The 72,089-nt window shown below is 29.8% G+C and overlaps 4 protein-coding genes across 5 annotated transcripts; 1 reads left to right on the top strand and 3 right to left on the bottom strand.

Annotated features, from left to right (window-relative positions):
- Positions 1–32,085: 32,085 nt before the first annotated feature.
- On the top strand, positions 32,086–36,950 carry LOC136977363 (monocarboxylate transporter 13-like). Its single transcript, XM_067272824.1, has 4 exons — positions 32,086–32,285; positions 33,346–33,489; positions 34,659–35,552; positions 36,762–36,950. The coding sequence occupies exons 1-4, from the start codon at positions 32,090–32,092 to the stop codon at positions 36,935–36,937; spliced, it is 1,410 nt and encodes a 469-aa protein (XP_067128925.1). The 5' UTR covers positions 32,086–32,089; the 3' UTR covers positions 36,938–36,950.
- Positions 36,951–39,677: 2,727 nt separating this feature from the next.
- On the bottom strand, positions 39,678–44,215 carry LOC136977360 (monocarboxylate transporter 12-like). Its single transcript, XM_067272819.1, has 4 exons — positions 43,932–44,215; positions 43,715–43,862; positions 42,854–43,648; positions 39,678–39,890 (listed from the first exon to the last, which is right to left on the bottom strand). The coding sequence occupies exons 1-4, from the start codon at positions 44,121–44,123 to the stop codon at positions 39,745–39,747; spliced, it is 1,281 nt and encodes a 426-aa protein (XP_067128920.1). The 5' UTR covers positions 44,124–44,215; the 3' UTR covers positions 39,678–39,744.
- Positions 44,216–54,073: 9,858 nt separating this feature from the next.
- LOC136977361 (monocarboxylate transporter 12-like) lies at positions 54,074–57,973 on the bottom strand. Of its 2 annotated transcripts, none has more exons than XM_067272821.1 (4): positions 57,723–57,973; positions 57,515–57,658; positions 56,679–57,449; positions 54,074–54,284 (listed from the first exon to the last, which is right to left on the bottom strand). In XM_067272821.1, exons 1-4 carry the CDS (start codon positions 57,913–57,915, stop codon positions 54,148–54,150), a joined length of 1,245 nt encoding a protein of 414 aa, XP_067128922.1. In that variant the 5' UTR covers positions 57,916–57,973; the 3' UTR covers positions 54,074–54,147. The 2 variants fall into 2 exon arrangements, with proteins under 2 accessions (XP_067128922.1, XP_067128923.1); XM_067272822.1 differs by having other exon boundaries at positions 57,546–57,658; positions 57,723–57,864.
- A 6,261-nt stretch (positions 57,974–64,234) lies between these two features.
- On the bottom strand, positions 64,235–66,438 carry LOC136977362 (monocarboxylate transporter 12-like). The gene is made up of 4 exons (XM_067272823.1): positions 66,246–66,438; positions 65,835–65,978; positions 64,999–65,769; positions 64,235–64,483 (listed from the first exon to the last, which is right to left on the bottom strand). The coding sequence occupies exons 1-4, from the start codon at positions 66,436–66,438 to the stop codon at positions 64,347–64,349; spliced, it is 1,245 nt and encodes a 414-aa protein (XP_067128924.1). The 3' UTR covers positions 64,235–64,346.
- Between the last annotated feature and the right edge of the window lie 5,651 nt (positions 66,439–72,089).

Below are 72,089 nucleotides of genomic sequence, written 5' to 3'. Positions count from 1 at the left end.
ACGTTAGGTTGTATTTCGCTATTAAAAATCGTATTATTATTATAAAAATAAAAGTTACTACGTAATTTGATGATTTCTAAAGATAATTTTAAAATCCAAGATGGCGGCGCCCATTGTAAATGTAAAAAACTAGATTATGCATCACGATATCATAATATATACTTAATTTATTTATGTTACGCTCTATTTTACTATTAAAAATCGTATTACAATTATAAAAATAAAAGTTACTACGTATTTTAATGATTTGTAGCGATAATCTAAAAATCCAAGATGGCGGCGCCCATTGTACATGTAAAAAACTCGATTATGCATTACGATATTATGATATATACTAAATTTATATCCGTTACGCTCTATTTTGCTATCGATAATCGAATCAGATCAAAATTATGTAAGTTATGGCGTAGTTTATAATTTGAAGCGTAAATACTCCTAAAATCAAAGATGGCGGCGCCCATCATAAATAGATAAACATCGATTCTGCTTTAAAATATCATTAAATATAATAAATATATTTACGTTAGGTTGTATTTCGCTATTAAAAATCGTATTATTATTATAAAAATAAAAGTTACTACGTAATTTGATGATTTCTAAAAATAATTTTAAAATCCAAAATGGCGGCGCCCATTGTAAATGTAAAAAACTAGATTATGCATCACGATATCATAATATATACTTAATTTATTTATGTTACGCTCTATTTTACTATTAAAAATCGTATTACAATTATAAAAATAAAAGTTACTACGTATTTTAATGATTTGTAGCGATAATCTAAAAATCCAAAATGGCGGCGCCCATTGTACATGTAAAAAACTCGATTATGCATTACGATATTATGATATATACTAAATTTATATCCGTTACGCTCTATTTTGCTATCGATAATCGAATCAGATCAAAATTATGTAAGTTATGGCGTAGTTTATAATTTGAAGCGTAAATACTCCTAAAATCAAAGATGGCGGCGCCCATCATAAATAGATAAACATCGATTCTGCTTTAAAATATCATTAAATATAACAAATATATTTACGTTAGGTTGTATTTTGCTATTAAAAATCGTATTATTATTATAAAAATAAAAGTTACTACGTAATTTGATGATTTCTAAAAATAATTTTAAAATCCAAAATGGCGGCGCCCATTGTAAATGTAAAAAACTAGATTATGCATCACGATATCATAATATATACTTAATTTATTTATGTTACGCTCTATTTTACTATTAAAAATCGTATTACAATTATAAAAATAAAAGTTACTACGTATTTTAATGATTTGTAGCGATAATCTAAAAATCCAAGATGGCGGCGCCCATTGTACATGTAAAAAACTCGATTATGCATTACGATATTATGATATATACTAAATTTATATCCGTTACGCTCTATTTTGCTATCGATAATCGAATCAGATCAAAATTATGTAAGTTATGGCGTAGTTTATAATTTGAAGCGTAAATACTCCTAAAATCAAAGATGGCGGCGCCCATCATAAATAGATAAACATCGATTCTGCTTTAAAATATCATTAAATATAATAAATATATTTACGTTAGGTTGTATTTCGCTATTAAAAATCGTATTATTATTATAAAAATAAAAGTTACTACGTAATTTGATGATTTCTAAAAATAATTTTAAAATCCAAGATGGCGGCGCCCATTGTAAATGTAAAAAACTAGATTATGCATCACGATATCATAATATATACTTAATTTATTTATGTTACGCTCTATTTTACTATTAAAAATCGTATTACAATTATAAAAATAAAAGTTACTACGTATTTTAATGATTTGTAGCGATAATCTAAAAATCCAAAATGGCGGCGCCCATTGTACATGTAAAAAACTCGATTATGCATTACGATATTATGATATATACTAAATTTATATCCGTTACGCTCTATTTTGCTATCGATAATCGAATCAGATCAAAATTATGTAAGTTATGGCGTAGTTTATAATTTGAAGCGTAAATACTCCTAAAATCAAAGATGGCGGCGCCCATCATAAATAGATAAACATCGATTCTGCTTTAAAATATCATTAAATATAATAAATATATTTACGTTAGGTTGTATTTTGCTATTAAAAATCGTATTATTATTATAAAAATAAAAGTTACTACGTAATTTGATGATTTCTAAAGATAATTTTAAAATCCAAAATGGCGGCGCCCATTGTAAATGTAAAAAACTAGATTATGCATCACGATATCATAATATATACTTAATTTATTTATGTTACGCTCTATTTTACTATTAAAAATCGTATTACAATTATAAAAATAAAAGTTACTACGTATTTTAATGATTTGTAGCGATAATCTAAAAATCCAAGATGGCGGCGCCCATTGTACATGTAAAAAACTCGATTATGCATTACGATATTATGATATATACTAAATTTATATCCGTTACGCTCTATTTTGCTATCGATAATCGAATCAGATCAAAATTATGTAAGTTATGGCGTAGTTTATAATTTGAAGCGTAAATACTCCTAAAATCAAAGATGGCGGCGCCCATCATAAATAGATAAACATCGATTCTGCTTTAAAATATCATTAAATATAACAAATATATTTACGTTAGGTTGTATTTTGCTATTAAAAATCGTATTATTATTATAAAAATAAAAGTTACTACGTAATTTGATGATTTCTAAAAATAATTTTAAAATCCAAGATGGCGGCGCCCATTGTAAATGTAAAAAACTAGATTATGCATCACGATATCATAATATATACTTAATTTATTTATGTTACGCTCTATTTTACTATTAAAAATCGTATTACAATTATAAAAATAAAAGTTACTACGTATTTTAATGATTTGTAGCGATAATCTAAAAATCCAAGATGGCGGCGCCCATTGTACATGTAAAAAACTCGATTATGCATTACGATATTATGATATATACTAAATTTATATCCGTTACGCTCTATTTTGCTATCGATAATCGAATCAAATCAAAATTATGTAAGTTATGGCGTAGTTTATAATTCGAAGCGTAAATATTCTTAAAATCAAAGATGGCGGCGCCCATCATAAATAGATAAACATCGATTCTGCTTTAAAATATCATTAAATATAATAAATATATTTACGTTAGGTTGTATTTCGCTATTAAAAATCGTATTATTATTATAAAAATAAAAGTTACTACGTAATTTGATGATTTCTAAAAATAATTTTAAAATCCAAAATGGCGGCGCCCATTGTAAATGTAAAAAACTAGATTATGCATCACGATATCATAATATATACTTAATTTATTTATGTTACGCTCTATTTTACTATTAAAAATCGTATTACAATTATAAAAATAAAAGTTACTACGTATTTTAATGATTTGTAGCGATAATCTAAAAATCCAAAATGGCGGCGCCCATTGTACATGTAAAAAACTCGATTATGCATTACGATATTATGATATATACTAAATTTATATCCGTTACGCTCTATTTTGCTATCGATAATCGAATCAGATCAAAATTATGTAAGTTATGGCGTAGTTTATAATTTGAAGCGTAAATACTCCTAAAATCAAAAATGGCGGCGCCCATCATAAATAGATAAACATCGATTCTGCTTTAAAATATCATTAAATATAACATATATATTTACGTTAGGTTGTATTTTGCTATTAAAAATCGTATTATTATTATAAAAATAAAAGTTACTACGTAATTTGATGATTTCTAAAAATAATTTTAAAATCCAAGATGGCGGCGCCCATTGTAAATGTAAAAAACTAGATTATGCATCACGATATCATAATATATACTTAATTTATTTATGTTACGCTCTATTTTACTATTAAAAATCGTATTACAATTATAAAAATAAAAGTTACTACGTATTTTAATGATTTGTAGCGATAATCTAAAAATCCAAGATAACGGCGCCCATTGTACATGTAAAAAACTCGATTATGCATTACGATATTATGATATATACTAAATTTATATCCGTTACGCTCTATTTTGCTATCGATAATCGAATCAGATCAAAATTATGTAAGTTATGGCGTAGTTTATAATTTGAAGCGTAAATACTCCTGAAATCAAAGATGGCGGCGTTCATCATAAATAGATAAACATCGATTCTGCTTAAAAATATCATTAAATATAACAAATATATTTACGTTAGGTTGTATTTTGCTATTAAAAATCGTATTATTATTATAAAAATAAAAGTTACTACGTAATTTGATGATTTCTAAAAATAATTTTAAAATCCAAAATGGCGGCGCCCATTGTAAATGTAAAAAACTAGATTATGCATCACGATATCATAATATATACTTAATTTATTTATGTTACGCTCTATTTTACTATTAAAAATCGTATTACAATTATAAAAATAAAAGTTACTACGTATTTTAATGATTTGTAGCGATAATCTAAAAATCCAAGATGGCGGCGCCCATTGTACATGTAAAAAACTCGATTATGCATTACGATATTATGATATATACTAAATTTATGTCTGTTACGCTCTATTTTGCTATCGATAATCGAATCAGATCAAAATTATGTAAGTTATAACGTAGTTTATAATTTGAAGCGTAAATACTCTTAAAATCAAAGATGGCGGCGCCCATCATAAATAGATAAACATCGATTCTGCTTTAAAATATCATTAAATATAATAAATATATTTACGTTAAGTTGTATTTCGCTATTAAAAATCGTATTATTATTATAAAAATAAAAGTTACTACGTAATTTGATGATTTCTAAAAATAATTTTAAAATCCAAAATGGCGGCGCCCATTGTAAATGTAAAAAACTAGATTATGCATCACGATATCATAATATATACTTAATTTATTTATGTTACGCTCTATTTTACTATTAAAAATCGTATTACAATTAAAATAATAAAAGTTACTACGTATTTTAATGATTTGTAGCGATAATCTAAAAATCCAAAATGGCGGCGCCCATTGTACATGTAAAAAACTCGATTATGCATTACGATATTATAAAATATACTAAATTTATATCCGTTACGCTCTATTTTGCTATCGATAATCGAATAAAATCAAAATTATGTAAGTTATGGCGTAGTTTATAATTTGAAGCGTAAATACTCCTAAAATCAAAGATAACGGCGCCCATCATAAATAGATAAACATCGATTCTGCTTTAAAATATCATTAAATATAACAAATATATTTACGTTAGGTTGTATTTTGCTATTAAAAATCGTATTATTATTATAAAAATAAAAGTTACTACGTAATTTGATGATTTCTAAAAATAATTTTAAAATCCAAGATGGCGGCGCCCATTGTAAATGTAAAAAACTAGATTATGCATCACGATATTATAATATATACTTAATTTATTTATGTTACGCTCTATTTTACTATTAAAAATCGTATTACAATTATAAAAATAAAAGTTACTACGTATTTTAATGATTTGTAGCGATAATCTAAAAATCCAAGATGGCGGCGCCCATTGTACATGTAAAAAACTCGATTATGCATTACGATATTATGATATATACTAAATTTATATCCGTTACGCTCTATTTTGCTATCGATAATCGAATCAGATCAAAATTATGTAAGTTATGGCGTAGTTTATAATTTGAAGCGTAAATACTCCTAAAATCAAAGATGGCGGCGCCCATCATAAATAGATAAACATCGATTCTGCTTTAAAATATCATTAAATATAATAAATATATTTACGTTAGGTTGTATTTTGCTATTAAAAATCGTATTATTATTATAAAAATAAAAGTTACTACGTAATTTGATGATTTCTAAGGATAATTTTAAAATCCAAGATGGCGGCGCCCATTGTAAATGTAAAAAACTAGATTATGCATCACGATATCATAATATATACTTAATTTATTTATGTTACGCTCTATTTTACTATTAAAAATCGTATTACAATTATAAAAATAAAAGTTACTACGTATTTTAATGATTTGTAGCGATAATCTAAAAATCCAAAATGGCGGCGCCCATTGTACATGTAAAAAACTCGATTATGCATTACGATATTATGATATATACTAAATTTATATCCGTTACGCTCTATTTTGCTATCGATAATCGAATCAGATCAAAATTATGTAAGTTATGGCGTAGTTTATAATTTGAAGCGTAAATACTCCTAAAATCAAAGATGGCGGCGCCCATCATAAATAGATAAACATCGATTCTGCTTTAAAATATCATTAAATATAATAAATATATTTACGTTAGGTTGTATTTTGCTATTAAAAATCGTATTATTATTATAAAAATAAAAGTTACTACGTAATTTGATGATTTCTAAGGATAATTTTAAAATCCAAGATGGCGGCGCCCATTGTAAATGTAAAAAACTAAATTATGCATCACGATATCATAATATATACTTAATTTATTTATGTTACGCTCTATTTTACTATTAAAAATCGTATTACAATTATAAAAATAAAAGTTACTACGTATTTAAATGATTTGTAGCGATAATCTAGAAATCCAAGATGGCGGCGCCCATTGTACATGTAAAAAACTCGATTATGCATTACGATATTATGATATATACTAAATTTATATCCGTTACGCTCTATTTTGCTATCGAAAAATCGAATCATGATCAAAATAATGTTAAGTTACTACGTAATTTGATGATTTCTAGAAATAATTTTAAAATCCAAGATGGCGGCGCCCATTGTAAATGTAAAAAACTAGATTATGCATCACGATATTATAATATATACTTAATTTATTTATGTTACGCTCTATTTTACTATTAAAAATCGTATTACAATTATAAAAATAAAAGTTACTACGTATTTTAATGATTTGTAGCGATAATCTAAAAATCCAAGATGGCGGCGCCCATTGTACATGTAAAAAACTCGATTATGCATTACGATATTATGATATATACTAAATTTATATCCGTTACGCTCTATTTTGCTATCGATAATCGAATCAGATCAAAATTATGTAAGTTATGGCGTAGTTTATAATTTGAAGCGTAAATACTCCTAAAATCAAAGATGGCGGCGCCCATCATAAATAGATAAACATCGATTCTGCTTAAAAATATCATTAAATATAACAAATATATTTACGTTAGGTTGTATTTTGCTATTAAAAATCGTATTATTATTATAAAAATAAAAGTTACTACGTAATTTGATGATTTCTAAAAATAATTTTAAAATCCAAGATGGCGGCGCCCATTGTAAATGTAAAAAACTAGATTATGCATCACGATATCATAATATATACTTAATTTATTTATGTTACGCTCTATTTTACTATTAAAAATCGTATTACAATTATAAAAATAAAAGTTACTACGTATTTTAATGATTTGTAGCGATAATCTAAAAATCCAAGATGGCGGCGCCCATTGTACATGTAAAAAACTCGATTATGCATTACGATATTATGATATATACTAAATTTATATCCGTTACGCTCTATTTTGCTATCGATAATCGAATCAAATCAAAATTATGTAAGTTATGGCGTAGTTTATAATTTGAAGCGTAAATACTCCTAAAATCAAAGATGGCGGCGCCCATCATAAATAGATAAACATCGATTCTGCTTTAAAATATCATTAAATATAATAAATATATTTACGTTAGGTTGTATTTTGCTATTAAAAATCGTATTATTATTATAAAAATAAAAGTTACTACGTAATTTGATGATTTCTAAAAATAATTTTAAAATCCAAAATGGCGGCGCCCATTGTAAATGTAAAAAACTAGATTATGCATCACGATATCATAATATATACTTAATTTATTTATGTTACGCTCTATTTTACTATTAAAAATCGTATTACAATTAAAATAATAAAAGTTACTACGTATTTTAATGATTTGTAGCGATAATCTAAAAATCCAAAATGGCGGCGCCCATTGTACATGTAAAAAACTCGATTATGCATTACGATATTATGAAATATACTAAATTTATATCCGTTACGCTCTATTTTGCTATCGATAATCGAATCAAATCAAAATTATGTAAGTTATGGCGTAGTTTATAATTTACAGCGTAAATACTCCTAAAATCAAAAATGGCGGCGCCCATCATAAATAGATAAACATCGATTCTGCTTTAAAATATCATTAAATATAACATATATATTTACGTTAGGTTGTATTTTGCTATTAAAAATCGTATTATTATTATAAAAATAAAAGTTACTACGTAATTTGATGATTTCTAAAAATAATTTTAAAATCCAAGATGGCGGCGCCCATTGTAAATGTAAAAAACTAGATTATGCATCACGATATCATAATATATACTTAATTTATTTATGTTACGCTCTATTTTACTATTAAAAATCGTATTACAATTATAAAAATAAAAGTTACTACGTATTTTAATGATTTGTAGCGATAATCTAAAAATCCAAGATAACGGCGCCCATTATACATGTAAAAAACTCGATTATGCATTACGATATTATGATATATACTAAATTTATATCCGTTACGCTCTATTTTGCTATCGATAATCGAATCAGATCAAAATTATGTAAGTTATGGCGTAGTTTATAATTTGAAGCGTAAATACTCCTGAAATCAAAGATGGCGGCGTTCATCATAAATAGATAAACATCGATTCTGCTTAAAAATATCATTAAATATAACAAATATATTTACGTTAGGTTGTATTTTGCTATTAAAAATCGTATTATTATTATAAAAATAAAAGTTACTACGTAATTTGATGATTTCTAAAAATAATTTTAAAATCCAAAATGGCGGCGCCCATTGTAAATGTAAAAAACTAGATTATGCATCACGATATCATAATATATACTTAATTTATTTATGTTACGCTCTATTTTACTATTAAAAATCGTATTACAATTATAAAAATAAAAGTTACTACGTATTTTAATGATTTGTAGCGATAATCTAAAAATCCAAGATGGCGGCGCCCATTGTACATGTAAAAAACTCGATTATGCATTACGATATTATGATATATACTAAATTTATGTCTGTTACGCTCTATTTTGCTATCGATAATCGAATCAGATCAAAATTATGTAAGTTATAACGTAGTTTATAATTTGAAGCGTAAATACTCTTAAAATCAAAGATGGCGGCGCCCATCATAAATAGATAAACATCGATTCTGCTTGAAAATATCATTAAATATAATAAATATATTTACGTTAAGTTGTATTTCGCTATTAAAAATCGTATTATTATTATAAAAATAAAAGTTACTACGTAATTTGATGATTTCTAAAAATAATTTTAAAATCCAAAATGGCGGCGCCCATTGTAAATGTAAAAAACTAGATTATGCATCACGATATCATAATATATACTTAATTTATTTATGTTACGCTCTATTTTACTATTAAAAATCGTATTACAATTAAAATAATAAAAGTTACTACGTATTTTAATGATTTGTAGCGATAATCTAAAAATCCAAAATGGCGGCGCCCATTGTACATGTAAAAAACTCGATTATGCATTACGATATTATAAAATATACTAAATTTATATCCGTTACGCTCTATTTTGCTATCGATAATCGAATAAAATCAAAATTATGTAAGTTATGGCGTAGTTTATAATTTGAAGCGTAAATACTCCTAAAATCAAAGATAGCGGCGCCCATCATAAATAGATAAACATCGATTCTGCTTTAAAATATCATTAAATATAACAAATATATTTACGTTAGGTTGTATTTTGCTATTAAAAATCGTATTATTATTATAAAAATAAAAGTTACTACGTAATTTGATGATTTCTAAAAATAATTTTAAAATCCAAGATGGCGGCGCCCATTGTAAATGTAAAAAACTAGATTATGCATCACGATATCATAATATATACTTAATTTATTTATGTTACGCTCTATTTTACTATTAAAAATCGTATTACAATTATAAAAATAAAAGTTACTACGTATTTTAATGATTTGTAGCGATAATCTAAAAATCCAAGATGGCGGCGCCCATTGTACATGTAAAAAACTCGATTATGCATTACGATATTATGATATATACTAAATTTATATCCGTTACGCTCTATTTTGCTATCGATAATCGAATCAAATCAAAATTATGTAAGTTATGGCGTAGTTTATAATTCGAAGCGTAAATATTCTTAAAATCAAAGATGGCGGCGCCCATCATAAATAGATAAACATCGATTCTGCTTTAAAATATCATTAAATATAATAAATATATTTACGTTAGGTTGTATTTCGCTATTAAAAATCGTATTATTATTATAAAAATAAAAGTTACTACGTAATTTGATGATTTCTAAAAATAATTTTAAAATCCAAAATGGCGGCGCCCATTGTAAATGTAAAAAACTAGATTATGCATCACGATATCATAATATATACTTAATTTATTTATGTTACGCTCTATTTTACTATTAAAAATCGTATTACAATTATAAAAATAAAAGTTACTACGTATTTTAATGATTTGTAGCGATAATCTAAAAATCCAAGATGGCGGCGCCCATTGTACATGTAAAAAACTCGATTATGCATTACGATATTATGATATATACTAAATTTATATCCGTTACGCTCTATTTTGCTATCGATAATCGAATCAGATCAAAATTATGTAAGTTATGGCGTAGTTTATAATTTGAAGCGTAAATACTCCTAAAATCAAAGATGGCGGCGCCCATCATAAATAGATAAACATCGATTCTGCTTTAAAATATCATTAAATATAATAAATATATTTACGTTAGGTTGTATTTCGCTATTAAAAATCGTATTATTATTATAAAAATAAAAGTTACTACGTAATTTGATGATTTCTAAAAATAATTTTAAAATCCAAAATGGCGGCGCCCATTGTAAATGTAAAAAACTAGATTATGCATCACGATATCATAATATATACTTAATTTATTTATGTTACGCTCTATTTTACTATTAAAAATCGTATTACAATTATAAAAATAAAAGTTACTACGTATTTTAATGATTTGTAGCGATAATCTAAAAATCCAAAATGGCGGCGCCCATTGTACATGTAAAAAACTCGATTATGCATTACGATATTATGATATATACTAAATTTATATCCGTTACGCTCTATTTTGCTATCGATAATCGAATCAGATCAAAATTATGTAAGTTATGGCGTAGTTTATAATTTGAAGCGTAAATACTCCTAAAATCAAAGATGGCGGCGCCCATCATAAATAGATAAACATCGATTCTGCTTTAAAATATCATTAAATATAACAAATATATTTACGTTAGGTTGTATTTTGCTATTAAAAATCGTATTATTATTATAAAAATAAAAGTTACTACGTAATTTGATGATTTCTAAAAATAATTTTAAAATCCAAGATGGCGGCGCCCATTGTAAATGTAAAAAACTAGATTATGCATCACGATATCATAATATATACTTAATTTATTTATGTTACGCTCTATTTTACTATTAAAAATCGTATTACAATTATAAAAATAAAAGTTACTACGTATTTTAATGATTTGTAGCGATAATCTAAAAATCCAAGATGGCGGCGCCCATTGTACATGTAAAAAACTCGATTATGCATTACGATATTATGATATATACTAAATTTATATCCGTTACGCTCTATTTTGCTATCGATAATCGAATCAGATCAAAATTATGTAAGTTATGGCGTAGTTTATAATTTGAAGCGTAAATACTCCTAAAATCAAAGATGGCGGCGCCCATCATAAATAGATAAACATCGATTCTGCTTTAAAATATCATTAAATATAATAAATATATTTACGTTAGGTTGTATTTCGCTATTAAAAATCGTATTATTATTATAAAAATAAAAGTTACTACGTAATTTGATGATTTCTAAAAATAATTTTAAAATCCAAAATGGCGGCGCCCATTGTAAATGTAAAAAACTAGATTATGCATCACGATATCATAATATATACTTAATTTATTTATGTTACGCTCTATTTTACTATTAAAAATCGTATTACAATTATAAAAATAAAAGTTACTACGTATTTTAATGATTTGTAGCGATAATCTAAAAATCCAAGATGGCGGCGCCCATTGTACATGTAAAAAACTCGATTATGCATTACGATATTATGATATATACTAAATTTATATCCGTTACGCTCTATTTTGCTATCGATAATCGAATCAGATCAAAATTATGTAAGTTATGGCGTAGTTTATAATTTGAAGCGTAAATACTCCTAAAATCAAAGATGGCGGCGCCCATCATAAATAGATAAACATCGATTCTGCTTTAAAATATCATTAAATATAATAAATATATTTACGTTAGGTTGTATTTCGCTATTAAAAATCGTATTATTATTATAAAAATAAAAGTTACTACGTAATTTGATGATTTCTAAAAATAATTTTAAAATCCAAAATGGCGGCGCCCATTGTAAATGTAAAAAACTAGATTATGCATCACGATATCATAATATATACTTAATTTATTTATGTTACGCTCTATTTTACTATTAAAAATCGTATTACAATTATAAAAATAAAAGTTACTACGTATTTTAATGATTTGTAGCGATAATCTAAAAATCCAAAATGGCGGCGCCCATTGTACATGTAAAAAACTCGATTATGCATTACGATATTATGATATATACTAAATTTATATCCGTTACGCTCTATTTTGCTATCGATAATCGAATCAAATCAAAATTATGTAAGTTATGGCGTAGTTTATAATTTGAAGCGTAAATACTCCTAAAATCAAAGATGGCGGCGCCCATCATAAATAGATAAACATCGATTCTGCTTTAAAATATCATTAAATATAATAAATATATTTACGTTAGGTTGTATTTTGCTATTAAAAATCGTATTATTATTATAAAAATAAAAGTTACTACGTAATTTGATGATTTCTAAAGATAATTTTAAAATCCAAGATGGCGGCGCCCATTGTAAATGTAAAAAACTAGATTATGCATCACGATATCATAATATATACTTAATTTATTTATGTTACGCTCTATTTTACTATTAAAAATCGTATTACAATTATAAAAATAAAAGTTACTACGTATTTTAATGATTTGTAGCGATAATCTAAAAATCCAAGATGGCGGCGCCCATTGTACATGTAAAAAACTCGATTATGCATTACGATATTATGATATATACTAAATTTATATCCGTTACGCTCTATTTTGCTATCGATAATCGAATCAGATCAAAATTATGTAAGTTATGGCGTAGTTTATAATTTGAAGCGTAAATACTCCTAAAATCAAAGATGGCGGCGCCCATCATAAATAGATAAACATCGATTCTGCTTTAAAATATCATTAAATATAATAAATATATTTACGTTAGGTTGTATTTCGCTATTAAAAATCGTATTATTATTATAAAAATAAAAGTTACTACGTAATTTGATGATTTCTAAAAATAATTTTAAAATCCAAGATGGCGGCGCCCATTGTAAATGTAAAAAACTAGATTATGCATCACGATATCATAATATATACTTAATTTATTTATGTTACGCTCTATTTTACTATTAAAAATCGTATTACAATTATAAAAATAAAAGTTACTACGTATTTTAATGATTTGTAGCGATAATCTAAAAATCCAAAATGGCGGCGCCCATTGTACATGTAAAAAACTCGATTATGCATTACGATATTATGATATATACTAAATTTATATCCGTTACGCTCTATTTTGCTATCGATAATCGAATCAGATCAAAATTATGTAAGTTATGGCGTAGTTTATAATTTGAAGCGTAAATACTCCTAAAATCAAAGATGGCGGCGCTCATCATAAATAGATAAACATCGATTCTGCTTTAAAATATCATTAAATATAATAAATATATTTACGTTAGGTTGTATTTTGCTATTAAAAATCGTATTATTATTATAAAAATAAAAGTTACTACGTAATTTGATGATTTCTAAAGATAATTTTAAAATCCAAGATGGCGGCGCCCATTGTAAATGTAAAAAACTAGATTATGCATCACGATATCATAATATATACTTAATTTATTTATGTTACGCTCTATTTTACTATTAAAAATCGTATTACAATTATAAAAATAAAAGTTACTACGTATTTTAATGATTTGTAGCGATAATCTAAAAATCCAAGATGGCGGCGCCCATTGTACATGTAAAAAACTCGATTATGCATTACGATATTATGATATATACTAAATTTATATCCGTTACGCTCTATTTTGCTATCGATAATCGAATCAGATCAAAATTATGTAAGTTATGGCGTAGTTTATGATTTGAAGCGTAAATACTCCTAAAATCAAAGATGGCGGCGCCCATCATAAATATAATTATTTGAATAAATGTTATAAAAAAGTATGAATTCATGCTTATAATCTTGTGATGTTAAATTTTATTAAAAATTTTAAATTATATAAACAAAACAATTTTAATAAAAAAATATTTAACATGTTTATTATTTACAAAGCTGTTTATAATCAGTATTGACATTACTTTTTAAATATCATTAACTTTCCAACTAATCTCTCTTTTTTTAAATTTACCATTTTTAATTTCACAATAATTATTTACTAGTATGTTGAACATTATTTCGATACATTTCATCAATTGAATTTTTTCTTTCTTTCAATTGCAAATATTACTTTGGAAACAAAATTCATTACAGTGGATCCTCTCTTAACGAGTACCTCGCACGACGAGTATTTTACATAACGAGCAAAACAAATTGTAAAAAATCGCCTCGCTTAACGAGCGATATTTCGCATAACGAGTGATAAGGAGAAAGGAAGTCCCGAATTGTGCATATGCGGCATGCTTCATCAGTCTGTGTTTAGCACTCATTCCGCTATTATCTTAGTGTCGCTTGCGATCACGTATTTTTCTATACTTGTGTTCACACATTACTTATAAACAGCAACAACCATAGCCCATTATATAGTAAACACGCCAAACGATATGCGAAATTCTTGGGTCATTAAAATTAATGACCGATTCCAAATTAAATTTTAAAAATGTCTGAATAAAAAATTAACTATTTATAATTATTGAATTTACTACGAGATGGAAACATAACTGCTTACCTCTAGTCAACTTAATTAATTTATAATACTTAATTATATCCTTTACATAACCCAAGAATTTGGCATATCGTTTGGACTGTTTATTAAACATATTAGCTTGATTTTTTTTTTTTATTGTTTGTTTCTGCAAATCGAATTCTCATTCCAGGGTGATTCGTTTCGCGCTAGAGTAAAGATGATGATGATGATTCACGCTTCTTAACCCTCTCATCCTTACCCGGCACAATTTTTGCCGGGTCATTCTCAAGTTCGTACACTCACCCGGCAGATTTTTCTGCCGGGCTGACAACGAAGGCAATAACGATTTTTATTTGAACTATGCATCTTAGACGTATGCAGTTTTCGCGATTATATTCTTTTGATTTTATTTTACATAGTAATATTTTTAAATAATTTGGTCATTTTTAATTTTTTAAATAAATTTACCACTTAGGCTATTTGAGGTCATGATAGTACTGAGGTAAATGATCGTTTTTCTCTCTGTCTCTTTAACTTTTTGCTAGTTTTTGTGATATCACAAATTTATTTAGTTTATTACATATTTTCGTTATACTTTTAATGATTTCCGATTCAAGTTTTTTTTAATCGTATATGCAATGTATAGAAGTCACTTTTGTAAATTTTATTATCATTTTCTAAGTTTTTGTACTAATTTGTGCTCTTATATACTTGTTATACATCGCTTCTTGTAATTTTACACATCTTTATTCAATTCTGTTAATTAATTTACAAAATATAATATTGTAAACAAAAACACGTGTTCCTGAAGTCACGTCACAGGTCACGTGACCGCAGACACACCTGCAACAGGTAAGGTGACGCCATTCTATCTCGCGGGGGCCGTCTCCTATAAGGCCGACTTTGGTAGCGTCCGTGACCTCTCCTCTGTCTTCTCAGATTGGCTGTCTTCTATAAGGCCGACTCTTCTCACTCTGTTCTCTTCCGGCGTAAAGGCCAGAGTAGCCGCAGACGCCTCTAGAATACGAATACGAATACGACGCCATTCTCTTTTCTGTGACATTCCTATGACGTAGAAGCTATCTAAAAAATTAAAATAATTTAAAATATTAAATGCTTTCCATTATTTAAAAGCATTATTTCAGTAAATAAATTTATTTCTCTTTGTTTAGATATTTATGAAAATTTAAATTTAAATATATTAAAATAATAAATGAATTTTATTATTATGAAAATAATAATAAGTTATCAGAATAAGAAGTATAGATAATACATCCAAATTATTTTGTAATATATTAATAAGTTAAATTTATTTTTTTTATGATATATAATATATGTGATTTGTATATGTAAAAGATAGGTACTATTTTGATCTCCAAATGGATGTCAATTCCGTTTTCATTTTTATTTTTTAATTAAAAATTTGAAGTAATTCAACATAATTCATAATTTGTGAAAATACACAATTCTAAATGTTAATATTTTTATGAATTAAACGAGAAGTAACATTTCTTTTATTTTTTTAATAATTATTAACTTTATACATTGCACATTTTTTTGTTTAATGAAAAGAGAGGCTTTAAATATAAGTGTAAAAATATTTTAGTTTTTTAAATGCAAACCCACAAAATTTACACTATAATGTATTAATAAGTAAATAAATAATTTGGGAAGGTCTTCAGTTTAAAATTTCGTTACAAGATGGCATATAAAAAGCTTTACATAAATTGAAAAATTTGTGAATTTTTATGAAAAACACCAGATATTATTATTTCTTACTGCAAGTTACGATTTATTTTAGTAATTACATAATTACCTTTACTGATGCGCGATTAACGCTTAATTATATTTTATAAGATTTTTAATCAACTTAATTTATCGTTCTGAACTTCTAATGCACAGATTTCACTTTTGTAATGTTTTCAAACGTACTTTCTCGTGTTATAAACAACATCCAATAATAATAAAAACGTCACATTTGTATTTTTGTATGAGTAAAATACGTCTGTGCATTACTTACGGTACACTGCATTTTTGTAACAAGAAAATGCTTAGCATTGTTCATATAATAGGAAACTGGGTTAACTTGACACCTGTATGACCTGAGGTCAAATACAAGCAAAAGAGTCTCCGGAATTGTCAACACACGTGAAAAAGCTAAGAATTATAATGAGCATGACTGGAATAAGTTTATTTTTAATGATTCAAAATGTACAAATATTTATAAAAATACCAATTTAACAAATATGAAATCATTACATTTATAATCATTGCCAAGTGACCAGCTATTCTCGTACAATCTCTTTGAAAGGGACGATCCTCTTGACCTAGATAGCACCCTGCTCATGAACTATACACGGTTCACAAAAATTATTGCAAAAACGCAAAGGATCTTTCGCTCGCGCGTATTTTTTTATGTAGGTTTTTGAAGCAGTAATAAACAAATAAAAACCTCGTCATATACGCGAGTAAATACGATAATCGGATTATTTTTCTTAGGATCGACTGATTCAGTCGGTTCTGGCACACTCCCACAGAAGGAAAAATTTTTGAAGTAATATATAAGAAAAATATTTTCAAAAAACTTAAAATATATAAATTTTTATTAAATTACAACAAAAATTCTTATATGATTTTATTTATTCTAATTAACGAAACAAATTCGAAAATTAAAAATTACTTAAAGCGTCGTATAATTTAAGGTGTTTGTCGTTAGTTTATTGCCTTTTTAAAGATTCGACTAGAATTTTTTTAGTAAAATTCAATTCAAGATACAGTCAATAGGCCTGTGATGTCAAAATTATTTACGCCTGTTGTTAATTTTTCGAAAAATATCGACCAAATCAGAAAGACGAAATATCGTTTCTCTCCTTGTCGGCATTTAATTGCTTCTTGTCGAAAAATTTGAATATTTGTCTAGAATTTTCTAGTATATTTCAATGCAAGATACAGTCAAGAGTCCTGCGATGTCCAAACCTTTCATTCCTAGTATTAATTTTTTGAAATTGCTTTTTAATACGGGCAGTGCATTTTGGAAAGCTGGTCAGATAAGAAATGAAATGAGGAATAGAATAAAACCAGAAAAATTACGTATTTTATTTTTTCTAAATAAAAAGTCGTAATAAAAATTTACAATCATTTTCATATTTACAATCTTTGAAATAATATTTAAAGTTATGTTAATATGTTTAGTTTATTATTTTAATAAACAATAGTTTTTTGATCAATTATTTATTTCATTATACGTTTCATAATTTGATAAAGATTTTTTTCAAATTGCGATATTTCGCGCCTAGAATCGATCTGTTTCTTATTTTTGTTTTTCTAATCATCAATATATCACTAGGATTGGTGTGTTTCAAAATTTTATTTTGAACCGTAGTAGAAATGTTTCTTAAATTAATTTATCAAAAATCCATTTATTTATTGTCAGCTAGTCCGAAAAAATCCGTCGGAATGGAATAAAACAGGAAATAATTTCTGCCAGTTCGAATGCACTCACATACGTAGAATTTTAGGTCACTTAAGAACCACTCCTCACGTGACGTCATATGACACCACGTTTATTGTTAGTGGTACGCTTTACAGAAAATTTTTGATTAGTTTATTCGATAGACAAACATCAATGATTTTATATAAATTATAATTCAAGGGCTTCCAGCGACCCCGTTCTCAGATATCTTCCCCCTTTATATACTCCAGGTCTTGTCCGCTGCGATCACCAATCGCGACAGAGAGTGATGAGTCGATCTCTGTGACTCAGAAGTCGGATCCGGAGAGGAGGGAAGCAAGTTTGACGGCGGAAGGCTGCACATCCTTTGAATCTTGATCGCTATCGCCGATTTTGATCGCTATCTCCCGAGGGGATTCGAACAATAAAATTTTAAAATCGGACTGGCCGGTTTAACCCGGTCCTCACATCAGCGACCCTCGGGATTTACCTGAACCGGCTCTTAGGGTCGTGCCATAGATTTTCTTAAAATAAATTTCGATTGTGATTTAAAGAATCTGCATAAATTGTACGAATACAATTTTTATTTTGAAAATATAAACTACTTTAAAATAATGATATCAAGTATCAACCAACCGTAACAATCTACCATAGTTTTACCCTTCTGTCTTTAAATTTAGCAAATTCGTTTTAGAGATGTGTAATCGAGAGTGGCAGCTAATGATGTAGATTCAATTGAAATTAATGATAGATTTCTAAATTTTGCTTGGCTTATTGAACTTTTTAAATAGTGTTTTATTAATCTTAATTTGGAAAATCTTCTATCCTCACTTGTTACAGAGACAGGGAGTGTTAATAAAGTTCTCAGAGCTACAACAGTATTCGGATACAAAGTATCTACTAGACAGCCTTGGTGCATTCGAACTGGCAGAAATTATTTCCTGTTTTATTCCAGTCCGATAAATTTTTTCGGAGTAGCTGACAATAAATAAATGGATTTCTGATAAATTAATACACATATTCCTCGATTTACACGGAAGATAGGTTCCTGAGAAAAACGTGTAAATCGAATTTGTATCTTTTTGAATGTAAAACCGTGTAAATCGAAAAGTATGCAAGAAACGCATAATTTCGTTGTTTATTAATTATGAAATTTTTTCAATTTTTTAAAGATACATAAATCAAACAAAAATATTGAAAGGAAAAAAATATATTTTTTTTATTAATTAAATACAAAGTACAAAGAAACAAAAAAATAAAATCTAAAAAATTCATAAAAATGTAATGTAATTGTGTAATGTAATGTAATGTAATGTAAAAAATGTAATTAAAAATAATGTAATCGTTTGTTACTTATGAATATGAAAAATGAAAATTTTTTGGTTTAAAACTGTATGCAATGAATGCAACTTCATGCGTATGGGGGAGTACCCTATATCGGTTTATCCGTTACTATTTGACAGATTGAAATAAAACTGTCACCTAGTATCCTAAATATCAACTACAACATATAAATAAGGTGGATTGAAATATAGATGTAGATTAGAGTTAAAAATTGTTCCTTTTGATCATAGCCAGTTTATTTTCTACATTTATTTTTTAATAGGCGCGAAATATCGCAATTTGAAAAAAATCTTTATTAAATTATGAAACTTCTGAAAATCAGTTATTGCATTTACTATTAAAACTTAATTTTTTAGTTTTTAATATTTCAATATTTTATTTAAATTCCCTGTTATGTGTATTTATTTATTTATTTATTTTAGTTTTCTTCATATATTAATGAGAATTTTTATAAATGTAAAGAACAGAATAAAATATTTTCGAAGCTTCTAAGATATTACTTTTATTATTATCAAGTTTACTTAACTGTAATTTGAAAAAATTGTAGACAAAAAGATTACCACTGTGATTTGTCTTGCTGCTGTCCATACATTGAAACATGAATGTCTAGAACAGATGTAGAAAGTGTTTTGAACGGAGACTCCGATTAACTGTATAGGATCGTCGCATACAAATTAAAAGTCACGTAATTTCATTAAAATATTTTCCTCAAAAAGAAGTTACACAGATGACAGAAGTTACTGTTAATGGAAACGTACGACGTACAGCGGTAAGACACTACTGTACTAATTTCAGGTGGAGAGCATTTCCTTTAAATTAAATTAAAAATAGGTGTAAGAAATTGCTGCTTCATATGTTTAGTAAATATTCTAATTTTTTAACTTTCTAGAAGGCGCCAGTATTATATCTAATCTTCTAAACATTGTACTCATTTTTTAATACATTTTAAAGTTTATCTTTTTTTTCTTTCTATTGTAATATCCCAATATTTAATTTATTGGTTATCTTATTTTCATTTTAAATTTTTGTTATCATTTATTTGGTTTATTTTTATTTCATTAATACCAAGAAATGTACTGTGATTATTGTTTTTGTTTTTATAATGTGATAATGAATTTAATTTTGTAATAATTTCTGTATAATATAGTTGCATTAAGTATGCGGTATAAAGTAAGCTGATATATATATAGGCCTATACCGTACACTGTACACATATATAAACATTTATACTGTATATATATATAAACATGTTTAAATTAATAACATGTATCAAAACGATAAAATTTGAAACAAATAACAAAGATAATAAAGAGTAATATAATGCAATATTCTTTATTTTGCGTTTATTCAGAGTAACATTACATAAAAGCGATCGTTCTTCAATACAAATTAATGCATTTTCTCTATTTTTTGTTCGTGCAGCTGTTATTATCTCTGTCAAAGACTTTAACATCTGATGGAAGACCTTCACAATAACACGCCAATCTCAACGAATCAGCAATAGCCACTGATTTGCCTTCAATGATTTGCAGTAGGTATTACAAAAATCGTTTGTATCGCAGGAAATTATGCAACCATTTTCATCAAGCGGGAATCCATCTTTAGCTTCTACGACTACATCTGCAAAAATATAAATGTACAAATTAGTTGAGCCAGTAACTTTCAATATGTCTGTACGAATCAATAACTCAAGCGTGCATAGAAAAAACAACCAGTTGCTTAACTTTCCCAGAAACTTTTGGTTGAGTCATCTCTTATCATATTTTATTTTAAAATATCTTATAGATTAGAATAACGTCGACTCCCGTAATACACAAACCGCTCTGCAAACTTTCAGAAAATTTTAGAAGTTATTCAGCTTCGAATAGAAACATGCATACATACAAAAAAAAAGAAAAAAAAACACAAATTTGTTTGAATTTCAAGGGGCTTTAAGTCAAAAATGTAAAAGCATTGGGGAAAGTAATTTTTTTACCGATCGCCATACTTTCCTTCTGTTATGTATAACACAGACAACAGAGTAATAAATAAGTCGACTTAGAAAAACCTTAGTTTCTACTTTTACAATTGAGTTATATTTGAAAACAATATTTGTCTCGCATTAAATTATTGTACAGAGAACTGTCTGATTTTACCCATAATGTGCCATAATTCTCAATGCAGATCAATGACATCAACGTTTTTCGTTGATGTCATGGAAACGAGCACTGTTTTAAAAGGTGCACATAAAATTATGATGATATAAATTTTATATGAACGCTCATAGCATTCCTCGTATCTCAATGATCGCACTACAACAGGAGGATTATTGTATACATTATTGGTTTTTTTTCAAATTATTCTAAAACGTCTATTTAGTAATTTGCATTCTTTGCAAAATATTTGTAAAATTAAGTATTAAAATCCCTGTATATAATCATCTTTCGCAAATTTTCTTTTGTGAATTTCAAAATGAAATAAATTGGAAATCAAAATTGAATAACAAAATTTATTCAACTTACCCATTACCATCAAACAAGAGATGAACAAAATGAATCTTTTCATTGTGAGGACAGGTCTTATACAGCTCTTCAATTAAGAGTCAATGCGATTTACTACTTATTGTAAATTATGCATCTATATGTATATATTACTTTTCTACGAATATTTTATTCTGATTGGCAATTTTCTACTAGTCTGAGATCATGTGTTTATTTTACTTATCATGCTTTATCCAATGAAAGGCTTTCGACTAATTAATCGGGTGCAATGGATCATTTAATAGTTTTCCGAATACTCTTTCTATTATTTTATGTATTATTTAATGGCGCCAGAATAAAACCCCTGCGACATTGTAACATTGTTATGTAATTTAATTCATACACTTTTCGCAATGTATATATTATAAAATATAAACGTTTATATATATATTTGCATATGTAAGGGCTCTGTCCTGAATAAGTATTCTTTCATTACTTACCAGAATTTTATTATTTTAAATACCAGTTTAGTTATGGTTGTATTGTACGTGCTGATGAGCAAACAACTTCGATTTTTGTGATTTACAATATGATTGTCACAAGTTTGACGAATAGTTTATTGAAATTACGTAATTTAGTATCAAAAAATAAGTAAAATTGCAGCAATGTGTTACTTTCTTTCACGAAATCTGCTTGTATCTTTACTCTGTAGGCTGTTATATATTACCGAAATGAAATATGAAAATCCGCCGAAAACGACACGCCATAACTTTACATTCCGTTTTTTATTTTTTGAATGTTAGTGTGTGTGTGTGTCGGAGGTACGATTTTGTTTATCCTCATTAAAGCATATTAACTCCTGTGCTTTTTGTCGGAAATTTCTGTAATTTACTAAAGAGGTTTGCTTATTAGGGATATTAAGGCTATTAAATCTTTATAGTTAAAAAAGAATAAGGAATAAAGATATAAAGATTTCTTAGCATCAATAAACTGCCGAAAAGATTCGTGTATATTTCGAGTAGAATGAAACATAATAACGAAATTATCCGTTTACATTTTATATCAAACCTATTCCTAATTTAAAAACTAAGTCGTTTTCATTTTATTATAATTAAAATTGTTACAATTTTAAAAATAAAATATTGTAAGAAACGGTGCCATCAAATATTGCAGAAAAAGTTAAGCGACTCGTGGCAGGAAGTTCTTTTTTTAACATTTAACTTTTATTTAATGCATAAAAAATAACCAAGGAAAACAAAATAAAAGATGGCGGAAACAGAATACAAGTGAAAATCAGAACCGGGCTTCTTCTGTAGCTTACAGAAGATTAAAAAACTATCAAAAGTTTTGTCAAACTAATTAATAGTTGAGACCGAAAGCAAAGTTTCCACATGCATTACTAGTTAATTTTAGTCACGTCCTGCAGAAAATAAATTACAACATATATTTCAAACAGTGAATAAAAGTGATATCGAAGGATTAGCAAGAAGTAATAAACCCTTGTGATATTATTTACTTCCTTCTTAGCATCGTTAAATTGTTCGAAAGTTTAATAAATTCCTGTTAATACAAATGATTTTATAATTAGAGATTAACGTCTTCCTATTTTACTGTGCATTCATGTACGTGCATATTAGATTTATTCTTTTACAACAGAAAAAAATTTTGTACATCAATCTAAAACTTTTAAATACTTTAAAAATAAATGTAAATCATGCGGCAAGTTAACAATAAGAAGAAGAAAAGACAAATTACAGTTTAAACTATATCAGAAACAAAGTAGAGGACGTAATATTTTTGACTATAACTCAATTATTCTACTTTATATTAAGATAAATATATTTAATATGGAGTATCAAAGAACATAGAACAGAACAAGTACAAACACTGCAGGAACAGAAACATCAATGATTTAGAAAAATACCTCTTTGAAACAATTATCCATGCAGAATAATACAGCGTTAGAAAGAATATATTAATAGAAAAATTTCAATAAAATTACAAACCAGATAAAATAAATTCAAATATACAGGTTTTCCTTACATTAGAACACTGTTGAAGCAATAGACAGTGCGTTGTTATGTGAGCATTAAGTAAGCCATTATATATGGTAAAATAATACGAACAAGTAAACTTGGAGACATCTCATAACAAAAAAAAATATGTATAGAAAACATTTAAAAAGACCGTAATAATTTTTTAAAAAAACAATAATATTAATAAAAATTTAAGTGTGAAAATTAATCAGAGTTGAATTAACTTATTATCAAACACAGGAAAACATATAGATTAAAAAATCGTTACAAACAGATACGTGTGTTTTCCGCTGCTTTAATAATTTAATCCCATTTATATTTATATGATAAAAATGAAACCGTACTAGTGTATTTAAAAGTTGTATACAGATTAAAAATAAAAATTTGTACATAATTTATATATAAAAATGTTAAAAATAATAATGAAAAAATTAATATAATATACAAATAAAAGTAAAGATTAATAAAAACATATGTAAAATGTACATTAAAATCTATGAAAATGAAAAGACGAACCGTAGCTCATTAGTGTGTAACAAAAGCTAAACGAAGTCGTTTGATTGGTAATGTCAAATCGCACTGCCGTTTTGACAATAACAATCAAAAAACTTGTATATAAATATCAGTGTTTACTCTATTTTCTACTTGTTCTATACATTATTAAACATGGCGATGGATCAATATCGAACCCTAAAGCTTTTTTCATTTTTTTGTCTCGTGGGAAGTTTAAATATCGAGACACGCAGAAAAAATTCGGAGGTAATTCATGTATATATGGATGTTCGCGTGTGTGAAAAGGAAACGATTTTGTTCGCCCTTTTTGAAGCTTAATAACACCTGTGCATTTTTGTAATTTTTGTGTCAGAAATTTTTATAACTTTTTAGAAATGTTTGCTTACTAGTACATTAAGATTATTGACTTTTGCTGGTTAAAAGCCCATGGGGTGTGGATATAAAGATGGTTGTGTATTTCTCGAATAGAGATATATAATGACGATTTTACCTCTGAGTATCATTTATAATTGTTTTAAATACCCATTCCTGCTTTCGAAATTAAGCTCTTTGTTATTTAATGGTAGTCAAAATGTAAAAATATTAAATATCATAAGAAATGGCGCCATTAAATGTTGCCAGTCTTCAGCAACTTGTTGCTGGTATTTTTTTTTAATTTTTTTACCTATTTACTTGTATTTAGTGAATAAAATATAACCAAAGAATGAATAAACAGTTGCGAAATAAGAGAATACAATTAATGAACAATAATCTGATTCATTTTTAAAAAACACTAAACCAAATTTTATTTATTCTGATGAATATTTCAGACCGAAATCGAAACGTTCTACATGTAAGCCATAACTAATTAATCTAGTAACATATTGCAGAAAGGATAATATAACAAAAAATGCAAATTGTCATAGAGACATGAGAGGATTAGCAACAAGTAAAAATCCGTTCTGATATTTTTCACTTCCTTCTTAGCATCGTTTAACTACTAGAAAGGTTTATCGTTTCCTGTTAATACACATTGTTCGATAAATTGGAAATCGACGACTCTCTATTTTATTATTCATTCATGTACACTACTTGCATACATAATTTATTTTTTTCACAACAAGAAAATAGAAATTCCACAGAGGAATCTAAAACTTTTCAATATTCTCAAGTAACGATCCGAATCTTTATAGTTAGAAGTCTATTATATGTCGTGAAATGAACTCTTCATTCAGAAATTTAAAAAAATTAAATAATAGAAATCATGTAAACAGACAAAAGATTTTATAAATATTTGTAGTAATTTTATACTAATTATTTGTATTTGTACTTTTATTATAAATTAATAAAGTGATTAATAAAATGAAATTAAAAACATAGATTATTCTATTAATTTATAATAATGTAATAAGAGTACTTTTTACAAATGCAATTTTCGAGAATACACATTTATTCGTAAATATTCAAAGTAAATAAACAAATACATATATATTTTTCAATAGTAAAATGTATCATGTATGGAAGTAAACGTAGACACAAAAATTTTTTCTCTAGGATAAAAAATATATAAAACAATGTCAGTCGTTTTACAACCGATCAGGCCAGAAATTTATTAACATTTTTTCGAAAATACTGGTTTATTATACGTAATTTACAAGTTTTCTGCAATCAAAACAATGATATAAATAAATAAAGTTAACTGAAATATACAAGGTTTCCTTGTTTTTTTTTTGTACGATGTGACGGTTTCAGCTACAGGCCTACGAAATTTGACATATAATCCGCGAGGGCAACTAATTAGGAATTTTTCGGAGCTGGTTTGGTCTTTCAGCCAATTTATTTCAAGTGTCCACATTCGGAAAGAGTAAAATACCCTATCTTCCAGTTTCCGTAAAAGTGTTGAATACCATTTTGATTTTAGATGAAACCAATTAACATGTAAATCAATGGTTAGGTATAGAATGTAATACACAATACGAGAATTAATACAGTTCTGTAAAGCTAAAGATAAAAATATATCAGTGATATCCGTGAATAGAAATGTTATCCACATAAATAGTACATACGTTACGTGAAAAATTTTCGAAATTTAACATTAAACTATTTGTTTAAAAAAGATCGTTAAACAATTTTCAAGATTACAACTGATTCACAATCAGAGAATATGTTATAAACACACTTGTAATAGTTACAATGAGATATCTGTCCACAGGAAACAATCCGCAAGCAGTGAATCTTGGTAATTCTTCTATAAATTTTCCATAAAACGAAAGATGATGCGCGAAATTTCTCATTGTATAGCTGTTGTTGAACAAGGTTTTCTTATAGATAATCTTTATGACATCATTTGCAGCATCAGTGACTCTACTAGCTGACATACAGAGATCAATAAAATAAAAGAAAGGAATGACAGAAAACATGAAAAACTTTGCTATAAAATAATACTGCGTAGATGTCATTTCTTGTATCAAGTACAGGCTGAATACAAGAGAGCTTCCAATGAATGTACTCCAGATTAGTAGCATCGGAGAGAAAACACGTTGCAATTCATTACAAATATCGACAATATCCGAGTACATTTTTAATATTTTGAATAATTCTGAAGAGGAAGTTAAGCAGTTTCCAATATATTGATTCAAATTATTAAAAGCGTGCTCTAATTTGTTACAGATTACAATGAAAAAAAGAAACAAATGCAGAAGGGGCAACATGACTAAAATACCGAACATTCCCTTTGTAAGAATTTCATAATATACATAAATAATTTTTCTGTATTTTACATTATATTTTATAAAATATTTTTCGTTGTATGGTGTTGCTACGTGTGCCGAAACTATGAAAATAATATAGCACACCCAGAAAAACAAGACCTTACACATAATACAAAGCGCATTTGTTGAATATCCTTTGTGGATAATCTTCAAATGATTGAATTTTATAATCAGAGAAGTAATGCTTTTTTTCTTTATTTGAAAGTAGCATCGAGATGCTACACTTACTATTATGAAAAACTTATAAAAAGCAATCGCTAAAATCATTGCAGTGTTGATATTCGAATATATTTCAATAAAGTGTAAATATTGATATAACACATATAAAACGAAGAAGATTTTACTAAGAATTACGATAATTACTTCAAAGAAAGTGATTTTTCTTGTCTTGTAGTTCAAACCGATTAATTTCATAGAATTCAGCAGCCAGCTCCATGATTTTTCATAATCAGTATCGTCTACTTTCTGTTCTGTAAAGTCGTGGATATTATCCATCGGTGGATATTATTATTATAATAATTAACTGAAAACAAATAATTATATCAGAGTTGTTACAGTCAGCTTATAAATTATCTTTTAAATTTTTTTTACTATTTTTATTAAATACCCAAGTTATACAACTGAAGATCGTTAATCCGGCATGTACTCTTGGTGCCGGATTAACAAAAATGCCGAATGAGTTATTTATGATCAGAATTCTTCTGGCATTTTAGACTGAGTTGGAATCGTTTATGTGTCTTTGTGCATAATTATACTTTATTCAGAAACCTGAAAAAACGTTAACACCTAAATAGTGATTCATTTACCTGAAAGCCCTCCCTTATCCTTAACAGAGCGCCTGTATGTTTCATCGCCTTACATCATGGATCCAAACCATGTTGTTTAAACTTTCGCCATGACATTTAACATTTACGTAACAATAAAAATTATTATAAAATTGGTTTGGTCAGTTTATTATTTTGTTAATAAACGTGAATTTCTTTTTTAAAGTTTACTACAGAAGCTACAGTAGGTTGTATAAAACAACAAAACGTGTGTTATCACTGGTATGTTTTCTCCATTTTAAGAACTATTTCGACATAAATAAACTTTTTTTAGAATTTACTAAATTCTTAGAATTCATTAATTAAAGAATATTTTATGTTATCAACCCACCTGGTAAATTTATGGTAGTAACAGAAGCAATTCTCTGAGTAGAGTACAGTATGAATATAATTAAAAGCTTTCAAATTTTTATTTTATTTATTGTGGTAACTGGTTTGTCACGAAAGTAAAAGTAAAGTTTATTAATTTTTTAATTATTATGTAAATTATTTTTGAAAATTTGTTTATATCGAATTTAATTTCGTGACAAGATTTTCAATTTTCTCATTGAAAGAGTTTTCTATTGTGTTGAAATTAAATTAAGGAAAATTTTATTAGCGTGTTTAAAATATGGTCTGTTGCTTGGTACACAAATTTATTTAATCAATAAGAGCGTACAATGCAAGATTTCTGGGTGATTTTTTAAAAATAAAGACAGTGAAAATAGGGTACTTTTATATACAGAATAGGCTGATTTTCAAGGCAATATTTTAATTTTCCATAAGATTTTCCTTTACTAACAACAGTATATTCATATGTTTTTCAGAAATAGTTAATCTATGCTTTATCACAAAGATATATTATCAAGAAATATGCAGAAATAACATCCTGCAATAAACATTGAAACGGAAAGGATTGGATTGTTGGGATGAGACAAAGTAACACATGGCCGATTTGTCTGGGAGGCCTTTCAACAGAAATCTTGCCATGTTGTCGAGTGGATAAAATCACCGAACGCTGGAAATTGGTCATGAGTTCATGCCTAACAAACGGGTCATGTGGACTTTTTCGAATTATCCTTTATATGTGCCAGTTTCCTGTAGAAAGTCATCTCGGGAGGCAATCCCCTTACCATATCACCCATACCTTATTCAACCAAACCATAATTTACGTCAACATTTCATAAGATTGTAAAAAATTATTTTGGCATATTTCTGAAATACTTTAAAAAGTTATCTTAAAAAAGTGCAGTTTTGCAATAACGCATATAATGAAATACTGCCATATTTATGTGATATAATTTTCTTTGAGTACTAAATTGGCTAATACTCGATTAACGTCAATTGTTAAAAATAATCCCACAGGAATTTATGCAAACAAGAATCTACTATATTTAATTCGAAATTAAGATAAGATAAATTTTTAAAAAGTTATCTCTAAAAATCACGTGTTCAACAAACCCTGACGCAAATGTCCTTGGGTAACATTGTCTTTATCTAGGACACAATTGGCTGAAACACTGAGTGCTGGACTGCATGTAAACGTGTACCGTCTGACGGCGAAAAGAAGAATTTTCTACCACAAAAGTACTTCGTTGACAAAGAATTTTGATTGTAGTTGAAAGGAATTTTCTCAAATCTTCGGAAAATTTTTCTGTATTTAAAAGCAACCCTCCCAAGAAAAAGACAAGTGAACCATTCGAATGATTGAAAAATTAATAGAAATTTTTCTCTTTATTACGTAAGCTATTACAAGATAAAGATGATTTAATTTACTGTTACTCCGTATCTCTTGTTTTTCTTCTCTTGCATGACAAACTAGGTTGTAAAGTCCATTTAAAATATGATTCATAAAAATCTTCTTATCTTAATAAAATAATTTGTAATTTTTCATTTCTTAAGTTTGAAGTATAATTAGACTCGCAAGATGAAACATCGAATGGGAAATAAACTTTTCTGGAATAGAGGACATTACCAATGCGTTTGAATAAGTTTGAAGTAAAAAATAATAATTCAAAGAAATTAATTTTTATTACAAAAAAAAACTTCGAAAATTCACTTTTTTCTGATTTTTTTTTTTGACAGTAATACTTGGGCCCTCCAGTGACCAAGTAGTTCCGTTTCCTGAACACTGGTAGTTCGGTCGTGGGTTGGCGCCTCGCCAAGACGGGCACGCCATGTGGAGTTTTCCGGGTTTACTGCAGGTCTGTAATGCCTGAATTGAGGTTACTCCTCAATTCAGGCAGTTACCCAGTTACCCTCAGGCAGTTACTCAGGCAGTTACCCTCATTTCAGGCATTTACTCAGTTACCCTTAAAAAGGCTTCCTAGGTATTCCCCTTAGTAAGATAGCTTAACAAACAGAGTAATTCTTGTATTTATCGTAAAATAGAAAAAATGATGTTTTCTAAAATCATAATGGAGGACGTCCTCCTTTCGGTAAAGCTGTATATCTGGTAACTTTATCATTTGATAAGTCTAATTACAGTATAAAATAAAGGCAGCTTTATTGTCTCTGCAAATAATGAGCGTGGATGCCACGTTGGTAGTCCTAAAAGTCGTAATCTTCGTGTCTTATTTTAGAATATTTAAAATTTTTTCTGTTTATCCATTCCACGATTATAATGGTTCATTGCATAGCTTTCGGTTATAACAGTAAGAAAGGTAGAAAACTGAGGAATAAACATCACAATGTATCCAAAGGTAACATGTAGAAGCTAAACGTGTTTATTGTATAGTAAATTATTCGCGAGTAAATATATGTTTAAATTCACACAAAACGTTGGTATTTAGTTTTAAAATTCAAGTTTCTAAAGTATCAAGGGGTATATAAGTTGAAATTCTGCTGACTTATTAATTTATTTATTATACATTGCTGAATAAGGAAAATTTCATGCGTACTCACTAGTTAAAACCTGTTTTAAATATAGAAAAATTCAAGTATTGAAAATCACATCTTGTACAAGTCATGACTCATATCACTTATTTCATCTTAAGTAATAATAATACAATGAAAATAAGAAGATACATTAAATATTAATTATCTTTAACTCCATATTTGCATGAGATTCCTTATGTTAAATATATCGTTGAGTCAAAGGATTCAAAGTGTTTGTAATTTCCAGTTTAGGGAGAAACCAGTGGTGAAGTGAATAAAACTACTATAAACATTTTAGTGATTTATCACGGGTTCACTTCTAACAGGAGGGTCATGTGAAGTTTTCTGGTTTTCTTTACGTGTGTATCACTCAAGTAGGGGCAGTTTCCCGTAGAAAGTCTTCCTGGGAGGCATTTCCCCCTAGGTAGATCGCTCACGTGCTGTATTGCTGTATTTTATGAAACCAAACCTTTATAAGGAGGACGTTTACAAGTGTCTAATGATCCAAACACGTTTTCTGTTATATTTAATATTAACAGAAATGAATTTAACAATCAAAATTTAGTTATAAATATCAACCGAGGTTTGTTTAGACATCAAAACACCATTTCTGATAAGATAACGTCTAAATATAATTGCTATAATGAATTATTCCATTATATAATATTGTATTGTTAGGTAAAACAATTCATATTTCAAACAGTTGTAAATATTCTACAATTATGAAATATGGAAATTGCGATAAAAAATGAATTTTTATATTTCGCGCAGATCGAAAAATGTTCTATTTGTTGTACACTTGTGTACGATGGGTACATCAAAGCACGTGGATAAAGGATGGGCCTGGGTCATCGCCTTCGCTGCCTTTTGGACTATGTTTACGGTGATATCTATACATAGAGCTTCTGGGGTTTTCTATACAGCTCTCATGAAAACTTATGGAATTTCTAGAGAACAAGCAGCTTGGCCTTTTTTCCTCAGGAAACCTATTGCCTTTTTTATGGGTTTGTATTATTTTACACTACTTAAATGCTTAAAATATTTTTTCATCTGCAGAATTTATTTTAAATTTTTTCTACATTTGTTTATGTTTATTATATTAATTATATTTACAGAATTTTCGTAGATATTACAGAAATAATTAAAAGAAAAAACATTACATTTAGATATAATTTAAAGAATTTGTTATTTTGTACATTGAACACAAATTGTTTTAGTATTAAAGCTAAAGAGTATCTACGATAATTTTAATGCGAAATAGTAATTTGTATTACATTAAATTTCGTGGATCATCTAGAATGATTTGAATCATTGAAAATATTAAACATCGCGAAACATCCACGTAGGAATTTAAGATCACTTCTTTACAAAATAAAAATTTCGGTTAATGTTACCCTTGGTGCCAAGATGGCGGCTCGTCTCTGATTCCATCAAGGAAACAGTGGGACGCACGTTCTAACCTAACCTAACCTATACTAATAATTTGGTTTCTAATAATTATGGTGATTTATTAGAATAGGTTAGGTTAGAACGTGCGTCCCGCTGTTTCCTTGATGTAATCAGAGACGAGCCGCCATCTTGGCACCAAGGGTAACATTAACCAAAATTTCAATTGAAATCATCTACGAAATATACAGTAATTCGAATCTAGAATTATAACCTTATGCATGGTATTCCTGCTAAAGATTTTAGATATAACAGTTAATTTTTATAAATTCTATAAATAAATATAAGAAACTGAGTAATTACTTCTTAAAAATTTAGATATTCAATAAGGATTGGATATATTGATGGAATAAGGAAGCACAGCAGATTGGCGATATGCCAAGGGGGTAGGTGCTCCCCGGAAGTACTTCTTAAGAGGAACTTCCCCTATTTAGATATTATGCACACGAAAAAAATTGGCCAGAACCCGTGACCAGTGGTGTTATCCACTTGGGCTTCAATAAGAAAATAACTATTTAATAAGACATTAAAAACTAACTTATTATAATAGCAGGAATAATGAAATGTTATTACTAATGTACGGTTAATAGATTAAAATAAATTACGTAATTTTTTCAGGTACTTTAGTTGGAGTTCTGATCTCATCCTTTTCCATTAAGACTTTAATTTTATTTGGTGTTACCGTTGGGACAATTGGAATGGCCACTCTATACTTCGTTAACGACATCCTATCATTAATATTAATATTTGGATTATTTCACGGTAAGAATTTATATGAGATTTTAATTAAATTCTTCGTGAAATTTTTAAAATTTTATATTTTACAATTGTTCTGCAAGGGGTCTTATCTACAGTATCAGATAAACATATGAGATATCTCTTACACAACTAATCTTATAATAACCGAAGCTTAAAATTTACAGCAAGGACTGTTGAAAATTAACTCAGGGAAAGCATTTCTTTTGTTTATTTATTTTAAATTAAATACAAAAATTATACATTAAATAATTAAATATTACACATTATTGAAATTACTGTAATTAATAGTTATATTTAAATCATTTATTTGATTAGATAGTTCGGATACCAAAAGTTAGCTATGGACAAGATTCTATTAACTTAGTTTTATTTGTACACTTAATGTATTTAAACAACTTAAATTTATAAAACGGGAAACAATGATATGGAGAAATAGAGCATAAGAATTATGGAAAATGGCAAAAAAAATGTTGATAGAATATTTACTAATTCTACATATATATATATAGGATGTCCCGTAAGTCTGAAAGCATATGAGTTATGTTAATCTTTGTGTATTCTTTTACAAGTAAAGCATGGCGCGGAGTAACGAAGAACAAATTCAAGTTATTTTGTTCATGGAGATCCACAATCATTACGAAGTCGCTGAAGAGTATAAAAAGCTGTATCTAGATCGTTGTGTGATTGATAAGAATTTTGGATGCAGCCTGTTAAACTCTCAGGCGACTTGATGCTGACTAAATCTCTATGAACAAAATAACTTGAATTCGTTCCTCGTTACCCAGTGCCATGCTTCACTTGTAAAAGAATACACAAAGATCAACCTAACTCCATTGGTTCCAGACACTCTACGTATATACATACGTGCAATACCGACCAAGGCGCCCTAGGCAGATTTGAATCTTGGCATCCTCCCATTTTACAACTAGATGAGTCTTGTATTGAAAAACCTATACATGAGAAAGATCTAGATGTTTACATAATATGTCTAATTAAAATAATTGATAAATATTTTTCTTCAACTGATACTGACTGTGGTGCCTCTAAATTTTAGCTACTCGCTCTACACGCTCACTTGTGGTCGCCCTGTATTTAACGTTACTACAATTACACTTATAATATTGTTATTGTGATTATTATATATGACTTGAAGAAAATTCATTTGTTTTCAGGTATTGGTTCAGGAGTTGTCAGAATGTGTAACGTCATATCCGTTAATAATTATTTTAGTAAGTATCGTACTGTTGCTTTAGGAATCATGTTAGCAGGAATTTCTACAGGTGCTTTCATTTTTCCACCCCTTATTGAACTATGTATTGACGAATATGGACTTCGTGGCACATTCCTCATTTTGACAGGAATAATCCTTCAAGGGTTCATCGGAGCGCTTTTATATCGCAATCTTCCAAAAAGTGAAGAACCGAAGCCTGAAGTAAATGCAAAGAGAACTAGTGTTACGGAATTTATAAGACGAAGATCCTTTGATACAGCCATTACAATTTTAGAAAATAATTCACCTAATAGAAAAGAAAATTCAAAAATTAACAAACCTATAGAAGATGCTAACATTAAAGAAAATATATTTTATAAGGCCATCAAGTCCTTAATGTTTATCTTCAGTATCCCTATGTATCACGTTATATGGATCTCGTACGCTATATTCGATATTAGTTTTTCGACTTTTATCACTGTTATTGTGGATCACGGTATGGATTGTGGAATCGATGAACACCAAGCAGTCTTCTTCCTCTCTTCCTTATCCATTGCGGAATTATGTGGACGATTGGGAGGAGGATGGATTGTTGATCTAAATGTTCTTAGCAGGAAGAATTTTGTCAGAATAGGGTTTTTATTAATGGCTGTTATGTTTGTAATTATACCTTTATTGAAAAATTTCATTGTATTACTTGCCATTACTGCTGCTGTTGGAATTTTAGGAAGTTGCATTCTGATTAATGGAACTCCTCTCTATACAGAATATTTAGGTTTAGAAAGGTTACCCTTGGCTGCTGGATCTGGATCTACAATTAGCGGTTTGATAGGATTGGCCACACCGAAAATTATTGGTAAGTATTTTTTATACATACAATTTAGTGTAATAATTCGTCTCTAGTTTTAATACTTGAACTTCAACAGATAGCAGCATATGCTACAATGTAAGACTGGACTTTTAGACAGTGTTGCCAAGTTTTCTGTAGCTAAATCTAGCTACAGTATTTTAATTTTGTATTTATACTTCCCTCGGAATAATGAGCTAAGCCGCATTACTAGCATGTTTATTCTTACTCTAGAAAATCACTTATCATCTGATTAAGATTGATTGAAAAACTTCACAAACGCTAATGAACAGGTTTTTTGCATAAACTCATCATTCAAAATGATTCATATGAGTATAATATTTGAAGGATTGGAGGGTAAATTTTACACTCAAACCTTTCAAAGGAACTTCGAAAGGTACCCACATGAACCTAGTTTTGGAAAAAATGAAAATACAGATTCCTGTTTACTTTCTATTCAAAAAAGCAAAATTACAAGAACTACTGACTGATTCACCTTCCAACATACATGTGCGTAACATTATCATTGCGTATTTTGTACGTATTTACATATAAAAAGATAAAAAGAATGTAAGAAGTTTTTCAGAATTTGTCCGGAAGCGAATAGTATCTTTAAGGTCGGTGTAACGTAACTGGCAATGCATCTTCACGTTAAGCAGGAGTTGCAAATCCGACTCTTTTTTTCAAAACATTCTAAATTAATTATTAAATATTAATTTATCGTAATCATTAAATTACGACAATACATTTCGAAAAACACAATAGACTATAATCGTTTACTTCATGACTCACCATTACGATTAGGATGAATTTTTCATTGTGTGAGGCTTTGTGTTATTTATTCCTTATAACATTGTATAGTTTAAACTTTATTTATAAGAACAAAATCTTATTTGAAGAAGTTTCAATTTATTTAAAGCATTCTTGACGATAGTTTTTTAAAATTAAACTAAAAAACATACATACGTATTACGCATTTTCTCGATCTTGAAATTTTCAGGAAACAAACGGAAGAATTTTACTTCTCTTTGCAGTAGATTTTTCCATAATATTTAAACTAAGCATACCGACTTTCAATTTCTTATATTTGTTCTCCTTTTTAAGTATTGTTTTGTTTCTTAAACTCACAATTTCCCTCAGTATGTTGCTCACTTTATACGGACAATCTCGTTCATTTTGCTCTAACAAATTCTAATTTTCATAATTATATTTTTTCAGGTTATTTCAGAGATTCAACAAATAGCTACAACGCTCTCTTCTACAAATTTTCGGCTTTTCTTTTCCTTTCATCATTTCTATGGATTTCAGAACCCATTTTTATGAAGCTCCGTCGTTCTAACTCAACAGTTCCAGAAACGTTGGCAAAAGAAAATGAAAACGTAACCAATAGGTAACTTCAAATTTTGATGCATACATACGATTTGTTAATTTGTATTTACATTGTGCAACATTTTTAAAAGTTACCTGTATGGTTCCAAAAATCACATTAAATAAATACACGAGTATTTTTTTATTTTTACTTAATTTTTAAGCGTAAAGTTATATTGTTTTTCTTAAAATAAAACTGTGTAAAATGGAATTTCAATTAATTATTAAATATACAGTGTAACTTAACAGCATATTAGTTAATTAAAGGTACTGTCAAATCGTTTTGTGAGAATATTGTACGCCATTACAGTAATTTGACGTGTCATTTTACGTTTCTTCATTATAAAAAATGTGGGATTTATGCCAATCCCACTGACCTAAAAACGTTCAATATTCTAGAAGAATAAATGAACGTTAAATTGGTGTAAAGTTTTGAACACACTGTCCTGTGGGCAAACGCATTATGAGTTTGGTCACCCCCACAAAAATTCCTGGGGTTTTCCGCCCATCCAGATTCGATTCTCGATTTGTCAGAGGAGAGTTAACACCTTAACCGCTCGAACATCTGGTTGTCAGAATTAATGTAATGTAATTATAAATTTATTTCTGCTAGATGGCCGAGTTAGCTAATCCTTTAGCATTATCTCTGACTTATTTTGAGAAGATCAAAATTCAAGTTGAGTTCAGAAGTTTTCTTAGGTCACTTTTACTATCTGACCTATGTCGAGTGAAATCAAAGATGTGCAAATATTATTTTTATCCACCTTTAGTTCAATTCAATTTGTAATTAAATGTATTTACATGTACAATTACTGTAATATATACCAAGTGAATATTTTATTTTGATAAATTTTTTCAAAGTAATAATATAATGTTCGGTTTACCAAATTATTGTACGAGATACAGTATACATTGATAAATTTAAAAGTATTACAAAAACAGTTGTCATACAAACTGTAATGTATTTCCCGAATGTTAAAAATTAATTTAAATGTTTTAGTATAAAAATATATATTTTATAAATAAAGCAATATAGTAATCAATGCAGTAGTCAGTAATTTGTTAACTTCAGTGTAACTGAGAAAGTGTGAAAACAAAGAAAATACGAGTTAAGAAACGGTAAAAATTGAATGATATTTAACATTATTTTGTCCTCAGTCAATCCTCATTGACTGAGGACAGAAAAGAATAAAACAAAAACAAAATTTTGACAGGGGATTATTGTATAGCAGTGCATACCAATCTGTTCGTTTATATCAGGGATGGCCAGCACGTAGACCGCGGGGGGCCGGTCGACCGCAAAGGTTTTGAAAGTAGCCCGCGAAGGTAAAGTTGAACAATTTGCTTTCACTTAAATTAATGTTTAAAAATCTTAATCGATAATTTATTTTTACAACAATAGACCGTCTGTGCAACGTACCCATACTGTTTGTATTTATCCCGATGAACAATGCAAATGAATGTTAACTTTTAAATTAATTGTAGTCGCAATGCATGCGCGTATAAATGGCAATCGCATAAAATGGCGCAAAATCATGTGTCAGACAGTAACATGACAGCCCCTGGCTTCAATCCACTTGTTACTCTTTGTTTGTGCACTTATATTTACTTTCAATTTTAGTTTTTTTTTATTTATTCATACAGCGAACAGAAGCAGGTATGTTAGTTTATTAATTATTGTTTTAAATGTTATTAATATTTAACCCTATTATTTTAGAATGAATAAACCAAGTACAGGCCAGAAAAAATAAAAACTTATCATTATTTATTTATCATTATTAATTATTTATTAAAATATGTATGAAAAATTTGAAAAATTCTAAAATTGTTCGTCCATATTCATAGTCGCCCGCAGACTATATTTTACTGAAAAAGTAGCCCCTAAAAGATAAAAGTTTGGCCACACCTGGTTTATATAGTACTTATAAAGTATGAAAGAATTCACAACACATTTCACTGAAAAAATCAACGGCTTACATACAAGTGTTATGAAATAAATAATATACGCTTTGAATTTTAACCTATCCAAAAATGTTTAATTGATAGATTTGCTTAAATATATTCAAAATACTATCCAAAATTCATAGTATCAAAATTAGTATAGAGATGTATTAATACTGTTTAAATGTAATTATTGAATTTAGAAATAGATGTTTATTGAAGAAGAATTTTTAATGCTATGCTAGAGATTTTTTAAATGAAATTCTCTCTTAATTTTGGATAAATTCTTCCCCAACTTCTATGAACATTCAAGCTACAAATTTATTTTGACAAATTTGTTTTGTGTAGATTTTGAAAATAATAACTATTTGTGCCATTTTTGTACCACGAATTTAATTATTTTGAAATTTTTAAAATTGATTAACTTGAACGATAGTGATTAAAATTAAAACAAACATACACTGAAAGAAATTCTGTCACCTCTGACCCAGTTATTTTTATAATAGGGAATAGGGCATCCCACTCTAAGTACTCTTCTTTCTTCAATCCACGTGTTTACACGGCGTCATAAGGATGACGTTTTGTTTTGTAGTTAATATTGAATCCATGCGTATTGTGGAAGTCTTTACTGTCTCAAATTTTCTTCAAAACTTAATACTGAACAATTCTAGATCACGTTTGCATTCTGTTCTTATAATTATTTTAAAATCATATAAAATTGTTATCGGTACAAATAAATCCACTTACATATTTTATGACAGATGAGAAATTTACCGTATTTTACGGCATTTAAAAGGCGACTTTTTTCAAGAAAAGATTCATAAATAACCTATCTTACGATAAAATTTATTTTTAATATACCAGTATTTTATTTTATATGCCGTATATAACTTTATCCAACTTTATTGTTTTCTGCTTGATTATTTTGAATTTTGACAATAAGCGGTTCTAGCAACCACAAAACACATGCAAACAGGCAAGCTCCTCCGAAATAATAGAACATGGTGGTATAACTTCCTTTCGTATCTCTAAAGTAACCTAAATAAATGAAGAATTAATTAAGCAATATAAGAAGTTCATTTCTGAATAGACTTATATATATTATATATTTAAATTTTATTATTTTGTACGTTTTGTAATCTCGTTTCCCTTTATGTTGTATGCTGTACCGACGAGTCAGAATATACTACATAGAGTGGCTAAAGAGACGCCATGTTTGAGGAAAACTGAATACACGTCCGCCATTTTCCTTTTAGTCAAGAGGGTGGTATTTGTAACGTGTAAAAGTGGTAGTACCGGTCGATTTTACTAAGAGCGCTGTAACCAAGTTTATAGCCACTCTATGTAGTATATTCTAGCATGTCTATGTCATACTATATACCAAGTTCTATAGTCTCGTTTTTCTAGAATGAGAGCTGGCAGCACGCGAAAACTAAATTTATATTTAGCGTAGATCTAAACTGATGAAATGTCTTCGTGTCAGTCCTTGTTATTCCATCCCTACACAGTTTTATATCTGGTAAAATGTGTGGGTATTACTGGTAAACACTCGAAATACACTACAACTGTAAATATATATATATATTGTTAGCAATTTGAATAAAATGTACAGACTGTCTCGCATCTTCATCTTTGTTTTTCAGCCTTTTATCGCTTATTGGGATGCAATTTTTAAATTGCAGACCTATAAATTTCCACTGTCTGACCGCTCTTCTTTCGTTAATCCAGAGAACAAAGTTAGATAAATGAAAATCGAGATCAGATATGAAAAACAGGGGATTGACACATGAATTAACTATATACCAATTTCCGGTCTGAACGTGATTGATCCTTATGATATTTTAAATTTTTTAACCTTTTCCTAATAGTGGCATTACCAATTACTTTCTTGCGGCACTTATTGCTTGTTATTGCGTGCTTTTAGTAATACATGTAACAAATATTATGGCGCTGCTCAGAAGTATATTTCGAGGCACTTTGTCATTGAAGTGCCGTGGGTGCAACCGAGTTTACAATCAATGAATAAGGTTTAACTACCTTTCAAAAAACTACCTTTCTGACATGTTCGAGCACTGTTTCAAGGTTAGATTAACAGAAAGACTGAATATCTGGTCTCGTATTTTCTGTCAGTTTTATTTAAAGGATTGAAAGCCAATTAACTGTAAAGAAACGTACAGGCGCTAGTGCATAATTAATACATTAAGAAAATTTAAAGATCGAATTAAGAATATTGATTTTTAAAAAATGCTGTTTTTATATAAGGTAAGTCAAGGGAAGATACCAAGAAGCAGTTCGAGAATATATTACTAAACTAGTAACTCATTTATCAGTTAACAGAAGTCAGTGCAACTCATTTGTAATAATTGCTGTCTACGTGAGTAGTGTAAGACAGAAGTTTCTTTTGATTTATTGCTTTTGGTCTTTTCACCAGCAACAATGGGCATAACAATGAATTTATTCTCATTGTCACTGGTGAATAGACATGTTATAATGTTTCTCTTCCTGATATTTTTACATATTGGGAACTACGTGGCTTGGCTAACAAAGGGTACGTGCAGCCGTGTTTGAGGAATAGACTGCAATAGATCTTTTTTTGACATTTGGGATATAATGCCACAATTTCGTCAGTGTAAGATACCAATTGAATAAAACCAATTGTTTTTCATCTTGTTTCAAATTAAAAATAATACTAGTTTATAGTTTCATAAAATTTTCGGACTTGGTAGGGATTACTGCAAAAAATGTATGTACAGATATTTATTTTCTGTTTACGTATTTCCTAAAGTCTAAGAAAATGTAATAAATGTAATACCACAAGGTTTAATAAAGTGCTGTAAACTATGTTTGCATAATGCCACGAAGTTGATGACTTTGGCATGTATAATAATATAAAACAATCTTTTATTATTGACTGCTGTACTTCATATTCTATACAATAGGAATCTTACCGCATGTTCGGGAAAGATGCTACATACGAAAGATAGGAAATTTCAACACCAGTATAAAGTCCTATTAATAAATAACGTCCACGTAGACGACTATAAATAATAATAGAATTTTCAGGACAGTAAGGATTTTCTAATAGGAAATTTCATTTGCTTACTACTTTTCTAGTAAATAACTGGTGTTTTGTAATGAGGCACAGTTAAATAAATGTCCTATAATTATTGTGTAAAAGTTTCGAAAATCAGTGACGGATATATTACAACATATTCCTGAAATATGTTATCTTCTATCGACTTAACAAAATAATACATTTAATTACATTGTTACTATTGTTAGCGGTTTATAGTAAAGCCTTCCAGACTCCGTTATATACAACAGAGGGAAAGTATGGCGATCGGACAAAAGTAACCCACAAAGATTTTTACATTTTTGGACTCAAGAGACTTTTAAACGTTGAGAAATGCAAAAAATTCGGGGAGAGGTAATTTTTGTATGTTTGGATGTTAGTGTGGTGGGGGCACGATTCTGTTTACCGAATTTGAAGGTTTATAGGCCTAATTGCTGTGCCATTTGTCGAAAATTTCTGAAAATTTGCAGGGAGGTTTGTATATTAAGATGATTCAAGCTAGCAAATTTCGGTAGTAAAAAGTCAAGAGGGCGAGGAGATAAAAGGGGTCGTCTGTTATATCTCGAGGAAGGACGGACTTAATTACGATTTTACTCGTTATTAGCGTTTACAATTTTTTATAAAACCCATCCTTAAAATTAAGTTTTTTTGCCATTTATAATAATAAAAAATGTAAAAGTTTTTAAAATAAAATATCATAAAAGATGGCGTCAGAAAATGCTGTCGGGAAAGTTAAGCAACTCGTCTCGAGATTTTTAATGAAGGAATCAATTCTGTTAGTATTGTTATTATTCAGACAGTATAATAAAATGAAAAGTGTTCCTTAAGTAATTAATTGATCACATTATTTTATTTGTTTCAATGTAATTTCATTATAGACTAAGTGGTAGTATGTCAATCGTTTAACGATGAAAATAAACACACTTACCTATTATGCTTGGCGAGGAAAAGTGAATAAATGCAGTCAATCCCCTTCCAGTTCCGTAACCCAAAGGAAGGTTTTTCAATCCTAAATATTCGGCAAAAAGTGCAGAAACGTTGAGTGTCAAACTACTATTAACAAATCCAAGGCATAGAGCAATAACGAGCAAACCAATATAAGTACTGCAGATGGGGGTTATAGAAAACAAAACTGCGTCTATCAAGAAACACAAAGTGATTACTGTTTCCCTCTTCAACCATCCCGCATCGACAACTAATCCGCAACACAATCGAGCAGAAAATTCCGATATGGATACCACAGACAGAATATAAACTGCATTTTTCTGAGGTATTCCACAATCCATTGCATAATCAATCATCACGGTTAAGAATATTATATTAGTAACACTGTAAATTGCAACTGTTATCCAGATGACATGAAACATAATGAAATGGAATACTTTGCGTAAAGAATTTAAAGCAGTAAAGAATTTTGTTTTCAGTGTTTCTTCTGCAGGGGTTACTGAATTGATTATTCTTTTATTTTCTTGATCCTTCTCCGAAATTGAGGGAGTTTTGTAAAGAGAAACAGTCACAAATGCCTGCATGGCTATTCCAGACAATATGAGAAAGCATCCGTGTAAGCCATACTTATTCAACAGGTAAGAAGTTACTATTGGAAAAATAAATGCACCGGTAGCTGTTCCAGAATATGTTATACCTAAAGCTATTGTTCTATATTTTTTAAAGTAACGGTTAACTGTAATGATGGTGCAGAAATTTACCATACCAGATCCGAGTCCTGTTAGAGAATAGAAGTACATTTAGAAGATAAATAGATATAAATTAAGATGTGAACAAAACTTACCTAGGAAGAATCCAAACTGTATGGATAATATTAATATACTCGTGGCGAAATAACACCCCGCTAATCCAACCACTGTAAGTATAACACCAATAATAGCTAACTTCTTAATGCTAACAAAGTGTGAGAAGAATCCTATAAAAATCCCTAATAATAAAAAAACATATTATTATTGTTCCATTAGATACAAATTTGGTAAATTGGGTAAATGTTTCTTAACTGAAAATGAACCAGTAACTTTCCTAATTGTAGGAGGCCATGCTGCATCTTCTCTCAACACATCAAAGTTTGTCCTGAAAGCAATGAAGAGGACTCCTGTCGATCTTAATATTCCAACATCAAAAACAGTAGACAAGTATGCGGCAGCTAAAAATATCCATGCCCATCCTTTGTCGGGTGTATGAAACTTCATGGCTTTAACGCTTTTTCTTATTAGTTTTCACTTCATTTAAAGGAACCAAAGCGAAGTTAACTAGTGTTTATTCCACAAAGCGAAAGTTTCCTTTTGTATCTTGGATCATGCTAATCTGTAGTGACGTTTTTATCAACTCTCTATCGCTTAATGACCTTAATTTAACGATGTTAACTCTACAAGATTAAACAGTTTTAAAAAATTAAATTGATACTGTGTCTAACGTTATCACTTATGATTAATAATTTATATAAGTTTTAATTTATGAATATTTATAAATACACATCAAAGATATGTGTAAAAAATAATATACCGAGTTGCTCCTAATAAAGTATATGAATCTCTCTCTCTCTTCTCATCCTTTCCTCCTCCTCTCTTTATGGAAGAATATAACTGAAATCAATGATTATTGTAATTAGAAAGAATATATAATAATACGACAATATGCAATTTTTTCACTTTATAAAGCTCTTATTTCTGAGATAAAATGGCAATTTTTCTGTAATTTATTGAATTTTTAATTTAATCGATGATAGACAATTATGGCTATAAAATTGCATTGTTTCCTAAAATTGTACAAAATAATATGAGGAAAAAGTATTTATTTGTCTGTTAAATTGCGAAATATTGGTGTCTTTATCTACTTGTTTAAGTTTATGCAAATATTTCACATCAAAGTTGAGAAGTCAAGATCTTTAGAGGTCATCATTATATAACTGACCTTGTTGACTGTAGGAAATCCCAACTGTTTTATTGGCAAGTATGTATTAATAGCTAGTTTTATGCCTTTCAGTTAACTTTTTTTTTTTTTTATTATTAACGAAGCAAATTCTCTGTGAAGTTTTAGAGGAAAATGCAACTTAAGCATAGTAACGTGTGAAATGCAGAAAAAGCTAGGCAAATGAAAAGCTAGCAAGATTTCATGTTAGAACATTGAAAAAAAAGTGAAACAATGCTGAGAGCTTGCTGTAAAGGTAATTTTTTTTAATCAATGATTTTCATATATTCCTTCACATTTCACTTACTTCGTACTGGTTACTAGTATTGATTTTCCTGTAGGTTACCTCTCTTATCCATCTTTCATCACCTCCTCTCTTGCTGCAAATTATGTTTACAATATTTAAATTATGTACAATATTTTAAAAAATATGCTAAAGTTGTTCGCTTCTAGCATTTTACACTTATATAAACAATACTATTAACCTTTATTCCGTGAAACTGCCATATGTCTTAAATGTTTTCTAACATATATCAGTAAAAACTGTCTGTTCATTGTTACAAAGTATATATATATATATCTTAAATTTTGATAATTATTATGTTATTTTAAGTAAATAAAATAACATGTGTTATTAATACAATTATTAAATATGGCAAACTTAATTATTAAATTACTTAGTCTAATTTATAACCAAGAAACACTATTTTTTTAGTATAAAAAACGTATTTTATATATGTATTTTTGGGTAGTAGTTTATAATAGTTGAAACATGTTAAAATTAATTACAGGTTGATAAGATCTCCGAACACTGGTAGTAGAATTTGTGCCTCACCAACTAACTTACTGTCCACGTTTAGTTTTCTTCGCTTGTATAATATTTAAATAGGGGCCAATTTTATATAGAAAAGTGTTATGCACCTAAATAGGGATCTTCGCAGATCGCGTGCGTTGCTTTGCCTTAAACCATCAATCGAATGCAATCCAATTAACCCTAGCGTATGCTTCTAAGACACGAACGATTTGCGTGCTACAAGTATTTAAAATATTTCTGTTACATTACTTAAATTCAAAAATATTTCAGTATTGAAATCATCTACTAAAGCAATAATTTATATAGAACGAGCAGTTATTTTTTTGTGACATCGTCACAATTCCAGACTGCAACTTTTAATCATATTTTAAACATACTTATTTTAAATAAAGTGACTTTCGTTGTAACCCGGAAGTGTTTATATAGTTAATCTGTGCCTCTTGCCCCTATAAGTTTCAAATTTGGCCTTGTCTTTATTCTATCTGATTCCGTTCTCGAAATTAAGGAAAGACAGTCAGACAGACAGGACGGTGCGTATTTTTAGGTCTACAGTTTTTCAAACTGCAGCCCAAAAATTAAATACGAGAATAGCGCGCCATATAATCATTAATAACTCCCGCTTCTACACTGGTATAAATTCTTTATCGCAGTAACACAAAATAGGTAATTAACCTAATGTTAAGCTCATTCTTATGTGTTTGTTTTACAACGAATTCGATTAACCGGTTATATAGTAAAAGCGAGAGTCTACTTAGTTAAAATAAAGAGTAATTCAACAGAAAGTTAATATAATTTACCATACAAAGTGAGCTATGGCTCAAAGTGTATCTATTATAAATGTATAACACTTCCCCCGCGGGAGAGTAATTTCGAAAAATCCCTTTTTAGTGTACATTCTCTTGATATACCGTATTAAAACGCAATCAAACACGCAAAAAAACCTCATTTAAAATAGTATAGTAGAAGCCCAGTTCTTCACGGTAAGCCTTAATTTTTTCCCTCTCCCCCGCGGGGGGAGGAATATCAACATCTATATTATATAAAAACATGCGCGTATTCGATTATCGAACTTGCTTTTTGCAAAATTCCATAAGTTGTACGCTGTCTGAAGGTCGAATTACTGTACATTTTATACTGGAGCAGTGTTCTTCAGTCTTTTCAAACTTGCGCAAGTTGAAGAGAAATATAAATATCCTATATTTTACAAGTTTTCTTTTCAAATAATGATAAACCTGCAATTTTTTTAAGATATTGCATCTAAATTATAAAAGAAAGTTAAAATATTATCATTTTTCTTGTATAAAAGTATAATTTTATTTCCAAATTTTCCGTTCAGAAACTCCTGTAATAGTCCTGAAAATTGCTTCCAAATTTTTATTTATTTATTTAAATTATACGTGATCAAACGTAAATGTCACGCACTTAACATCCTATTTTATTTTTAACTTTATCTTCATAGAGAAGAAGCAAGCTTTATTTGACAATGCAAGCGTAAAATGTTTCTTGCTTCTGGCGCCAAATGTCGCGCAGTGGTGAGTTTTAGTACTAACTTTTTTTTTCTAAGAAAATCTCTTTGGCATGTCCTGAAATGTTATCATAAAAAATTGGAATGCTAAAGATTTTTCTTTCTAGCATTAAATAGGGGTACTTTAATTACATAAATTTAACGCTGAGATCATTTCTAAAATGTAGTTCGATGCAATTTATGAACGTACCAGGGATAATTTTTATAAACCAATTCTACTAACGGAAAAATTAATTGTGTTGTATATTATGTAGTCGTGATCTATTTCCAAGTACAGTACGTAACTCACATTTATAACTGCGCTTATTGCTTTTAAAAATGGCTCGCTTTACGACCATTAAAAATCTTAAAAATCTTAAGAAGTAATTAGTTTATGGAAGCGGAATGTAGTATATAAAAATATGAAGTAAAATTTAATTATATTTAGAACGTCCTACGTTTAAAATTTAACCGGTTCCTGGAAAACAGTCATTAAGTGAGACGTCGTAAATCGAGGTCGAATTTTCTATTAAGATCAGTGTTATAAATTAAGATTTCGTTCTTGAAATAAAACAGAAAAATATATTTTTTTAGTGTTCTAAATCTATCTAGTCTGCACGAAACAAAATATTTTTAATATGTAATTTTATACAGTATAATTAGAAAAATTATACCAGTTGTAAAAACAGATCTACAACATTACCAAAAGTTTTAATTGTACTTACGTATTATAAGTTGTAACATTCACTCTAAACAGAACTTAAGATTAGAATTCTTTGGAGATTAATTTATACTATAAATTTTCGAAAATACTTGAAAGGCACATTCATTTAAGCACTATTCTTACTGCCCTCCATATCCGCGGATTCGATAACCGCGGATACAAAACATTCAGAAAAACAAGTTTCGGAACGAGAAACGAATTTGCTTGTATTCTATGTTTTTTACGTCATTAAATGAGAGCTATGTAAATGTTGTAATAAAGAAAATGTTGCTGAAAAGCTGGCTGAAAATTTTATATTAATTCATTAAGATCACTAGACATGTCTATCTAATCGAAAAATCCTTGTTATTAATATTACAATTTATATAATAATTTGCAATACAGTAGAGCATCGATTATCCGACTCAATTGGGTACTGGGGTTGGTCGGATAACTGAAAAGTCGGATAACCGAAAGTATGAAAAAATACATTATTAGTATAGTGTATTAGGCCTGGTTTAAATACTAGCCTCCCTTTCATGGTCGAACCGGTGCTGCCAGCTAAAACATGCAAAAATGTAACAAAAATAATATTAAAGTAGCCAAGACATAATCAAATATTGTAGTGCCACATCACTAGCGGACATTTGAATTTGCCGACTACAACGCGGTCGGTTAACCGATAATTCGGTTAATCGAGGGTCGGATAATCGATGCTCTACTGTAATAGTTATATACAAAAACTGTAAAATTATCATAAGTGTCGTATGATATGCAAATTTGTATTACTTTAGGTAAACGATAAATGAAAAATAAATTATAGAAAGCAAAGAGGTAACAATTTTTATAAAACTAATTTATGTATAATATGAAGGATGAAAAGTAAATAATTGTTAATTAGATTCTGCTCCAATAATTATACTTCCAGGTCATAGTGGACAATAGTATTTAGTATCAGACATGTTTGTTATGGCATAAATATATCAAGAAATTACAGCAAGAAATCTTATGGTGATAATTATATCATATTGTAATTTGTTTAAATGTTAACTCTCGACCTAATTACGTTGAATTTATACCAACGGTGAGAGTTTTTACGAATAACTGTCGTCGAATGCATTTACAGTGTTTCTGAAGTACAGGTTTATGGCAATGTATTGAGGAAGCTAAAGAGGAATGGGTTAATGTTACCCTTGGTGCCAAGATGACGGCTCGTCTCTGATTCCAGCGAGGAAACAGTGAGACGCACGTTCTAACCTAACCTAACCTAACATATTCTAATAATTTGGTTGCTAATAATTACGGTAATTTATTAGAATAGGTTAGGTTAGGTTAGGTTAGAACGTGCGTCTCACTGTTTCCTTGCTGAAATCTGAGACAAGCTGTCATCTTGGCACCAAGGATATCATTAACCGAGGAAGGATTGTAATTGTAATGTGTAATGCTTGGTTTACATATAGGTATGTTTTAAATCGAAAATTTTGTTATTTTTTAAAAAAGGCTTGTATATTATATATATATTGTGTATACCCTTATAATCTTTTAGTTGGCTGAGGAGGAGCTTTGAAGCCCGAAACGTGTATAATTTCGCAAGTCTCAACTAAATAAAAGAAGAAAAAACCGCCAAGTGCCTTAATTTATAACACTTCATTGTGTTCGAAACAACAAAGTTAGAAGCACGGTTTCAGATTATAAAGAATAAAAAAAGAAAAAAACTATTACTATACTAATTAGTAACTAAATCGATAATTTACTTATCATTAAATATAATTTTACTTTTCTTACTTGTTATGTATATAGCAGGGGAAAGTATAGGGATAGTATCAAATCTGACTCTCCGAGTTTTTTGAAAATGTCCACCGAATAAATTCAAAAACATGAAAAGCACGGGGGAAAGTTTCCGTGGACGAATGTGTATGTGTGTCTGTTGGACCATATTTCGTTTAATATCTCAAGCTGGTAATAATTAAAAAACGAAATTTGGCATCGGTAACTTGTATATAAGGAGCATTTATGCTTTTAAATTATGGGATTTAGAAGTCAAAGGAGAAATAGTGAGTGTCACGTTGCATATCTGGAGTGGGATTGGTCTTATTGATGATTTTATTCGCTATTAGCATTTACAATTTTTCATAAAACTGATCTTTACTCTCAAAATTAAGCATTTTGTCATTTTATAATAATTAATAATATAAAAGTTCTTGTTTAACACAATTTGCTAACAGATGGCACCACAGACAATTTTTATTTTGTGCTAATATAGTATGTCTTTCTGTTTTTCGTAAGAAAACTTACATAACTCGTTACTGTTTCTTTTTGTTTTAATAACCGTGAGTTGTTAATTAGTGTGCTGTTATTCGTTATTGGATTATATAAATCTAGTATGTAATTATTCTAATTGTATTTATTTCTAAGTGTTTTTTTCTATGTGCTTTTATGATTGGTTTCTGAAAACTACTGTAAAACGAGAAGTAGAAAGAATATTTTTACCTTCCTTAAGTTGATAGTAATAAATTAAAAACGTGTTCCTGAAAATAATGACATACAAATTCAGATCGTACCTGCCAAAACATAGCCAGAAATATTTTAAAATACCAACATTATATACAGTCAAATAGGAAATATATACGAGTGTGAAAATAGGAGGCTCATAGAGTCGAGTGGATAAAACCAGTGAACACTGGTTTTTACCCCCCTCGACCCTATGAGACTTGGTCGAGGGGTGAGTTTGTACTATCCGGGTGGAGTTCTCCGGATTTTCTTCATGTGTTTATTACCTAAATATGGCCCAGTTTCCCATAAAAAGTCTACCTAGAAGGTAGGTCGCACGTCGCGGTATCTCATCAAACTAAGCCAAATTTAAAATAGGAGATTTGTAGGAAAGCGGTTATCGATTTACATACACTGTTGCGAAAACATTAATGCCGACCTACAATAGTAATTAAATTCTGCACGTGGAAGGGTAGTGAGAAAAATCATAAATTTATTACATCGTTAAAAAAACATTTTCATGACATACAGTAGAGCAGGGGTCCCCAACCTTTTTGTACCGAAGAGCACATTCTAGACTACCGGCCGGACGGCGGGCACCATTTATTTTTTCAAGGTAAATTTATATTTGGTCATAGTTAATAATACATACACATAATGTACAGAAAACATTTAATTCCAAAAATGTAATAAAACATACACAAGACTATTAACAATAATTTTTACAAAACAAGTAATTACTAAACAATGCATACAAAATCTACAAAGTATAAAAATTCTTTATAAAAAATATAAATCTGAAAGTAAATGTGATTTTTGGCATTGCATTTCATTGGCCATTGCTTCGTAATTACGAGAGTATGATGATATTCCTGCTCGTAAGCAATCGTCAAGGTGTTAATCTGTAAGTCGTGATCTGTACTTTGATTTTATGATATTCAGAACGGACCGGTTTATTTCATTTCAAGTATGTGAAATTTGGTTGGTGAAGATTTGGCGCGAAAGGAAAAAGAGATCGGTCGCATTTTGCTTTGTGCTTTTATCTGTGTTGGATGTCATTTCTACTTTTGAGTGGTTAATCATTAAAAACGAAAAAACTTTTACATAGCATTTTATTGAAAACTGAAATATTTTTATTTTTATCGTGGTCGCACAGCGGCGGGCACACGTAAAACGATCGGCGGGCGCTATGGTGCCCGCGGGCATAGGGTTGGGGACCCCTGCAGTAGAGCATCGATTATCTGACCCCGATTAACCGACTTATCGGTTAACTGACCGCGTTCTAGACGGCAAATTCAATTGTCCGCTAGTGATGTGGCGCTGCAATATTTGGTTATATCTTGGCTACTTTAATATTATTTTTGTTAAATTTTTGCATATTTTAGCTGGCAGCACTGGCTCGACCATGAAAGGGAGGCTAGTATTTAAACCAGGCCTAATACACTATACCAATAATGTGTTTTTTCATACTTTTCGATTATCCGACTTTTCAGTTATCCGACCAACCCCAGTCCCCAATTAAGTCGGATAATCGATGTTTTACTGTATTTACATATTAGTAAGTTATGAAGCCATTTCCATCATTTATCAGTTTGCATTAATTGACACACTAACAATTTGTAATTTGCAACGGCAGTTATTCATTTATTTTTAATCTAGAACAAAAACAGGAAATGTCAATTAAAGTTTGATATTTCCTGTTTTTGTTTGATAGATTTTAGAAAAATTAATTTATAAATCATTCTCGAGTGATATTTTCTATGGCGATACTGAATTTATTTAGCTACTCAAACATTTAAAATTGAATATAACCAATAAAATTAATTCCATATCACGTACAGTACGTATATAAAAGAATATTGTATATTATTAGTTAATACTGTATTCATTCACGAATAATTTCCATAGATGAAGAAATAAAGAATCGTTACAGGAGTGAAGCTGTATTTCTTATATTAGTTTCTAATTTAAGTCATATGAACGATTAATATCATCAATTGTAGGATTTCATTTCACATTTGATTATTACCCCAGTTTTAGAATTCTAGAACAGTTAAATTAGATTGAACATAAGATATAAATAATAATTGAGCTGTGTTCAGTATCGCAGAACCAAACTACTAGACTTTCCCCTAGTTACATTGTCTACGCTAATTTACTGGAAAGCTACAGATGACTTCGTGCATAGAGCGAGGTTATTTACATTGTTTACACTGCACTTAGTGATAATTTTGCAATTTTGTGATATTCTTCGTTTATTTTGCTTAAATTTAACTCTAGATAAGGCTTCTAACAGAGATGAGAGTTTTAGTTGTGTCAAACGTATTTTACATTTAATATTTTTTTCATTTGAGTTTCTAGCAATCCATGGAGTACTTTAGACACGTGGAAGGTAAAAAGTGTGTTGATGAATTTTTATTACGTGACCACTGTTGGTCCAGTAAAATAGTTAATCCAGTAGGCTTTGGAACAAGGGTACCGGAAATTCTTGGTATACCTGTATACTCTGCTGCATGCATCACTTAGCAAAGAGGTTACACAAATACATGTATTGTGTAGAAAATTATATTTGTTACCACTAGTTTGCACGAATCGATTCACTAATTTCACGAATAAAGATGAAGGATTGCACAAATAACGGAAAAGATGTCAGAATTTAATGAAGTATATTCACGAAACATGCTATATTACAAATAATTAGAGCTAATGAATTTCATATATTAATTAAAGAAAGCCTATCGCTCCGGGGGATCTGGGCTCGAATCCAGACGAATCAAAAATCCCCCAAAATTTTTATGGGGCGGCTGCCCGGACATGTCTGGCTCTGTACCTCTTCATCCGGCCTCATCATTGTGAACCTAGCCGAAGTCATAATGGGCTTGCTGAAAGAGGCTCCCTTAGTGCCCACAGGGCAGAATGAGTTAAAAATAACAAAAAGCCACCCTATTGCGGGCCTAGCCAAATCCCATTATGGGTATGGCTAGACCCTCTTACTGCAAGCAGGGATGAAAGAGTTAATCTTTATGCATGGAATCTTGTGAATACAAATAGGTTTCACAATACAAAAATACAACAGATTTACAAGAGAAAACTATATTTTAGCAGCATTATTTGAACTTTTATTTAAAACAATAGACAGCAAACAATCTTTCTTGTAAGGAATAGGACAAGACAGCCAAACACTTCTTGCATTGGCAAACTTTGAATCAGGGCGAACTCAGTTGTCTCAAGATGGCGAAAACTTGAACGGAGACCACTTTTTGAACGACTTTTCCTAATATGAACGACTTGGTGCACAATAGGGCAAACTGGTGTTCTAATCTAAACATGACATAATACAATGTCAAAGAGTGATTTAAAAACACATTAATTGATCACTTTGAAAGAAATTTAACTGATAATAGTTGTATAACTTTCATTCCTTGAAATAAAAATAACAATTGCCTTACGACCTTAAATTCAATTTACATTTCTCTCTGCTTTGATGATTTGCCTTCATAGATATAGCCTACTAGTATAAGATTGAATTGATGGAACAAGAGGGAGTAACCTCCCAGGAGGATTTCTGCAAAAAATTGGCCTCTAGTTAGGTAATAGACACCTGAAAAAAAGCCCACAAAACCTCGCACGGTTAGCTGCTTCTTCAAGCTCCAACTTTCGTAATGAATTAAATCGAATGATTTAGAAACAGCTCACAGCAATAAACGAAAAAATAAATAAATAAATTTATGAACATTGTTTAGTTTATTTGACAACACTAAATATTTAGTAATGATTATAAATGTAGAGTAGTTTTTATAATCTTGTAATTTCTTCTTTTTTAAATCCCGTAATGAGAGGTTCTATGAGCCACAAAAATGTCGGAAGTAAACATACTCCTGCAAAGTAAAAGAACATCACTTCGTAACTTCCCTTAGTATCCCGGAAATAACCTAAAAAATAAATGGGATCTTATTAATTAATTAACATGGAATACCGTAATTTTGGTAATCTCTGTTTGTTCTTATATAGTTAATGTTAAATTGTAAGGAGTCGATTTTTAAGTGTATGAAAAGTAAAATGGCTCCACGAACTAATTAAATCGTACTATAAAAATATTGCAGGGGGGCAAAAAGTTCGTAAAACTTTAAACATTCATAAAAAGTTAAGAATTGTCAGAATGGAATGCGGTTTGCGTGATAAGTATTGTCAGCACGAGGGATTTTTATTGATAGAGGAAAATATTATTCCAAAATCACCAATTGGTGGTAATGATATACAGAAGAGAAGCAAACGACAATAAAAATCACTTTCAATATGTTCATTAGACAAGTGTTGGACATGGCTATGACACAATTTAACCGAGTAACAACGCCTGCACCTGCAAAGTGCAGCAGTTTCAGATGGATGGATATTAATTGACCTGGGCCGTATTCTGGTCACTTATCTCTCGTCTCTCATCAGATAGTGGCGATCTCGTCTTCGTCGATGACGTCACGATACCACTAGGGTGATTATACATGTTCGGGTTATCTGCGCGCGCAACACGCTATAAAATTTTAACTAATGAAATTGTAAAATTTTCGAAAATGCAGAGTACGTAATAATTTATCACGTGGCAAGGAAAGCACGTGTTCAAATAAAGCACATAAGTGCGACAAAGTTATGTTTTTTGTTTTATAACTTTCTTACATATTGTAATGTCAATTGGTCTCTTAACAAATAAAAATTTTAAGCATGCTTTTATTGTACAGCTCTCGTACCCTTTGGAATAACAGGTAATGTCTGCTGAAAATCTCCGGCGAAAACAAAGGTTATTAGTTTATTATTCGATCTAAGATCTTGTAAAGATCGATCAACAGCGTCAATATGACAAATATAATAGTAAACTCCAATAATAAACTTCTTATAGACACAAAGTACTAATTCATGTGTCACCATCTGGTGAAGAGAGAGACAAATAGACAGACAAAAATCCGTTGCAGTTTTATTTAATTAATAAAAAATCTGTAGGTTTGTTTAATGGTAAACATTCCGGGGATCATAAAGATGCTAGTTAAAATTTAGTAACGATTGGTTCAGTAGTTTTCGCGGTTAGTGGTCACAACGAAAAATACGTTGTCTCTTTATATAGTGGTATAGATTTAGTTTGTTTGTGCAAAATAAATAAAATAATTTCGAACGATACAATAGCCAAGATTAATTTTTCAAGAACGGGAAATTTTCGTTAGGCATCGACAACAGTTTAACACGCAACGGAGAGAAATTTCGACATTGAATAGGTTAATTTCCCCGAAAACGCCTCGCGGTCGTGGCCGTGGCCGAGGCCGACGAAGTTTGAACGATCGCGCTCAAAACCAGCGATACCAAAGGAGATTGGTGAATGAAAACGGGACCAGCTATGAGCGTCAAAGTGATTCCGCTTACCGTAGTCAAGAACAGAATGCAGTCCGTCGTAACCACGGCGGCAACGAAGCCCGCCTTAATCTATCCCAGGACCCAGTAGTGTCATTGGTTAGTGTTCATTTTTCGCTTTTCTTTAGAAAATAAATATCTGGTCGAAACACTCGGGAATTTAAATATTTCACAATCAGAAATCACATCGAAAGTCATTAGAGATGTTGCGGCCGACGTTTTCAGCCTAAAACGTATATCCCATGAGTCAGTGCGCGACGTGAACGTGTGGCGCGACGTGTTTTACTTGGAGTTCAAACGTCAAACGTGTTCTTTTGCTTGCCGTACAAGTTTAATGTTTGAACTTCGGCAGCAACCTCTCTATTTTCATTGTACGAACGTCTATTCGTTCTCTTTTGTATGTCATCGTCACTTATCAGTGATTTCTGACGTAATTTTTCCCGTGCTGATAATAATTACCAAACGAAACGCTCATTTTTTTAAAATAAATGTTTAAAGTTTTACTAACTTTTTACCCACTCTGTATATACTTATTATATAATACATAATTATTTAATACATTAGTATATAAACTCTGTTATAGATGTATGTGACCGAAAGCAGCTGTTATTATGAAATAAGCACACAATTAATAATAATTTTCTTTATAATGAAAGGAATGATAATTAGTTAACTCTTGGCTCTATGTATTGAATCTACAAATAAAGATGAGAATAAAATGATACTATCCGTTACAAATAAATTTCTGCAATGTTGCCTGAATATATTTGTATAGGCTAAAGTTTATTATAAGAGATTAAGTAAAATAAAGTTGCACTTGATACGATAAGTTAATTATATTAAACGTCACAATATATCTAAACTGAACTACAAGAGCAAAATTTGTATTCAGGATATTAAATTCTGCATACTGAAATTTAAACGTAACTTACCTATGATACTTGGCGAAGCGAAATGAAGAAAACCATTCAGAGCCTTTCCTGTTCCTACTCCTAAAGGAAGATTCTTTAATCCTAAATAATCTGTGTAAAGAGCGGAAACATTAATGTTCAAACAACTAGCTGCAAAACCGAGGCACAGTGACGTAACAAGAAGACCCGAGTACGTGTTCCACGTGGGTATCGTTGCGTACATAACCGTTTTTATCAAAAAGACCAATGCTACAAGTGTTCTCCTTTTCACACATCCGAAATCTATTATCCATCCACAACCCAATCGGCCACAAAATTCCGCTATGGAAATCGAAGATAGTATATAGATTGCAGTGTGTTTAGGTATACCGCGATCTAATGCAAAATCCACTAATATAGTTAAATAAATAAGTTGAGTTACGCTACATATAGCCACAGATAACCAGATTATATGGAACATTGCAGTGCGAAATAATCCGAAAAATGACTGCACAACTTCAGATAAATTTGCGCGGTGGTCCTCCTTTGAAGATTTTTCTGTTAATTCTTGCTGCAAAGGAGGATTTTTATAGAGCGTAACGGCAATTAAAGCTTGCATCAGTACACCGGATAGAAGCAGAAAGCATCCTTGTAAATCATATTCATCAAGTAGGTAAGCAGTTAACACTGGATACATAAATCCACCCGTAGTTGACCCAGTGTATAAGATTCCTAAAGCTATGGTTCTGTATTTGTTAAAGTAACGATTTACCATAACAACATTGGTGGAACTCAACATACCAGAACCTAAACCTACAAGAAAGGAAAACAATTAAATTGTGCATGTATAATTTTATAAAGGAAGAAAATAATTATACCTAGTAGAAATCCAAACTGTATTGAAATTACTATAACATTGGAAGCGAAATAACATCCCGCAAGACCGATTGCTGCAATGGTAACTCCAGCAATTGCTAATGTCTTTAAATTGATAAAGTGTGAAAGGAAACCAACAAGCAACCCTAAAAGATAAGTGGTACAGTTATAATGGAAGATTAAAACGGTTGAAACCGTGTTTGCACTTACCAGCGAAACATCCAGTAAATTTTCTTATTGTCAAAGGCCAAGCTGCTTGTTCTCTTAATATTTCAAACTTTGTTCTGAATGCCAAAAATAGAATACCCGACGATCTAAGTATTCCTACACCAAAAAGTGCGCATAGAGCCGAAGAAATTAAAAAAATCCACGCCCATCCTTTATCCGGTGTACGTAATTTCATCTTCTATTGATAAATAATGAAAATATTTAATAACTTCACCTAAATCTTAAAAAAAACAGTTATTTTCATAAGTGATGAGATTGCAGTTTATAATTCCAATAGCCTGCCAACACGTGAAAATGCAACGTCAAGCTCTGTTTATCACGTAATATTTTTTACTCGTTGTGTTGGACTTACATTCACTTCTGTAATTAACTTCATATAATTGGGAAGGTTAAACGCATTAATTATATTTAAAATTGTAATAAGAGTTTCCTTTAGAATTATGACTGTTATTTCCAGTTTATTCACATTTTAACACAAAAACTGAGATTTCCACATCTTTACAATACAGCTAAACGTACCCAGCCGCGTTGTATTACGCCATGTAACAACCCAGCTGTGACATATAACAGCCGGGAAAGTATAAATCACTTCCTTTTCTGGTTTATATAACTCACTGTTTAGAAACCCGAGGCTAATAAGTTGATTATCAGATAAATATAAAGATGTTAAATGACTTTCAAAATTCTGAAACAGTACAAGGAAAAATAGTTTCAATATCACTTACTAAACTGGCATATGTGTCTATTGGATTTCAATGGATTCTTATTTCACATGTACACGTGTGAAGTGTCTTTGTTATGTACACGTGGAGCCTGTTAAGTAGAGCAGTCTCCACGTGTGTCTGACTACAGCTCAGTTTAATTCTAACACTTTGTAATATAAAATGTACAGTAAACCGCTACTAATTCTATATTTTTAACCGTTACGGGTAACCGAGTTTATATTGTATAGGCCTATACATTTCTAAATTACAAATATCAAATGAAAGACAGATTCCTTTTATCAGGCCGTAAAAATAAAATAATTACAAAGCAATACGGAAGGTGCAGGGCTCCATTTCTCGTTAAATATAAATATAATAATTATAAACACATAAAATAATTATGGTGTTGATTGGCATCTATTATATTATATATTGAAATAACGAACTTTTCGGTATACTATTTAAAATTTCTCAGGCCGCGACTCCACTAGCCGTAAAAGGGCCGTAAAACCCCTCACCGTAAAAGCTTTTAATCACGTGATCATGATATTTTACGCCTGAGCAGGTCGTAAAATATCATGATCACGTGATTAAAAGCTTTTACGGTGAGGGGTTTTACGGCCCTTTTACGGTTAGTGGAGTCGCGGCCTCACTTTGTTTCTGTGTTTTTGATTCGTAATAATTATAAAATTCTCTTGAAATTCTAAAATTGTATTATGCTGACATTTGTTATTTTTAAAACCATAAATTTAAGCGTGACTGGATACTTTTCTAAGCGTGTTTCCGATTAAAATTTTAACAATTCATCCATTAGGGGAAATTGGGATAATTCTAGACACGTAATCTTCACGTATTGTATTACTCTCAGCGTATTTATGTCTATGTATTGTTGTTTTTGAAATATCTTACTCCTTGTTTTTGGTAGTATTTATTTACCAAATATTAAGATTTAAACCTTTTCCAATGGTGATTTAGGACAATTTGTGATACTTTTTGGGGCAAAGACACATCTTTACAGTGTCCGCAATTGTCTCGGGATCAGTTTACGGTATATTTCTCAGTTTTTTTCATAACACTACAATTTTACCTTGCTCAAGATCAGATTCAACCATGGAAACCTAAAATTATTAATTAATTGCATTACGAGCATACATTTATTGTGACATTGTCTTAATACCGGGCTGCTTTAATCATACTTTTTAATTTATTTAATTTAAAATATATCCTTTCTACCTCAAATAAATACACACAAAATACATGTATAAAAACAATAGGAAAGCTTTCAAAAAAATGATTTTTTTAATTAACGTTCTGCAATGTGTTTTAATTAATACATTTGGTTCACTTAATTATGCTATTATGCTTAAAATTAACGTCTGTATTTATAAATAAGGGAAATAATTTTAACACGAATAATTAAAAAAAGTGTATTCATTGAGTTATTTTATTTTCAAAAACTTAAGAATAAAATTGAGTGAAAATTTCATATATTTTTACTTTAATTTACGGGATGTTTCGCATGAGTTACTCGTCATTTATTTGCTAAATGACGAGTAAATACCAGAAATACATATTCATCACATTTATTGCATTTAAGTATTCATGATTTGATGTTTTTATACTTAATTTTTGCGTACAATGAGTAATATAGGCAATATATAATAAAGTTTCCATATCCGGTCTTGTCTTTCATCTATCTAACTCCGTTCCGAGATTAAGGAAAGGCAGACAAACAGACGGACTGAGGGAATTTATAGGTCTATAATTTATTTTTTTCAAATTGCAGTCGCGCAACATGATAAATGAATAAATTTTAGCCTATTTTTATGTGATTTATTGCTTTTATAACGTCGATAAATGAAAAAAAAAATTCTTGTTTTCTCTGTATGAATGTTGTTATTTGGTGGTGTGACGATTATGTTCAGTCATTTTCAAGCTTAATAACTCGCGTGCTTTTAGTCGAAAATCTCTGAAATTTTGCAGGTAGGTTTGTGTATTAGGACCATCGATGCTACTAAATTCTGGTGGTCCAACGTCTACGGGGTGTGGATATAAAGGGGGTCGTGTGTTATCGACTGGGTTTGGATTTAACAAAGATTTTACTTGTGATTAGCATTTGTCTACCCTTAAGATGAAGCTTTTTTTCAATTTTATAATAATTAATAATTTAAAACATTTTAAAAATAAATTAACATAACAGATCCAGTCACACATAATTTTAAATTTGTTTTTGCCGGGAAAGTCATGCAACTCTGCTAGACTTTTTATTTATCAAACAAATATTTCAAATAGGATTTTATTGATACTTACATAAAATTACACAGTTATTCGTATGACCATAAAAATGACATTGTTCAATTGGTATCAATTGTTAGAATTTACTGTTACCCCTCCCAAAATTACGTTATAAACATTAATACACAAGTTATTACAATATTTTCTGTTATAAAATTATTGCACTACGTTAATAATACGCATTATTATTAATTTTATAGTCAATTACCCCAGTCAACCCTGTTCGTAACATTTGGTCTATTTGAGTGCTGTATTGACTTATTGCCTAGAAAATATATTAAATGTATGAAGTATACGATTATTAATTTAATGAGGTATTTATTTAATTTCATTGAGACATGTCAGAAGGTTATGACGTTAGTTTATCAAGTACAGATCTCTCTCATCAATGCAGATCTTCATTTTGTTTCTTAAGAAACAATAGGAGCAGAATAAAGAAATTAAAGTCACGGGTTGCGACCTCTGACCTCGCCGTTACGAATTACGAAGCTATTCTTTTACTTTTATGCTAAAATAATAATATAAGTAACTGATCTTACCTTTGTTTACTCTGAACAGGTAGTGACGATTAATTCATAGATTTATTGTTAAGTATACACCGGCAATCTGCACTTTTAAATAACGTAGGTCACATCAATTCCAGATGAAAGCTTCAGAGGAAGGAAAGAAATAAGTATATAAGCAACCTTGGATGATTTCCAATACTCGCAAGAAACAATAAAATACGTGCAGGAAGCTGATTCACCGGATGGCAATTGTAAGACGAAATAATTTACGTTAATGAGTATATTCGAATTTTTATGTAATAAATCACGAGACGAAATAAGAATTCTTATTCTATTGTTTAAAATTCGAGACTGTCATCTGTTTTAATGATTAACAATATAAAAATATCATCTGGTCTTCATTTATTTTCCTATATTTTAGTTATAATTTTAAACCTTTGCGTTTTTTTAATGCTTTCAATAGCAATTATAATTTTAAAATACAAAAATATGCAGTATAGAGTTTACTGCACGAGTAATTTGTTTGTTTATAATAGGTTATGACGTTAATAAAAGTGTCATTTAAATAAAAAATTTCAGCAACCAGTTGCGTAACTTTCCTGGCGTAACATTGAAAAGTGCGTGTGGCGCCATCTGTTGCGATACCTTATTAAAAAGAGCTATTTTTAATTATAAAATTGTAGTTACCTTAATATTAAAGGTATAAATGAGTTATATAATAAATAAATAAATAAATAAATATATATATATATATATATATATATATATATATATATATATATGCTAATAACAAGTAAAATCGTCGGTTAATGTTACCTATGACTCCAAGATGGCGGCTCGTCTGATTTCAGCAAGGAAACAGTGAAGACGCACGTTCTAACCTAACCTATTCTAATAATTTTGTTGGTAATAATTATGGTAATTTATTAGAATAGGTTAGGTTAGGTTCGAACGTGCGTCTCCACTGTTTCCCTTCTTCTATTTGCTGGAATCAGAGACGAGCCGCCATCTTGGAACCATAGGTAACATTAACCAAATCGTCACTATGTCTTATCCTATACGGCTCCCATTATCTCTCCACCCTCTCGACCTTTAATTACCAGAATTTAACAACATTAATCTCCTTAATAAACAAACCTCCCTGCTGAATTCCAGAAATTTTCGACACAAAGCACAGGAGTTATTAAGTTTCAGATAGGGTAAAGAAAATGAAATTGTTCATTGTCTTCGTTTCTTCATGCTCATCCGACGATTTCGTCAATTTCCAATTCGTGACGTTAAATATCAAAGAAAAAGACAACGAGGAACAAAAGAATTGTTCCTCGTTTACAGCAATAAATAATTTTAACAGATTATTTAACTATATAAAATCTGAATAAGATTTATCATAAACTTAAGTTAATTATATACTCTGTATCAGACTAGAACACAGTTTATGCCAATACCATGGAGCTAGACAGCAAGCTCCATCGTAAATAGTAGTGTTGATAGATACAAGTAACGGCGAAAATAAATAAACTTACTGCAATTACCTGTAGCTATCAGCATATAAAATTTAGTTTTCAATTGAAAAATTATATACAATCATACAAAACGCAGTTTCTTTCTTTTTAATTTAATTGCTATTGGTGTTATGACGAATGTACATAAAACGTACAGCAACGTATACAACGTTCATAACATACAACAGTAGATTCATGACTTCAAGCCTATTCTGCAAGTATAGAAGGAAGTAATCAACGATATTTGTCTATTGTTTTTTTGTCGTACGTTTATAAAACATGGCTTTGATAACAAGCAATTATTGTTTTCGAGGTCAAATAAGCCCCAATTGCATAATAACTTCTGTGCCCTTTGCCGAAAATTCCTGAAATTTTGTAGGGAGGTTTGCGTATTATGTAGATTGATGCTATTAAATTTTGGTGGTTAAAGGTCGAAAGGTAGGGAGATACAGGGAAGCGTGTTAATGTTTGATGAATATTATAGATGTTGAGGAATTTCAGATTATTGCAATCGAGATGAAATTAGATAAGTGAGAGCGGGATAGATCTTATCTCACTTGAAAGTCCACAGTTTGCTATTCATACGTATTTATAAATAATTAAAAGATTATTTATTCTATATCCATCTCAGATATTACATTTAAAGAAAATGGCCATTGTTCGACACTTTTACTTTCCGGGAAAGTGTGTAATCGTGCCCAACTTGACCCTTCTGGTATTTTGAAAATTACGACGTTTTATCCCATCTGAACACCAAAAAATAAGTCTAACGAGCAATTATTTATTGCGACATAGTCGCAATACTGGGCTGCAATTTTTAATTTATTTCATTTACAATATAAGCTCTTTATCTCAAATTAGTAGTGGCTTGCCTTTGTACATCATATTTCTTCTTTAACAATAGAGTGGTGTAAGTCATCTAACTCATACCTTTCAAGGAAAAATTTTGAATTAAAATAATACTACTTTCAATTTGTATTAGACATTCCTGTACAGTTAATCCGGGCCCCATGCTTCTACGGTTTCTATACCCAGTTTCCTCTTTCATCTATCTAACTTCCTTCTCGAGATTAAGGAAAGACAGCCAGACGGACAGACAAATACACAAAATATATTGAAGCCATTTTACTCCGGATGATGATTTGTGGTTCTCTTGTACTCAGTTAACCCGATAAAAATGTATTATACTTTTATAATTTGTGAATATAATAGAGTTAAACACGTGAGAAACAATTACTTCTACTTTACATTTTTTAACAATTTGTCGTAATTTACTACAAATTTAATTTAATTTATCGTGCTTATAGTTTAAATAGTGTCTTCCATCCATAGTGGGTATGTTAAGTCAACTTCCGGTAGTACTTTCATACTGTGGTAACGTCACACACCACTGATCAAAGCCCGTCTATGGCGTAGTGGATGTCTCACGTGAGTTGTAACAGACGTGCCGACCGGTTCAATGAGACTAAACGAGGTCGTATCACGTGACACTACAGATATATTCCTGTTGCCACTCACATAATTGGATACTAGGTACCCTGGAACGAGCACACCTTGTTTCTATACAGCTTGGTGATATGTGACAGGCCTAAATAATGTTTATAATTTCGTAGTTTCACGTTTTGTAAACTTCATAATGATTGGTTCTAGAAGCCAGAGAAAGGAAGATAATAAATACGCTGCTGCAAAGTAGAAAAACATCGCATGGTAACTTCCTTTAACATCTCTGAAATAACCTAAAGATAAATATGAAATTTTACATTATTATTTGTAATAATGTAAAATAAAAATATACTGTAAAACCTCTAATTTCGAATCCCTAGTAGTACTTAGGAACTAGTTCATTGGCTTTCTTATTTAACTTTACGTAGCAACACGACCTTGGCTTAAGAGCGGTTGGCCAGCTATTTTTAACTATTTCCGCATGTGGGAACTGAGATGAGCTTCTTTTAGCAAGCCCATTATGAGTTGGGCAAGGCCCATAATGGTGAGAGATGGGTTGCCACATATCCAAACTGACTACCCCCGAAGAATTCCTGGGGTCTTTCGACCCATTTGAATTTTATTCAGGGTTTACCACAGCAGCAGACTGTCACTCAAGATCGCCAATTTAGTGGAAAACTCATCGAATCTAATTTAGTGGTTTTACTGTATAATAATTTAAATCAGATAAACATTGTTCTTATCAAAATATTTCTAAACATATTGTTTTACAATAGAATATTACTACAATTAAATATTATGTACTTACCAATAATACTTGGCGAAGCGAAATGAAGAAAACCATTCAAAGCCTTTCCTGTTCCTACTCCTAAAGGAAGATTCTTTAATCCTAAATAATCTGTGTAAAGAGCGGAAACATTAACGCTCAAACAACTAGCTGTAAAACCGAGACATAGTGTCGTAACAAGAAGACCCGAATACGTGTTCCACATAGGTATTGTTGCGTATATAATCGCTTTTGCGAAAAATGCCAATGCGACAAATGTCCTCCTTTTCATCCATCCGAAATCTATTATCCATCCACACGTCAATCGACCACACAATTCCGTTATAGAAACGGAAGATAGTATATAAACCGCAGAGTACTGAGGTATACCACAATCTAATGCAAAATCCACTAATATAGTTAAATAAATAATGTGAGTTACGCTGTATATCGCTATAGAGAACCAGATTATATGGAACATCGCAGTGCGGAACAATCCGAAAAATGATTGCACAACTTCAGATAAATTTGCACGTTGGTCGTCCTTTGAAGATTTTTCTGTTGATTCTTCCTGCAAAGGAGGATTTTTATAAAGCGTAACGGCTATCAAAGCTTGCATAAGTACACCGGATAGAAGCAGAAAGCATCCTTGTAAATCGTACTCATCAAGCAGGTAGGTAGTTAATACAGGATACATAAATCCACCCGTAGCTGTTCCAGAGTATGAGATTCCTAAAGCTATGGTTCTGTATTTGCTAAAGTAACGATTTATTATAATAACATTGGTAGAACCCATCATACCAATTCCTAATCCTACAAGAAAGGAAAACAGTTAAATTATGCACGTATAAATTTATAGAAGAAGAAAGTAATTATACCTAGCAGAAATCCAAACTGTATCGAAATCATTATAATGTTGGATGCAAAATAGCATGCTGAAAGAGCGATTGCTGCAATTGTAATACCAGTAATTACTAATGTTTTTAAATTCACAAAGTGTGAAAGAAAACCAATAAGAAAACCTAAAATAAAAGAATAATTACATAAATTCTTTGTGCCTCTATGTTGTTAATATTTCAATGTTTACATAGACCTTGTTTATAAATAGGACTTATTATACTGGTGTAGTTTCGAATTAACAAAGGATGGCTTTGACTAAGACTCCTACCCTTTACTAATTCGACGTTACACCAGTATAATAAGTCATATTTATGTACAAGGTCTATGTAGACAATAGACAATATACACACATTAAGAAAAATTAAACATTGAAGAGAGTTTAAACTTACCAGCGAATGCTCCAGCAATCTTTCTTATTGTCAGAGGCCAAGCTGCTTCTTCTCTTAATATTTCGAACTTTGTTCTGAATGCCAAAAATAGAATACCAGAGGCTCTAAGTACACCCACTCCAAAAACTGTGCATAGAAAAGAAGCAACTAAAACCACCCATGCCCATCCTTTATCTGGTGTACGCAGTTTCATTATTTTACGGGAATTTATTTTTGAATGCATGCACACCAAAACCTTTGATTTGTTTTAAATAGTAACGAGTTGTTACTCTTCTTTTGCGTAACATTATCGGGGATCATCTTGTATAAACATTAATAATAGACTATACATTTATAAATTATACAGAATGAAGGTTATAATCCTTTTCCTAATTCGTCACGTGACATTTTATCAGCCGTATTTTAGTTATTCTAATTTCTTAGTGTTATAAATAAACTTATGGAATTAATTAATCTACAAATATATTTTGTAGCTTTCGAATTATATTATTTCTATCCTACTGAATAATTTTCTTAATCTCGTTTATCTATAGTAGCGATAGCGTAAGTAACATAATATTTACCAATTATTTTTGTAAATTTTGTTTATAAATTAGATTAAATTCGAGTAAATTTATCTTATAAATGTCATAAATATTTAAGTTAAGCTTTGTATAAGTATTTACACGATTTAGAAATGATTCCTTACTGTTTTCTATGAAACGAATCTTTAATGTCTGTTTTAAAAATAATTTTACATCGAATTATGTTAAGAAAAATTATTTTTCACATAAATAATCTATTGAACTAACAACAAATACTAGTTTTACTCCATTACTTTATTTGGAAAAGTAGATAGAACCATTAAACACTGGTAGTTTATCCTGCTTTTCCCTTGATCAATGACCTAGCCACGTAGAGATTCTTGCTTTTACTTCACGTGTCTAACCGCTGAAAGGTTAAATTATAGCCATACCTCGGTACTGCGCTCTCCTATATAGGATCACCCTATAAAGTGCCATATATATATATATATATTTATGAACTTTAATACATAAGTTATAATTCTTATCTCTCGAGGTACTTCAATTTAGTGTCATATTCGATATAGTAACAGCTGCACTATATTGAAGTTTGACCGAATTCTTATTTTATCTATAAATACTCATATGTATATACCGTACTCTATGTTTTTGACACAAAAGTGCTTTCTTTAACATACATTTATACACATTAGTGCCCCGGTTATACAAAACACGTTTAACCAGGGTTGTGTATAATACACCTCGATTCAATTTCCTGAAAGGAAAACTTTAGATTGGAACTGTCCCCTATTTACGGATGATACACGTGAACGATACACGAGAAACTTGGCATGGCCAACCCACAAAGATACAGCTTCAAACTACGTAGAAAGAATCCTCTGGCTGTCACGGCAGCCAACAATATCTACCTAAACTAGTTTTATAAGGCATGTCGCCAATGAAAAAACTAAAAATTGCAGACCTACACTAACAACCAGCAGATTTTAATGGCTGCCACGACATACGGTTTCGTACGGCAGAATTCAAAAACACGTTCTGGAAACTTGTGGATATATTAAAAACAATTATACTTATCTTTCAATTATATACGAAAAACGCGTTAATATATTTAAATTTATAAGACTAAGTTAAGTATATCTACTTAACTCAATTGGCATTATATTAAATAACAATATAAGAATGCATTTAGAAAGATAGGTGACGTAATTTTAATTACTTTATTTCTTTTTACCAAGTAATATCTTTAAAATTTAACTTGAAATATAACAGAAGACCACAAGGATATATAAGTTTAAGCATTGAAAATTAAACATTATATCATATTTTTAATTAATATGATTTAAAATATATGCTTTTCAACTGTGTAAACTATTATTTATTATTCGGAAGTAAGCATCCGTGCGTTTTCAGTGAGTCGCCCTCTGTCGTTGTCGCCATCTTGTTTCGTTGTACCGGATTCAAGAGAAATCCGAACTGTATTGCCTCATTTGTCTAAATGATTTAAGAGAGTTTAAATCAATAAAGATGGGTTTATTGTGCAATTATTGTGATTTTTCTTGCAGTCCATAAACTTAGATGTGTCCTTAAATTAGATGTGTCTTGCCCTGTACGTCGTACAGTACTTTCCCGTTAACAAAGAATGGTGCCGGTTATCTATCTAACACCTTACAAAGGAAAGTTTCAATTGAAATAAAATAACTTCAGGTTTTCATTAATAGTTCGACTATTGTTAATCGGGACCTTCTCTCCCCTCCTGTTACTATATCTGGTCTTGTCTTTCATTTTTATAAATCCGTTCTCGACATCAAAGAAAGACGAAGGGATGGACGACAGGGGAAATTTATACATTTACATTTTTTTTCAAAATGCGGCCCATTTATAAATTTAGAAATTTAAACATTACAGAAAACGCTCAATTTACCAACAAGGACCAGTAGAAACAGGATGGCTTTCATGCTGCTTTCGGTTTGTTGATCGCCGAAATGTGCTTTAACGGCAGTTTTCCATGCCTTTTTATAGGAAAAATTCTGCGTAGGATTGCATGAATCCAGCGCTATTTCTCCTCCTTCCTGTTAATCCAAAATTATGACATTGCAGATAATATTTTGAATTTCGAATTTAATGAAATTACTTCATTTAATTTACGTAGATTCTGCCCGTCCTTTTTCGTTTCATTTCGTATCCGGTGGTTAAGCTTTACGGATCTGCACGAAAATATCGTTTACATCGGCGATCAGAATTATCACAAGTTAGTTTAATTAACATTATAATTATTTTAATAGTTATTTAATTTAAAATGAAAAAGTAGTTTCGTTGTTAAAGCATTGGAGCGTTTTATATATGTAAATTTATATGAATAAGTTAAGTGAATCTACTATAATTATTTATTCTCCGTCTCATTTTATGGCTACAACAACAACAACAAATACTTTAAACCGCTATTGAAAAAAAAGATATTTAAACTTTTAATAAAGGTTCAAGGCGCAGAATAAAATTTAAGTTTTATTTATCAGGTATTTATTCATCAAATTTATAATTATAATATATTTTATATAAACATTTATTTTAAGCCTTATTTAGGTTACTAGCTTTGTTTTGTAAAAAAACAAAGAAATAATCGAAACATCTGAAACGATTGTTCTATGCCACGTCAACAAAGTGGCTTCATACAAACAATAAACAATTATAATTCGTATATTGAGATAAAATAAAATATTTAAATCATTTTCGATGAAAAATATTTTACTTTCCTTTAGATAATTTAAATACTGGAATTGTTTGGAACCTCTAAATACAAATATTTTAATATTTAAAAAAATTAAATGCCATTTAAATGAGATTATAAGTTCGACCATGTCGGATACCTCTAAACGTGCAATATATTGGAAAATACATTTATTTATGTGTATAAATATATTTTACAAGCTATAAATATATAGAATAAGATATAAACGTATGTATATTTAGAAAATATCAAACGTGTATGAAGACAAATAATTACGAGTATTTATTACTAAAACTATTTAGGAGAAAATGAATTTATATTGATATTTCGGGCCTAATTTATATTTTAATAATATGGTTGAAATACTAAACTTTGCATTTATTTGAATAATTAAATATTTCGATTTTTATGGATGCGAAGTAGATTTACGTAAACTCGAAAATCCGTAGAAGCATTAGTCAACAAACACCTATTGTTTACGTCTGAAAAAGTTGGGAAGCGGAAGGTGAAAAATTGGATTTAAAATAAAATTCGTTTTAATATTATTTTAAATAAATCAAAATTGAATTTTTTAATTATTTTTCTTAATATTAAATAATAGAAAATTGACAAATCCAATACGGGAGATTATAAATTTAAGAAATTTGCTGATAGAAATGTGATAAAGTGCACTTTATGTTTTTAAGTATTTAAAAAATTCAATAGGAAAGTTTATTATTTTTATTAAAACTTGATTGCTTTAAATTCACCTTTATTAAATTCTACAAGTAACTCAGGTTAGTAAACTTACATTTATTATAAATTCTCAGAAAAAGAATGATTATTCTTATTTTATTTGTTCAAAAATTAATGGATAAGAGACAAAACAGGTCCTCTCTATGACTGGTCTTCATAAAAGCTTCCAACACTCCTGCCTGGGTCAGATGATCACAACCGAATTAATTCGTTTGTAACGTTCAAAATTTCACGATACCAACGAAAATGTCGAAGAAACAATTTGTAACAAACGTAGAACAATGGAACAATATAACATTTTATTTGATACATATTCTTGGCCCACCAGTGGCCAAGCGGTTCCGTTCCCTGAACTGTGTGATTGCGCCTCGCGAATACCGTTAGTCTCGTGTTTTTGTATTACAACTCCAAACGTGTTGAAGGTATCACATGATACTATCTCACACTCTGACGTCAAATTGGTAGTCTCGAGTTATAACTACCATGTTTTCCTATCTCATAATGTGAGTTTCTACTCACTTTGAGTTAAACGTGTGAGATCTCTATATGAAAGTGAAAATGGCTGACAAATATGCTATTCTGAATACAATCGAAGCATTACAAAGAACTGAAAGACGCTTAAGAAGGGAATAAATTCAATGACGTTAATTCGAGTACAACACGAAAAACTCGAGTCTAAGGGCTTAGGACGGGTTGACCACAGGAAGTTTTCTGGGTTTCCTCTACGTCTGTAACGCCTGAATAGGTGTCAGTTACCGTTAAAGGCTTCCCGGAAGGCATTCCCCTTAGGCAGATCGCCCAAGTGTTGCGTTGCCGTAACTTAACTAAACAAACAAACAAAGATACATGTTCTTTGAGGCAACTACAAGAGCGCTACTAGGTGATTCACATAAGTAATTTTACATTCTCATGTAAGTGGAAAATTAATTTTTCTAAGACGATAAGAGGTGTGACGTTAACATTTACAAACATGAAAGCTACTCTGTATTTAAATTCGAATTCTGTTACTTTATATTAATTTCCCGGCTGTTATAACAGAGGAAAGGTATGGCGATCCGGCAACACATGATCTCCAAGACTCGGGGATCTTCAAACCTAGAGAAATGAAAAATAGTGGAGGTTTTTCCCTGTATGTATGGATGTGGGGAGGGCACGATTTTATTCACCCAATTTGAAACGGAAATTTCTGAAACTCTGCAGAGAGATTTTTGTATTAGGGTCACCGGTGGTGTTAAATTTTGCTGATTAAACCTGAAAGGGTGGGGATAAAAGGGGTCACGTGTCATGTCTCGCTTAAACGAAACTCATCTTTATCCTGGAAACTAAGGATTTACCATTTTTTAAATAATTAATAACATACATTTTTAAAATAAAATTTCATAACAGATAGCCCCACGCGCAATTTTAAATTATGCCGGGAAAGTTATGCAAAGCTTTGCTGGATTTTTCATCAATTCTAGGGTGAGTATAGAACGAAAAGTTGTCTGGAAAACTCCTTCACTAAACACACCAAAATAGTAATGTTAATGTGTGAAAATCGTCAGCTATTTTTAAAAAGAAGCTATGTATTTTTGGGCTGCAATTTGAAACAAATTTAGACCTATAAATTCCCACTATCGTCTGTCCGTCTGTCTTTCCTTAATCTCGAGAATGGAGTTAGATATATGAAAGACGAAACCAGACATGGAAACCGGATGTCACGTTATTTCAATTCAAAACATCCCCAGAAAGCAGTTAATAGATGACCGGCACGACTCTATTGTTAAGGGAAAAGTATAATGTATAGGGATAATACACTACAGTACTAATTTGAGATAGAGAGCGTATATTTTAAATTAAATAAATTGAAAATATGGTTAA

Source organism: Centruroides vittatus, unplaced genomic scaffold, assembly GCF_030686945.1.
Source record: "Centruroides vittatus isolate TY-2023 unplaced genomic scaffold, ASM3068694v2 contig_455, whole genome shotgun sequence".
NCBI lineage: Eukaryota > Metazoa > Arthropoda > Arachnida > Scorpiones > Buthidae > Centruroides > Centruroides vittatus.
This window is presented reverse-complemented; position numbering and strand designations above follow the sequence as displayed.

Excerpts from the sequence above, each read along its gene's own strand:
- LOC136977361 (XM_067272821.1), bottom strand. The coding sequence starts at position 57,915 with ATGAAATTACGTACACCGGATAAAGGATGGGCGTGGATTTTTTTAATT. Across the intron at positions 57,659-57,722 it reads ATTTACTGGATGTTTCGCTG|GGTTGCTTGTTGGTTTCCTT; the intron begins GTAAGTGCAAAC and ends CTTATCTTTTAG. Across the intron at positions 57,450-57,514 it reads ACAGTTTGGATTTCTACTAG|GTTTAGGTTCTGGTATGTTG; the intron begins GTATAATTATTT and ends CCTTTCTTGTAG.
- LOC136977360 (XM_067272819.1), bottom strand. The coding sequence starts at position 44,123 with ATGAAGTTTCATACACCCGACAAAGGATGGGCATGGATATTTTTAGCT. Across the intron at positions 43,863-43,931 it reads AAGTTACTGGTTCATTTTCA|TTAGGGATTTTTATAGGATT; the intron begins GTTAAGAAACAT and ends GTTTTTTTATTA. Across the intron at positions 39,891-42,853 it reads TTCCTCGCCAAGCATAATAG|GTTACTTTAGAGATACGAAA; the intron begins GTAAGTGTGTTT and ends TCATTTATTTAG.
- LOC136977362 (XM_067272823.1), bottom strand. The coding sequence starts at position 66,438 with ATGAAACTGCGTACACCAGATAAAGGATGGGCATGGGTGGTTTTAGTT. Across the intron at positions 65,979-66,245 it reads GATTGCTGGAGCATTCGCTG|GTTTTCTTATTGGTTTTCTT; the intron begins GTAAGTTTAAAC and ends CTTTTATTTTAG. Across the intron at positions 65,770-65,834 it reads ACAGTTTGGATTTCTGCTAG|GATTAGGAATTGGTATGATG; the intron begins GTATAATTACTT and ends CCTTTCTTGTAG.
- LOC136977363 (XM_067272824.1), top strand. The coding sequence starts at position 32,090 with ATGGGTACATCAAAGCACGTGGATAAAGGATGGGCCTGGGTCATCGCC. Across the intron at positions 32,286-33,345 it reads ACCTATTGCCTTTTTTATGG|GTACTTTAGTTGGAGTTCTG; the intron begins GTTTGTATTATT and ends TAATTTTTTCAG. Across the intron at positions 33,490-34,658 it reads AATATTTGGATTATTTCACG|GTATTGGTTCAGGAGTTGTC; the intron begins GTAAGAATTTAT and ends ATTTGTTTTCAG.